General features: G+C 37.8%; 1 protein-coding gene and 2 long non-coding RNA genes across 4 annotated transcripts in view; 2 read left to right on the top strand and 1 right to left on the bottom strand.

Annotated features, from left to right (window-relative positions):
* Nucleotides 1–8,190, top strand: part of LOC149917494 (uncharacterized) — an 8,269-nt gene extending 79 nt beyond the window's left edge. Inside the window, exons 2-3 of the long non-coding RNA XR_016467482.1 lie at nt 6,665–6,815; nt 7,590–8,190. This is a non-coding gene — a long non-coding RNA (uncharacterized LOC149917494). The remainder of the gene's footprint in view (nt 1–6,664; nt 6,816–7,589) is intronic.
* Nucleotides 8,191–24,347: 16,157 nt separating this feature from the next.
* Nucleotides 24,348–40,297, bottom strand: LOC149917493 (uncharacterized). The gene is made up of 3 exons (XR_016467756.1): nt 40,231–40,297; nt 36,330–36,399; nt 24,348–24,967 (listed from the first exon to the last, which is right to left on the bottom strand). It is a non-coding gene; the product is annotated as an uncharacterized LOC149917493 (long non-coding RNA).
* SP4 (Sp4 transcription factor) lies at nt 39,050–65,715 on the top strand. 2 transcript variants are annotated; one of them, XM_090142685.1, is made up of 6 exons: nt 39,050–39,120; nt 40,710–40,810; nt 41,278–42,835; nt 60,679–60,907; nt 61,125–61,324; nt 62,165–65,715. In XM_090142685.1, the coding sequence occupies exons 2-6, from the start codon at nt 40,730–40,732 to the stop codon at nt 62,410–62,412; spliced, it is 2,316 nt and encodes a 771-aa protein (XP_089998811.1). In that variant the 5' UTR covers nt 39,050–39,120; nt 40,710–40,729; the 3' UTR covers nt 62,413–65,715. The 2 variants fall into 2 exon arrangements, with proteins under 2 accessions (XP_089998811.1, XP_031445943.1); XM_031590083.2 differs by lacking the exon at nt 39,050–39,120 and adding an exon at nt 39,862–40,099.
* Nucleotides 65,716–72,089: the final 6,374 nt, after the last annotated feature.

Below are 72,089 nucleotides of genomic sequence, written 5' to 3'. Positions count from 1 at the left end.
GTTCCTATAATGTTAAAACATCTCACAGACAGGAGACTGGAAATGGAAAAAGCATCCAATTCTCCTAGAGCATGCTATCCTGAGTGATGCTGCCTTGCAGCAGACACTGTGGTCTCTAGCTGGAATGAAACTGTGAAATGCAGCAACCTGCCAGTAGCTAATAAATTACTGCTTTGTAACCTTCCAAAGATAGCCTGCCTCTACCTTATTTAGAGCTTTTTGTTCAGCTGTAATGCGCCGCAACAATTCAGTAGTTCATATCTATTACAGATTTAGTAAGATGTGAAAGCATACATAGTTTTAATCCAATGTAATTATTTTTATGCCTACAACTCGAAAAAACACGGAAATGAATTTATAGTTATTTTGTAGTCTGTGGGAATTGTGTTTATAAATGTTGAAAGAGCTTTTGGCAAATGTGAAAGTTAAAGCAAGAAAACAGCTTCTCTCTTCTCCTTATCTGGTTTGCAAGCAGGAATTATTATTCCAGGTTGTCCAGGTTGTCATCCACGCACATTTCCAGCAGCTCCACCAAAATCACTCAATTCATTCCACATTCAGGAAAAAGAAATAAGAATTTGCCCTCTAGTTTTTGCCTAGTTCTTCACTGTCTCTTTTATTGTCTGCAACTACAAGCATATTATATAGTAATTCTTTGGGTGATTAATACAGATTAATGGATAAAATGAGGACTTACTATGCCTTACCCCTCAGTTCCTTATCTCCAGCCAGAAATGCCTATACAGCATAATGAAAGTGCACCCATCTTTATATGTGCATCGCATGCTCAAAGTTTTGTTGTTGCTGTTTGTTGAACAGCATCAAGCACATGCTAAAACCTGTGTTGGTGATTGACTTCTGTGTTTTCCAGGGCTGGAACACATCACTACTCTCCCAAATTGATTTTTTTGGGTTCTTAGGAAAATCATTCTACTTTCTACTAACATTTGCATGCTACATCAAAGTTTGTTAGGTCTACATGCAGTATTCCTGTCAAGTTCTCATAGTTCCCCTTATATTTCGATGTCTCAGTTTGCTTTGATTTGACGAACTAAATCATTTTGCATTTTTTTGGTATTAAATTTTTATTACATTACTGCACTCTATTTCAATGCATTCTAGACAGATAAACTAAATGTATCTAATTTGCTCTTTTTAAAAATATCCCTTTCAAGTTTCTAATTTAAATGTGATGATTTTGATTTGGAAATAAGTGAATGACAGCAACTGAAGTTATCTGTAAAATCAATAGCACAACACAGACTGGTGCCAGGAAACTAACCTACTTATGACCTGGAAGAAATATCCTGTATGGAACAACAGTAGTGTCTGACCTGTCTGACCTTGAGATATTTGGAGTCATCATTTCTAAACAACCAGCAAGAGTAAAACTCACTGTCACCGAGTAACAGCACTTTTAACTGAGTGTGTGTTACAACTTTTGCACGTAATTTACAATTTTGAAGATCTAACTAAGAGCTGACACAGGTTTAATCCTAGTATCTGACTTTACCAGATGATGGGGTTCTCTTTCATTCTTGTACTCTATGTTATTGTAGAAATGAGTAACATTTCCAATAAATTATAGATTGACCAGTACTAAAGACTCTTCGAAAACCCGTATTCAGTTATCTCCTACTCAAACCTTTAGGTTTCTGTTAAGTTCCTTTGAAAACCATAGAGTGCCCTCTGTTGATCAAAACAGATTCCTTTAACAGATTAAAGCTCTTCCACAGAAACTCTCATAGGTTCATCTTTTCCAATTCTTCAGTAAAAAAAAAATAAAGCAAATTTTGAAAAAGTGAAGGTATTCACTTATATAGACTGACATTAATATAACGAGGTATAAAGAAAAAATGTAAAACACAAAGTGATCTACTGCATTACCGTATATTTACTCATAATCCCGATGATAAAATGAAAGATAAATACCAGGCAATGCTAGCGGAAAGCAATTACTGTCTATGCATATATGTGTGTATGCATGTGTTCGTTGTTTCTTATGAACGTCCAAGACGTTTATGTACATTTCTATTAATATTATTTAAAATAACATTTTTTCAAGACTTGATGCAAATACTGGTGGAAAATGCCAGAGAACACAGTGAGCAGCAAGAACTGCTTTGTGGATGGTAGTTACTCAATTCTCCTATGTTCTCCCAAAAAACAAAACAGCTGAGCACAGATTTTTTGCTCCTGTGTTGTCTCTGCATGACACAGAAAAATTGATGTTTGCTGGTGACTCTTTGGAACTAACTCCCAGTAAGTCTTGATAAAACAGGAAATTTTATTGTGTTTGTTTGTTTGTTTGTTTGTGCAAGAATTCTTAGAAGGGTGAAAATGGGGGATTTTTTTCATCTTTTTTCCTTTCTCATTTGTTAATTTATTGGCTGAGTGAAAGCTTTCACAAGGCCTGTTTCATATGTTCATTGGTTGAGAATGTCAACACTGAAAGAGAGATTTGCATTAAAAAAATTTTTAAAATAATGAATTCTCACATATTTTATTCAAATGCTCAAAATAGAATCACTCTATCATGAATGTTGAGTTAAATAATAGCATATATTTAATATGCTACTTAATTAAATAGCTCAATTTATTTTGTGCCTCTATGATTGTACAGATAACTATTCACTTGAAGAAGTAATTGGTCTGTGCTATTTTGTAATGAAGGAGGGACGATTTCCATTCTTCTGTAACCATTTGAAGATGTAGTTAAAAAAAAAGAATAATTGTGTAGCCTAATTTCTTTTACTTTATTATGTCTTCAATACTAAGCTAAGTTAAAGAAACAGTTACTAATGCTGAATGTCTGTGTATTCAGCAATACAGGGGTACATATGAAAACATACAAAAAATATATCTTTTGAAGTAGGATAGATTTCTGGTAAATACAGACAGAAAATGTTGTACTAACATTTATTTCCTAATATCAAATATATAAACATCATTCAAAAGTCTGGAAATTAAAGAGGAGAAATACAGAAATCTCATTCTTCAATAATGTGGCCTGCTTTCTTGCTACTTATTCTCCAAGTGTGTTTTTTTCTAATGTTATAATTAAAACATATATTCATGAAACTGAGGTTTTATTAAATTGAGAATATGGTAATACACAATCTTTTTAAGTACATTCATCATACCATTTTTGCATACAATCTTGTTTTTGTCAGGTCCATATATTAAATCTGTTTCATCTGTGAACAGAAACATCTCAACATCTAAAATATATTTTTGTGGAGGGGAAAAAAAAAGAAAAAAAGGAAGAAGAACAAATGTCAAAAGAAAAACACAAGAGTTTTTTAAATTAACAGTCTGTAAGCACTCACAGACATTTTCATTGTTTTCTTTGAAATCTTAATGATTCTATAGTCTCCTATACTCTTTGGTAAATATTATTGAAAAATCAGCTAAATGTTAAAAATAGTATTTTAAAATATACATTAAAATGTTAATATATTAATATTTGTAACATTTTTTAGAAGAGAATTCTCAAATTCATCAAAAACAATACAGTATTACATCACCTGTGTGGAAGAAAGAAGTGCTTTGGGGTGTGCATATGTCAATAAGTTTCCATTCAAATAATCTTTAAAATTTACCTCAAAAATAATGGAATTAATGTGTAGAAATCACTTTCAAGACAGAAGATTCTAATTGCAGACTATTCCCATGACAACACAGGATATTATATATTCCTGTGTTTCCTATGCTTCCTAGCAGCCACGAGAGGGCACTCTGCTTTTGTAACTCGGTGCAACACTTTCCTACATTTTTTAGCTGCGCGCTTTTACCAGCAGTATTAAAACTATTCTCCCATTTCAAAGAAAGGAAAATAATTTTAGTCACTTATTATAATGAAATGATGAAATTCCGGAACCAAGATCCTTAATGTGTGTCTATACTGTCATAATTTTACTCGCTCAGTCATTGTCAATCAAAGTATCTCTATTGTCATTGCACTACTGCCACAGTCACAAACACGTTTTCTTCTGCTGAGTGCATATGATACATCTAAAAAGACAACTGAAGAGATTTATTTATTTATTTATTTGGGGAGAGATTGAACTCTGGGTCAGCATTAAACAGAAAATGGATTCACATTCTTCTGAGTCTCACTGAAATGGAATATTACTGTATTATATTACATGTATTACTTATATTACTTATATTGCCTTCTGCAGTATCTGAGAATGGAGACTATGCTGAAGGAAGATGGTGTAATCATATCTCCAAAAAAATGTCATTTTTGCTCCCAGATATAGTATGACTACAAAATGTTATACATAAAACAGCTAGTTGTAGGGCATCGCTCCTTGTACTCCTGAAAACATCTGCAGTTTTGCATCTGTTCTATTAGGCATTTCAAATACGATATGTAGCTAACCAAACATGACACATTTTTAATATGTTTTCTGCTGTACATTATAAGTAAGGAGTGTTAACAAAAGTTAATAGGTATCTTTTTAAGCTAGACACAGAAGGCTGCTTTGTTTTACGGTATTGTAGAGTATACATATCTTCAGACTACATGAGACTAATTTACCTAGATTTCTAAGTATGATTTCCAGGAAAAATGTTGTCCAGGAAAAGCATGAGGCACACATTTTCATGCCAATGCACTGGTAAGCATTATTCCTTTTCAGAAGCACGGAATGCTTTTCCCTGGGAGCCACATCACAGAGAGTGAACAAATGTTGATGTCTTCCAAGTCTCCAGCAGTCATTTTTTTTTGCCAGCCAGTCTCCATCTGGATGGCCTTTGTCCACAGTTTATCATCATGCTCTTATCAAGCAAGCTCTGCCCCATAACTGAGTGCTGGCATATGGTGTACAACATGAAGATGAATTAGCATTCACTCTGTGTTTATGGTTTATCTATGGCATATTTTAGATGTTTACCACCTTTGCACCAAACTTCAGTTTGAAGATTCAAGACAGTGAGTAGGTTTTCCCCACGAAATTATACCCTCTGGAGACCTTCCAAGACAATTTCCACAGCAACTAACGCTCTGGTGTTAATGAATCTGCTTTTTCAACCCTAAATTGCTTAAAGTTCAATCTTGGGTTACATTCCTCAACAAGGCAGACTAGGTTCTGCATGCAAGAATTTCTGGCACAATCTGTTAGAATAGCACCCTATGGAATTCAGAAGGTGTAGGAAGGGATTTTGTATAACAATGACAACCAACCAAGAATCATGAATTTGATAACATAACTGGTGTTTTCTACTTGACAGCAGCACATCAGTGATTGTTATTTGAGAATGCTATTTGAGACCTCAAGTGTTTACAGACTATTGAAACAAAAGTATGATGCGTTCGCATAGCTCCCACTATGGTTGTATCCTTCTGTTCATTGCATGAAAAGAGAAAAAGGTACTGGGATTTTCATGGTCATATTAATTTTATGTGATCAACTCAATTGTAAGAGAAAGAATTAAAAGCACACTCATTCAAAAATGGAATGCAAAGAGGCATCCATCCCCTGACTCCACCACAGTCCCTGCAGATGTGCGTCAGGCTACTACTTTTGTAAAGTATTTCACATAATTGGTAACCTAAAGTAGGACATTTTCTCTCTAGAGGAGAAGGTAAATTTCGGTTTTGATTTGGTGTGGGGGCAGATTTAGAGGATTAAGTATAGTTTTAGCATCAAAGCAGTTAGGTCAAAATATATCAATGGTTGTTGGGTGAAGCTAGACGCATCCAGATGTTCCTCTCTATCTCTCTGTAATTACATGTGGTAACTCACTACCCAGCAAGTCAGTCATGGCAGGAGGTTACATGAGCCCAGTGCTTCCACTGGCAGAAGCTGTGGAGATGAAGTCTCTCTACCTGCCCAGGCAAATCAGCAGCTGTGTGCTGGACCTTATTGCATATTTGCAATACTTTGTCAGCCAGCTGCTGTCCCAGCCTGGTATCAGTGTTCCTCTGATTTTAAAAGTGACCTTTTTCTGAATTATAGACAAAAGAGAACAAGTAACCTGCAAATAGGAGCAGTTATGGAACTAAAGGCAGCCAATGCTTGCTGAGGGAATATGGTATGATTCGATCTTCTGAAAGGTCACACTCAAGGCTAAGTGCCTTTTCCTTCACTTTGCTCATAAAACATATAACTGGAGGATTGATTTCCTTCATTGCAGAGCTTATCACCTGCACTGCTCAGGGAGGAATTTCCGCTGAGCTATTATCACTTCTTGTTTAAGTACGATTTTGTATTCTTTGCTAACTAAATTATCTGGAAAGGGAAGGCCTTCAGCAATGACTGCAGGGTGGGTGGTTACTGTTGGAAGGTGTATGCTGAATCTGATGGACCAGATCGTTACTTAGGCAGATAAATCTATTCTCTTGTTTGAAACTAGAAACTATGAAGTTGAAAATTGCCCCCAGCTCTAAGTAATGAAAACACAGAATGTTCTATTCATGCTGAATCCATCAAAGGGTAAAAGTATATTAAGTCTCAAGTCAAGCAACTTCCCAATTAGCCAGCAAGGTTTGTATTCATGAAAAATGTAAATTACAGATGAGTGATGAGATCTTGAATGTGTTACTGTTTTGCAGCCTCAGACTTTTTAGCTAGAATGTTAGTAATAAATAATCCTTCTGAGTGCTCACACTGTGAAATTGCTTGCTGTTGTGAATACATCTCTTCGCTATTTGCAGGTGCAGCATGAAAGTACAGGCACTGTTAATCAGCCCTAAAGCAGTGAAATAGGAAAGAAGGGAAGATCCTTTCTGTCAGTGTTTTCCTGAAAACACAGCAAATCTGGACAACATGTTACATTCAGGAACATAACTGTGTACCTGGACATAGGTAAGATGTGTCAGATACTGCTTCCTCTGCTATAAGCCCCCCACTCTCCTCCTATATTTCAGAAAGTTTTTCACTTGATTTAGGAAAGAGTAGTGACATTTTTTGGAGTGAGCAGGGAAAGGCGTTATCACATAGCTACGTGCAAAGGGACCAACACTGCAAGTTCTAGGTAGTCCTTCCCAGTAGGCAGCTCAGCAATTATGCCTCTCTTTCAGGGCACCAATATGCCAGCCTTGAAATGCAGGTGTGCTTATGGTCCACATGCATCACTTCTTGAAGAAAAAACTTGTTTTTTTTTTTTTTTTTTTCCCCTTCTTGTATCCATTTTATGCTTTAGTCCTCTGTAACATATTTAAGTACTTCTAAATTTCAGACATTTAAATTGTGTTCACTGGCCATGTTTGCATGCTAAATTTTGGATTACTCATTGTATAATTACATTTTAAAATTATGTCTAGCAGACCTCTTAGAAGTAATTCACAGATTCCCTGGGGAGCTGCAGACTATCCCAGATGATGTCTGTATCCCCTGTTATTCCATTTATTTTCTCCTTTACAGAGGGGGGGGTCATGCAGAACTTAGAGTCAATCTAATTCGTGTTGCAAGTATTTATGTTACGCATAAAATACTGCAAATATATACATATAGTTGAGAAAAAGTTTTATGCAAGTAGTTTTGTCTTTATTTCCTTCTGTCAATAATCTCTGTATGACTTTCCAGTTAGTTTCACACCACTGTCTAACCCATACCCTCTTGTCTTGTGCTTGCTTTCAGAGTTGTCAGAGTGTACCCTGCATGGCTGAGTAATGCATGTCAAGATGTTTGACAAAAGAAGTCTTACAGGTTTATAAGGAACAATACAGCTTAGGAAAGCATATTCCAGTGGCTCTGTCTGTATTTTCCAGTTCTAGAATAGAAATGTTGTATATAATTTGCACATTATTGTATATTGCCATTTTCTTTTCATATGACAATCTTTGTCTAGCTTGCTACTACAGGCTATATGTTGCACATGTCAGGTTTCTTCCTTCCAGGTCTAGCAGAAGAGCAGATGATCTTGATGTAACAGTAAGTTGTTTCTTCACTTTCTGAAGGGAGAGAGGGCTATTTGAAAAAGGCAGGAGATCTCAGCAAAAGGCACAAGGATTTTGAAATATATGTTAGTTCTTCTGGCTTTACATGTTCCACTTGGTAGCTCTGTTCTATAGTTCCTGTGGAGTAATATGGGGACGATAATATCAGAAGCCTAGCATATAGGTCTGGTGAGCTTTCTTTCACTCAGCTTCATGAGGTTCTCTGAGAACATTGGTGGCATCAGTGAAATGGCAATTTTTTCCTTTCTCTTTACTGTTATTTTCCTGGAAATCACAATGCTTTAATAAAAATAATTTACATTCACTAAAAATAAGGAAAATAATGGAATATTTTGCAATTGAAATTGCTTTCTGTTTGCCAAAATCCCAGCAATCAATCCTCACACATACAAAAACAATTTGTCAAATCTATGACAGTTATGCATTGAGAAATCACTGATCTTTCACATGGTTATTGTTATTCATTTAAAACACTTCTGTCAGTTGTGTGCAATAACATCTCGCATCTACATTTACTGTAGCAAAATAAAAAACAAACTAAATTATCATTACATTTCTATTACCTCAAGATCTGTGGTGTTTTTTTTCCAACCCTCTTATTAAGCAGAATAGGTCTGGTTTAGCTGCAGGGTTAGATATCTTCATCAAAACATCTACCACTGCAATAGAAGTTGCATGTACTTCATGATCTTTTCTCTTTTAGCCAATGCTATCTTATTTTTCAAGTTAGTTCTTTCCTGTTAGACTTGTACTTCAGGTGCATTGCTTTAACGAAGTTACAGAACTGAAACATTAACATCTCTTTTGTATATTCATAAAAATCTTGAGACAGTTTTAAGTCTGATATTACAGGTATAAGTTCATTGTGCCTCATTTCCAGGTAGTAAATTCCATTCTTTGTATCTTCATTAATTGTTGGCTCCAACTGACTTCAGCTGCTGTTTTCAATTTATGGTCTGAGGTCTAAGGAAGTATGGACTATTTCTGAGACTTTCAGAAAAGCTAAATAACTTTGTCATGAGATTAAAATATATTTTGCAAACATCTTCAATGGAAGACATGAGGAGACAAATTGGAAAGGGTTTAAAATCATTGTGATATAGAATATTGAGTCAAATTTAGCTTGGTTCTGTATCAGATTTACACTACACTCTACAAAACATTTTCTTCCTTCACGAAGATGAGAAAAGGAATATGATAGTATTTCAGAGTAAAGTCCTTTAAATCCATGTGATTAGACAGCCACCATAATCAAGCCATGGCAACTGAACTTCAATAACATACAAATTCAATTAAGGAGGAATCATGTAAATCTGGATCAGTGACTAAGGTACCATAAAAGTTTCATTCCAAAGGGGGAATGATTTTAAACTGAGACAGGGTAGATTTAGGTTAGATATTAGGAGAAAGTTTTTCACACAGAGGGTGATGACACACTGGAACAGGTTGCTCAAGGAGGTTGTGGATGCTCCATCCCTGGAGGCATTCAAGGCCAGGCTGGATGTGGCTCTGGGCAGCCTGGTCTGATGGTTGGTGACACTGCACATAGCAGGGGGGTTGAAACTAGGGGATCTTTGAGGTCCTTTTCAACCCAGGCCATTCTATGATTCTATGATTCATTTCACTGTCTAACAGTATTAAAATGTGGCTTGGCCTTAATCTTTATATGTTAACTCTTCTTATGAATGATGTATTTCCTATGCCATTTGCAATGAAGCTTGGTCATATCCCCTGTGGAAAAAAAAAAAAAAAAGAATAAAATTTTCATATGTTTTATTTCAAACTGATTACTTCACTTGTTTTTCCATCATCATTCACAGGGGCTGAGGCATCTTTTCAGAAGAACTGGAGGTTTGTGGCCAGTAATCTGCAATAAAAGCATTAATTAACTGAGGAAAGCAAAATTTAAAAAGATATTCAAAACTATTTTCTGCTAGAGGCATTTCTTTGGCTACTTTACAAATCATCTGAGGAAAGCAATCTAATTTCAGTGATTTCTTTCTTAAGAAAGATTTTCACATACTTATTTAAAAATGTCTTTGAAGTGAGAGGAAGAGAACAGGAAATCTGCAGATATTATCAACACTCTCTTTTAAAGACATGAAGAAATTTAAAGGAAATAGTGCTGCCTTCCATCAAACAACTTTTTTTTTTTTTTTTTTTTTTTAATTAATAGCAGCTTTTATCACCTTGAAGAACTTCTGGAGGTGTAGCTGGTTGCCTGTATTTCTAAGGTACCAAAAGTTCTGGTAGGACAGACAGAAGACAAAGTTTTGTCAATCTTACAAGGAAGATGTGAAAGCTGGAAGAGATGTGTCTTAGAATATGACTGGTTTACACTCATTTGAACAGCTAGCTCTTGAGTGCCTCACTATTACTGCAGAGAACATAAGAGTCTCACAACATTTAAATCACTTTCCTTTTTTAATACTGTTATTTTAATCAGTCTTGCTTAAGATCTGTCTGCATCAGAAAGTTAGAATGAAATACGCAAGGCTTTGGGTTTCGAATGGAAAGCATCATCTCCCATTTGATGTTATTTTTTTTTTTTTTTTGAAACTTCACCATGCTAACATTTAAAAAATCAGTGAGGATATCTCTACATTTCTTTGAATGTGAGACACAAAACCTCATGGTTTACTCTCTTACTTAACCAAAAATCACACTTTGTCAAAATGAAACCAAATCAAAATTTGTTCTGTTGCTGAATTCCTATAGGATTTTGTATTTAGACTCTGTAGTTTGCAGATGAAGTTACACTGCTTTGGGTTGTCCCAGTAATGTACTTACAGCATAAATCATACAATAGATTCCTTTCTATTTGCAGATTATTCGTGTCTAAGATGAAGAGCTTTTTCCATAATATTTGTTAGCTCTTCTTACATATATGTACACGTGTGTGTGTGTGTAAAGTAATTTGCAGAGATTGATGATGCAGGCAGGGCCAATGATGCATTTTCAGATTTTTTGTGTTTTATTATTTTAGTCAGTGTGCTAACCAAATGAACTACAGCATTTAACAAGGATATTTCATTTCACTGAAATACTTGTCAACATATTCAACATGATTTATACCAGACTTTCAGTAACTTGCATGAAAAGTTAAGCTTGAAGGATTATAAAGTCCTCTAAGTTCTTTCTTGCTGGAGGGAAACATTCAAAATATCTGGAGGTTAGTAACATATAAGGAGTAAAACAGGCTGACCAATCCTAAGTGACCTTGAAACTGATTAAGTTTGTCATCCAGATGCTGAAAAAAAAGAATCTTCCAGTTGCATCCTGAAAATGAAAGCATTTATTCATTTCTCACTCCTTGGAAATACAAATAATGGGTTTTGAATCATTCAGTCTTATATTCATGACTTCAGTTCAGACTTTTCCCCCTCAGGTCTAGCTCCAATATGCCATGAACTCAATAACCTGATTCATATAAAAATTACCTACATCACCAGTATTGTTCATGAATCGCTGTCAAGAACACGGAAATTCTACAGTATATTTCAATTTGGCGACACAATTATTTTCCTTACAGACTATTTCTTTGGTGTACAACAATATTGGATAATGTGTATGTATGAATATTTACTTAAATACATCTGACCTACGATAATTCATGTTCTCTACATGGCTATTCAGAGTCTCTTAATCACAAACTGCCTCTTAGAGGTTGGAAATCCAATTGCATCACTGTATGGGAACTGTTGAATCACGACCTGAACCACTGATTGATCACCTGAGTCAAGGACTGAGTCAGCCACAGGAGCACAGGTGAAGGTAATTCAGCTGTGTGACTGGAAGGGGTGGAGCCTGGCTGCACTCCTCCTAGACCCATTTAAGGGCTGGCTGCCATGAGGGAGGGCTGTTTTTCTGGAGATTGCTCCCTTTGGAGTTCTTCTGCGAGCTTAGGATATGGGTGAGCATTTTTGTTTATTTTCAATTATCTTTTTTCACCATGATAATCCTTCTAGTTATGTGACCTGTAAAATGCCAGCCTAACCACTCCACTCTGCTGGTTGTACATTTGTTGATTGTAGAATCGTCTTTCAAACTGTACTCAGAACATATCTACAAACTGTACTAACAAGTCACCATACTTTTGAATGTAAGTTAATTTCCTATTTTCTATATTTTTCTGTTGTCACTTCTTATAAGAGTTAGCAAAAGGTTTCTGTATAATTAAGTTTCTACATCTCTCTTGCCCTTCTGGCTACAGTGTGCAAAATATATTAATAATTAAGATGCAGGGGAAAAAAGCCTCTGTGGGAGGCTACTGTCATGAAACTCTAGGACTCCATTGTCATCCATGAAATGAATGATGTCTGGAGATCAACTGATGCATCGCATGTGTGGCTACACTTACATTCTCTATTAGCAAAGTAACTTCAGTAGGATGAATTTATGTTATCTCCAAGGAACTTCAGCAAGGCTCACATCAAATCTTCCAGTGAATTTGAAAGAAATTCCGAAGTTCAATTTTGGGCTGTGAATTTACTAAATGGAAAAGATTCCAGGTGATCCAACAGAGATTTCATCATTTTAAAGCCACCCATAGTTATATTTATAGAGTCAAATATTTGACTTGTGATCTGTACAACATATAAAATACTTAATATATGCTCTGTTTTTTTTTAAGGCAGCTCATAAATTTATTGCAGTCTTATGGCATACCATTCAGATTGATTTATGGGGCACAGCTCAGATTTTTTATAGCTGAATTACCAAGCACAAACCAGGTACACCATCCCATTAAAAATGAATTTACTATGGGAACTGCACATTGAAAGTTAAATAATGGCTTGATTTTCAAGCTGGAACTGAAATATTTGCTTTTCTGCCAACTAATCCAAAACAGTCTATGAATAATTACATTACTTTTGATTTCAAAATGTTATTTATTTTCACTAAAGGTCATAGTCTTTGGGAGGAAAAAAGGCAGAATAATGAGTATTTCTTTACATATACCCTGACCTGCAGTGTCGCCACTGTCACATCTTTTTCCTGAAGGGTATGTCTATCCAGGAAAAAGAACTCAGTTATGCTGTCCTTTTTTAAAAGGTGCATTTAATTTATTTTAAAAGGAATTTTAGATAGGTATGCACACGTAGTCATGAATAACTGCAATGCATATAAACTGAGAAGTCACAAGTGAGTTCCAGATCAATGAAATCTAGAACAAAAACATTCTTAATCCCAGACCACAACGCAACAAATTATGCTTAGCTTATATTTCATAATAAGTAGCATTAGTAAATATCTAAAAAAAATAAGGGAGAAAATAATGTGAGGTTCTTTTTTCACGTTCTTTCTTCCACCTGTCTTATACTATCATAAATTCAGCAGTACAGACCTTTAAGGGAGAAATAAATGACCATAACAGAATGTGGAATGTTATAATAATGACCCAATGTAATTATTTCTTAATGTTTCTGTACTGCAATCTATGAGGATAAATGCAAATACCTTAGAAGAAACGCAGGATCCCAGTCTTCTCATCCAGTATAGACTCCATTTTTATTTCTAAACTTTTCTGAGTGTTAACTTTATGATTTGTGTCAGATTGAAGAGAATGTTTAAAGATGCTCTATACAGGATTTTTTTCATCATGTGATACAGGAACTTTGCATAACGAGAAATGATTAAAATATAAGCCATCAAATATAGTTGTATAGTGATGCCTATTTTAATTTTTTTTAAGATTAAAGGTAAATTAATCTCTCCTTCCTGTTCTCAGCTATTAGTAACTATTTATTTGGGGGCCTTCTAAAGCTGCAAACAAATTCTGAGAATAACTGAGAATTTAAACTTTTTAATCCGTGCTGCTACATGAAGTGACCAGTTGACACAGGCTGTGTTGGAAAAGATTCATAATGTACTTATTCACTACTTGTGAAATGAAAAGGAGTCCCTCACTTTCATATAGGGCCATACTTTGTTCATTCACATGAAGCCTTGGAAGAACAGAGAAACTCATTATGTGGCTCTACTTACCATAACACATAGGCAGTATGTATTTTGATTTGGTTTGGTTTTCCTCTGTAGACTTTCTCCTTTATTTTTTTTTTAAGCACAGAGGTTCATTTATCCATATATGAGTGAGTTGAAATCCGCTACCATAAACTCCTCCTACATCACTTTAAAGCGCATGGTGCTTGTTGACAGCTTATCAAGGAAAGCAGGTGCAGGCTAAATGCAAGAGGACAAGTTTCCTCCCCTGTTTGGAAAAATAGAACTGAATTATACTGAATTGCATTGAGCCAGCAGTCAGGTGAGTGACATTCTTATGTACTCTTACTGTGCTCTTTGGATGAAGTGCTTACATACCACAGGAGTACTGGTTTCATTATATTTTTTCCTCTATCCAAGATATAATTCTGGTGTAAGAGAATGTTTTGTGTGTACAGGAAAACAATAAGTATGCTACGTGGAAAGATCAAGTTTAATTTTTGTGAGTTTTCACATTTGAAAGAATTCGGTTAGGAAAATGCAGAATCAAAATTTCCTGATCAAACCATGACCATACTTCATTCAAAATTTCCTCATTTTTCTCCAGAGTAGTTATGTTCAGCTGTGCTTTTGGAGAAGGTTCTGCATTACTCAGGGCTGTGGTCCTACAGCCAGATATTGTATTGATGAAAAGAAATTTTTTCTAATCACCTTTCTAATGCAGGGCATGGAATATAATTTGTGCCTGGCAATCAGTATGTTATTTTGAAAGGAGACCAAACAAGAGCCAAAAGCTGAAATTTTATGGTATAAGACTTGAGAAGAGGAAGCTACTTGGCAATGAGTTCCCTGGAAAGACCCACCTGTTTTTATCTGCAAGTAATACAGTGTGCAGAAAAACATTTATAAAAAGTGAGTTATGTCTGTGAAGAGTACTGAGTGCTTCTACCTCACTGATTTATTATAGCATTTGTCAGTAGTTCCCCAGTAATGGATCATAGCTGCTAATGATCATTTTAAGGTACAATTGGAATGAAAACAAGACTTCTCTTTAATCTGGCATGTGTGACAAATTATGGTACATGTGAATTACTAATCATGTTCTGAAACACCATGATTGGCTGGAGGTGTAATACATGATGTAAAAGATGCACAGAAGTGAATTATTTCATACCTTCCTTTCTAGCTTTCCAAGTGTGCTGACAAGTAACTTTTAAACATAATTAGTCTTTTTTCAAATACTAATGTCTTAATTTTTATTTCCTAAACAATTAATGGCATCAAATAAATTCAAAAGTCAACATAAGGTATGTTAGTACTTATAATTTACAACAGTTTAGGTCTTAAGAATTGTTACTGTGTATTCTCTTCCAGTTATGAAATTCCTTCATATAGACAGAAATTGTAAATCTTTAATAATGCTTAATTGTCATTTGGGCCATCTATCTGGTGAACTACATGATTTCTTGGGGATTTTGAGGTTCACATAATCAAGGCCTTGCTGTTGTCAGTCAGTGAGCTTAAGTAATATGTGATAATCTGCTGAAGGTCAGGGATCACACTTAGCAATATGGAAATAAAGAGTTAATTCGTGCTATATTTTCTGAACTTCCCTCTCTGAGGCTTGCAGAAACATTGAGGTGGGAATACCAAAGAACAATTACTGGGAGTGGATAGAGGAGAATGTCTTTGAAAAATTGATTCAGGGTTCAGTGTTAATAGGAATAGCAGATTTTTACATGTCCAAAATTAGAAAGGGCTTTCAGGTATTTCATCTGTCTTTGTATCTCTGCTTACAGAAATGCTACCCTGGAATATAATTCTGATACATTTTTTATATTAGTATATGTAATTACTAATCCCAAATATCAGTCTGGCCTTGTACCTTCCATCATGAGCCTGTAGCAATCTTCTTTTTCAAATTCTCTATTTTCTTACCATGAGAAGAAAAGTCAGCTCAGGCAGTGAAAGATAATGGACACAGAATTTATGTTCAGAAAATGAACAGCTTGTCTTTAGAGAACTAACGTGACTCAGCCAAGTTGCTTAAGGAGGGGATTATTTTGTCCATTCACCTTTTTTCCTGGTATCATTTTGTTAGATATTTTCCAAGAAGGATCCATCTTTAAAAATTTCAGCTCATTCTCAAAGCAGCAGCCAAGGATTACTCCACATGGTCAGCATTGATGCAACTCAATTTTACATGCACATCTGCCAGTCATGTGAGAACATCTATTATAGAATATGCCAAGTATCAGAACTTCTTGGTATCTTGTTTGTTGATTTTTTTTTTTAAAAATGAACATGGTAATTATCACGAATAAGGGGTAGAGAAGGAGGGGGGAAATCGTTACTTCCTAGATCTGTTCCTAAATCAGAGGAAGAGAGCGACTTTTCTTTGTTAAAATTTCCAATTATACTTTGGGCTCTCATTTCATACACTGGCAGAAAGATCCGCATCTTCTGTTTTCATTTGCTACTGGCTCTGGTTAGTCTTCCTTACATGCAATTCATATCCTATGAAGCATTTCCCAAGAGGTAGAAACTGTTAACAGCACAGTGTATGTACAATCTATTAAAAAATGAGGCAAATATTTCCCTAAATTAATAATTCTGCTTATTAATTATAGAAAATCAGAAATAACTTTGAAGACTTTTTCTTTAGACGAAAGCAAATTCTTTTCTTTAGTTTACTTGAAGTCAAAGAAATGTTCTTTTCCTGTAATCTCAGCTCTGTCATTACTGTGATAGTGGATTTCTTTCCAGGACCATGGAGAGTGCTTCCATTAGCCCCAAGGGGCATCCCTCCAGTTCCTGTGCACGGAGAAATGTATTTTAAGTAAATAAGTATTTACAAGGAATAAAACTGGATGTGTGGATGTACGTGTGTGTTTATTCACCTTGTTATGCTGAAGACAAGACAGGTGAGTGTGCTAGTGATTTATGAGTGAAATTTCCCTCAGGGAAATGTTTTATTTTTCCTGAGTTCTGCATACGCTTCATCCCTATTATTCTTTGTCTGCAATGAAGAAATGGTTTACTTAAGAATAGACACACCAGTTTTTATGGATTTTTTTGAATAATATCCTGAAATAGGAATTTAAGATCTTTTGATTATTAAAAAAAAAAAAATGTATTCAAGCCACTGATGACTGCGTAGAGACACCTTGCCTGCTGCTTACCTTTGTTTGTATTGTTTGTATTGTTTACATCTCTCAACTGTGGTTATGCAGCTTTCTCATGGCAACAGCGGTAGTTGAACACGTGGACAGAATTTTACAGGAAGTATTATTTTTTACTTCATTATACTGGACAGGCCTCTTTTAGGATCACTAAAAAATGCTGTAGATACCAGCATGAAAAATTTTGCTTAAAGACTTTGAGTAAAATAAAAATGGACTCTGGAATCTGTTTCGTTTTTGGGGATAATTTTCCCAAATGATTTTCCTAATAGTGTTTTTTAAGTAGTTTTAAATACTGTACTGCAATGATATTATAGCCCTAAAAATAGGAAAATGTGTTAGCAGGTGTGTTCAGCAAAGTACAATGAGTTTTAAGTCAGGTATAATTCAGATCACTTTCTTCTCGCTGTTCCATTGTGATGATCAGCTTTGAAAACTGCATTCTCCCCTGCTTTTCAATGTTTTACAAAAAAATATTTAAAGCCAATCCACAATGAAACTCCTTTCAATACCTAATCAGAAGACAAATCCAGACAATATCTTATGAGAACTGTTAGTCCTTACTGTCATACAGTGCTGAAATTGCTTTTGGCATTCTCATAAGTGTGATTATACTTTAAGAGGAATTTGAGGTGAGCAGAGAAATGTTCAAATGAGTATTTCAGTTTAACTGCCAAACTTCCTTAATTCTTAGATGTCATTTTTTTATCTCGTGTTCCAGACAATATATATTTCAGCAGATATTATTAAGAAAAAGCAATCTGAGCAGGGTATAATTGATTTAGTAGTTAGGTGTCAAATGGCTGATTATTGAGACAAATTCTGGAAGAAAGTACTACTGTCAAAAGCAAAACAGGAAAAAAAATACCAGGTCTGAAAAAAAATATTTATTGTTTGTGTGTAACATAGAAAAATGCAGTGCATTTGAAAACATATGTATAAATTGATTGGTATGTGTATGAAGGTTGAATGAGAGAACCACTTTACAACTGTTCCGACGTTCTTCCTCTGTATATATGAGTGAATGCATCCATGTGTAAAATATTCTTTTCAAATAAAGATAGAACATGACAGATATTAGTTGCAGGTTATTAGTGATTTGAAAGGGAAGGTGTAACACTGGACACTAATGGCAGCTGCAGAAAACATTTTTGAGGGGAAAAAAACAAACACTTAGCACTAAAAGACAGCAGATATGAAAAAGCTCCAAAAGAATACCAGAAATTCCAGATCCTTTTCTAAAATCTTGAGCAAAAAAAAACTCTTTACAGTTGCTGGCATTAAAGAAATGCTATAGAGCTTGAGTAAGCCTAATACTTCTATTAAAGACTGTCTAAAAGGCATGGAACCTTGCGAAAAGATTAGATGTAATCTGTGTTTTAGAACAGAAATCCATTTGTAACAGGATTCCCTTTTATAGTATATGCTATTTAATATTATTGATTTGGGCGTTACAGTGCCCAAAAGCATGTCACCCACTTGAAGAGCTCTATAATTCCTTTAGTAAGATGACTGTGAAGCAGCCCTTTCCCTCTGTGATAACTGACCCAGAGGATATTACTGACTTCAAAGAGAAGGCAGTTTACATAGAAGAGAGAACACAAAGAACCTCACTGTATCCCATCATATAGGGAATATATTGATTTTATTATATATTTATGAATAAGATTTCTTCTTCTGAGCTCTTGATTTGGGTTTCCTTAAGGTGTTTCTTTGTTATTCTTGCAATTTTTTAAAGCAGTGAACAGATACATAATTCTGGTTATCCTTGTAATTATTCTGCTATTTTTATGATTTCAAGAATTCTTGTCTTCTAGAAGCAGTGTCTTGATAGTGAGTAATATATTTTAACTCTTTTTTTTTTTTTAATCTGTCTTCTATTTTTTTGAATAAAAATTCTCCTATTCATTCCTTTTAGGTTTTAACCTTTTTGTCAGTCCTGGCATTTTCTAATTTGCCATTCTCATATATTTCCATCCTGAAAACAGTTACTTTTTTCTTTCTTTGCTACCAGTCACATCTCATGATTCTGCCCTAAAGTGATGCTCCCAGACTACCCTGCCACTGCCCATGCCTTCATTTTTATCTCCAGATCCATTTGCTCAGTTCCCTGTTCTCATATATCCTCTTACTTTTGGTTCTTTTTTTTTTGAGAAGTTTATCTTCAAAAATGCAGAAAAAGAAACTTTTAAATCTATAAATGCAAAAATGTTTCCTCTGTTCAGTTCTCTGACTAACCAGTGACCCTTAAATACCTCATACAGGTAGCACTGTGGCACTTAGACTCCTCAGGAGCAGGTGTTGACACAGGTGAGATCATTATCATTATCACAGATCTCCCATCTAGCCTTACTTTCTTATGTTTCTATATTAGAAAAATTATAGGATATTTATAAAATCTATTTATCAAGTAGTATTTCTTTGTGAGACTGTGTTAACAGTGGACTGCATTCTTCGCCGTTATAGGACGCTGCTTGCCAGAAAAGCACAGACCAGATAAGGAAAACAGGACTCTGGTATGTCCCTCTAATTCAGGGGGCAGTTTGAAGCTTTATCTGTCATGATGCTTGCCATGCATGAAGGTTGAATTACATGAAATAGCAATCAAAAGTACTCCTATATTAATCCTTAAAAAAGACAACTTTGACAGGCTTTCTCAGTACAGACCAATCTCTATCATGCTGTAGAACAACTTCCCATCTACAGAAAATTAACTAAGACCTATTTTCAACTGGCCAAGTCAATTTCAAAGTTAATATCATTAGGAATGGCAAAATAAATATTACTAAAAATAGCAAAGTATAAACTAAATAAAAAACAAAACAACAGCAACAGAAAAAAGCAATGCAACAATACAGACAAAAAATAAAATCAAGAACAAAAAAGCCAAACCCAAAATAAATCTAAATGGCCCAAGTGCTATAAAAATACATCCAGGGGAAATTCAAATTAAGTGATCATACTCTAATTGTAGAGATAAAAAAGAACTTATGTCCAGTTCTGAGCCAATTATAACAGGGAGACGTATATAAAGTATTTGATTAGGTTTTGTGACTCAGAAGGATGATTTAGATTTTCTAAGGTGAATTTTTTTTGGCCAGTCAAAAGTCTGCAGACTACATACAACTCAAATTTGTCTTTTGTCTGGAAGTAAGCTTCATGAAGCAGTAAAAGGTACAACGGCTACTTTTTTTGCCCATGCATGGTTGCAAGTCTCTTCTACTTACCATTTTATTCCCATTTAATGTCTACTTAGGTGAGATTATGAACAATGTGCTGAAGGCATCCTGGCCATTTTATTTAACTCTTCACAATCAAGACTGATATCTGCCAAGGCAGTAAGTTTCTGTGTAATATTGAGAGCCTATGGGAGTCATATGAAGATATTTGAGGATTGTTTTATTTCAGAAGTTAAAATAGAGCATCAAAATGACTACTTCTGGCTGATACAATAAATATAGCAGAAAGACACTTCAGAAAGAGTACCAGACTGGAACAAGCAGACTGAATGCATGAAACTCAGGAATTTCTAAGTAACCATCTACCCAGCAATGCTTTACTAAAAGAGAGAAACATGTTCTTTTTCCTCTTTGTGCTGTGAAGACAGGTAGAGTGTCGTAAACTGATATCCTGCCTTGGATGTCTAAATATCCTTCTATAGTCCTGTCTCTTGTCCTTTTTCTATTAATCAATACTACATATCTGTATAGGTTTAGTATAGTGGCAATAATAGCACATGGAACAAAAATCATGTCTTCTCTCAGCACTGAGGGACAATTCAAGTTGTAACATTTTGAAGTGCCAGTATAAGCAGGTTTGTGCTTCCTCGTCATTGATAATTTTCTAGTCATCAAATGATAGTCAACTGGCACAGGAAATAATTTCTCTTCTTGCTTCTTACAATTGTCTTCACTATCTAATGCTTTTGTTATTCAGAAAGTGAATAATAAAATATAGCCAAGGATGTGAATCAATTAGCAGAAATTTAAAGTAGAGATTTAATCTTTAAAAATGATTATATTTTTTTTAAGCAGAAAGTTTTAGGATTATTTCTTTTTAAAGAAAATTCTCAGATTTAGTCATTAGTTAGTATCCTTCTATGCTGAGATTGTTGCAACAAGATTAACACTGTCTGTATAGATCTGTAATATTAGTTATTCCATTTATTACTTATTGATACTATTTCATTTATTACTTATTGATGCTGTCTTCCATCACATTTATCTCTCGTGTATACTGAAATTGAATGAAATTAATTACAACTGAGGACACAAGATTTCTGCTACAGTTCAAGAGCACTACACAGTTTCAGGTTATTAATCTTACATTTCAGATTTTTATGTTGAAATTTCTAGGGATTTCATTCCAGATTTATGCCAGAGAATAATTGCAAAAACACAGCATAAGCAATTTTAATCTACATACTAATACATCCTAGTTCTAAATCTCATCATAAATACTATATTCAATATATATTATTCACAAAACTACACAGCAAGTAAATTTTTTCAATGGCAAAGTGCATTAAAATTCTTTCTGTATAACTTTCTTTTAAAGGCACATTAATAAGACATTTTCCTTCTGTCAAATAATGCTTCTAGGACTATAGCCATTTCAGGAAAGAAGGCAATATTTTTTCAAAAGGCCATATTTTCAGTTTTAATGAGTATTAAAGATCATATTATGCTACAAGTTTGTTGACTTTAAGGGACGCAAACCTCAACTAAGTGTTGAAATATCACCACCACCACTGTGGTGATAGCAACTTTGATGGAATCTCGTGGTTCTGGGATTGAAGTGAACAAAACTCTTCACTTCACCATAAGCTCTGTAACCTGGCTTGGTTTTTGATCCTCTCCACAGTGAGGCAAAAAATCTTCTATTTCCTTTAGAAAAAGAACATGCAAGAAAAAACCCTGTTTCACAGCAGCCTCGGTTGTTAAAATGCATTGGTCTATACTTTGGCACCTCCAGAAATTTATCAGTATTTTCCTATTCATGTAGAATTTTATGGGTTACAAAATCCCCAGATAGAGTTGTCAAATTACTCTGTATGAGTCTGTGGCTGTATTTTTTCTAATACAGACACCAAACAACAGTGCTGAAGACCAGACAACTGTACAGGTAACATAAGTGCTTGCAGGTATTCCTATCCATAGGTGGAGACATAGATCTTCCAGGGACCTGAATGAATTTCATGCTGCAGCTTGGTTTCAGAAAAGCTGAAGTAACACGTTCTTCTTTGCTCTGCAGGAATGACAAATGAGGTAATACTGACTAACTCCTTTTTTCTTCACAGAGTTCATCTCATAGTCTGTTTTTTAAAAAAAAAAAAAAAAAAAGTTCAGTGCTTAAACATGTGCTATTTCTTATCCACCCCATGAGTTTTCTGACCAGAATAAAATGACAGGTTTGTACCATATCCACTTCGCATCTCCAACTTTGTAAGGACTTGTTACAGTTTTCTCAGCCATCACACATTTTTTTTCCTCTTTTCTGTTGCCCTGTTTGGTCCCAGGCTCACAAGTCACATTGGAAATAGTTCATACTTATTCAGCAAGATGCTGACACCCTGATATTACAATCTAAGGCTTTGATAACATTAAATTAGGTGGTAAAATAAAATTTAAGATATACAGCAAAGACCAAGAGTAATCCAGATGGCTAAAGCTAATACACATGGACTTGACAAAAGCTAATACATAGGGGTTAATCAGTACTGTGACTTTTAAAACTATGAGGTTTAGTTATAGGAAAGAATTTTCATTCTTTCCTGCTAAAGACTGGGAGAAACTGGCTCCTTTATCTGCCATAAGAGCTTGATAATGACTGGTAAGTTGCAGAAAAAGGAAAGAGTGTGTGAATCCATTACAAAACCAATAGTTTCTTTTTACTTCCTACAATATGTAGCACTTAAGTTGAATACTGTATACTAACATTCCAAGATTATCAGCTCTTCTTCATGCACAGTTGAACTGCTTCATGACCTTGCTACATCAATCCTGATCCAGAATTGGCTGATTTTCCTAATTCAGTCTCTGTAAAAGCCAAACAACAATATTTAAGAAAATAAAAGGTTAAAAATACTCAAATTTTCACTACAAGTATGTCATAATAACTGCATGTACTTTTACTTTTGTAACTAGAATGGTATTCAAGCATGGGGAACCAGACAATGAATGAAAGTAAGTGGGGGATTTTGCCCCAAAGGGTATGGTGTTCTTGGTATTTTGTTGACAAGGCGATCTACTGTGTCTGTCTTCAGTAGGTGGGATGGCTGTTGGTGGGTATGTGTTAGAGCGAGTGTAATCTATTTCTAGAGCTAAGGTTCAGAGAAAAGTCCAGAAGTGTTGTGTTGGTTATGTCTCTCTAACTATACAAGTTATATCACTTGTATTGGCAAGTGATGGTTACCACTTATTCTCTTCCACTGTGACGTTGCCACAGATGCTCAAGAAAATGAATTTTGGACATAGCAATGTAATCTTTTTGAAGAACTGCCTTCATTTTTCCCTGTCTAAATTTCCCTTTTCAGACTGACTCACTCTTTCTACTTAGCATCTGTACACAGAGGATATTTTTGCTCTTGCTTTAGGCTGGTCTTCATTTTTGCGATTTTATTGCCAAGAGATATTTTTTGCTAAAAGTCACGTGTATATGGGATTTTGCTGCATACTCAACCTATTTAAAACCACCAGTAACGATAGCAAAGGATAATATAAAATGGGAAGGAGGACTGAATCAAGCAATGTGTTTTATTTTGGTAATGTATTAATGTATCTATTTTAAAGTAAATTATCTTCCAAATGTAATTTAGTTTCTCATCAAAACTGAGTATTTTTAAGCAAAAAAAAAAAAAAAAAAGGATACACACATGATTTTTGGTGACTGTCTGCCAAAATTTTACAGTCAAGTGTAGAATCCTGAATCTAGAAAACAATATATCTTTGAAGATAACATAATAAATTTAGTAAAGTATCTCACAGAACAAATAACATTTATGCAACAACTTCATTTCTTTGCATTCCTACATAAATGAATCCAGTTGCTACTAATAGTTTTAAAAGTGTGTTTGTAATTTAAATCTGTCACAGCCATATAGCCAACCTCTTTGTATATCAACCTTCCCACACATTACTTAGGATCTTATACTGAATATTTATCATATATGAAATAATAGTAATAAAAGGTTTAAGTATCTAAATTTACTGGATTTATATATTTGTTGTGCTTTGTAAAGAGTACGAGACCTGAGGCTGGTAAAAAGCATTATCTTTATATCTTTTATTAATTGTGTTATAGTTCTGCTCAGATAGAAACAGTGACAACTGCCCCACTCCTTAAAAAAGAAAAGCTGTCTTTTTCTCACCTGAGTAAATGGAAAAAAAAGTATATTATAAGACACAGTGAAGGTTATGCAGAGGTAAATGTATCAGTTGTCTGTGATGAACTGTCAAATGTAAAATAGTATACAGAGGAACATGTTTAATGACACTGATCGTCATTTAGTTTTGGAACAAACTCTTACAACATTTACACTGCTGAGAATCATGAAAAATACAGAAAATGATAAGATGGCTTCTGAAAAAGAACAAATATTTGCAGTGAAATTATCCATCATCTTTCAGATATACATCATCTGCTTGTGACATAGTTTTCCACAATGCACCTATGCTAAAATCATGTATTTATATAGACTAACTGATTCATGTTTTATAATCAGCTTATTACTCCTTTAGTAGTTGAGACAATGTTGTTACAAGATTTGGTTGGAAATAAGTTATTCTCATCTGTGGTCACATGGTTTCTGTGACCATGGAAATACCAAATAGTTTCTGAATGTTTGTGTTACAACCTGGTTAAAGGAGAATAATCCCTTCTTCATCTCGTTGTCTTCACTTTCTTTTCTTCATCTGCCTTGGGAGTTCCAGAACTGCAAGAGATAAACACTCTCACTTGGAAATAGGCATAAATGTTAGAGCATGTCCTGCATCTGGTACTTCAAGTGGCAGGTATAGGTTTCCTTTCCTTGCAGCTGTAACCAACACAGAGCTGTGGCTATGAAAACTGCACAGACCATCTTGCTGAGGGAAAAATGGAGAGCATAAGGATAAATTGTGGTTATTAAAGAATCCCCTGTCAAGTTTGCACCAGAGGGAGTTTCCCAGGGCAAGATCACCACAGTTCTGTGTCTCTTTCCCCCCTGAGCACTTCCTCATCGTTCACCTCCCATCAGCCCCAAGTCCCAACTCAAGCTACAATTACTGTAAATGACTATGACTTTGGTTATTGCTTTGCATTTTGCCTAACCGGTATAGACAGGTTGCAATTGGAAGCCACAAGAAAGCTGTATGCTCCTTTTGACTCTGAACAAAATTTTTACTTCTGAATCAAATCAGAACCTATGTCAGTAACTGTGCTGGCATCACAGCTTGAGACAACAATGTCTATTACCTCCCATTAATCACACCTCATTGTTATTCTAGGCCTGGGCTACTTTGGAGAGTATATTTGAGCTTGAATAAAGCAAAGAAGCACTGACTAAAACATAACATTAAGAATTACTTTAAAATAATTGATAAGTCTTCACTTATAACTTGTGCAAACACTGCAATGTGAAACTGAATGGAGCTCAAGGAATGATAGCAACTATATTTCTAGGAAACATTGTTGAGTTGGCTTTGCTATGTCTCATTAGAGAAATCATCTTTTGTATTGTTTGCAATATCATATACTTTCAACTTTCCGCTTCTTCACAATTATTCTCTACCTCACTAAGCTAACAGAAGCTTATTGTTCTCATTCACTCTTCCTTTCAACCAGGCACACAGAAAAATAACTCCTGTTAAATGCAAAAGCACTCGATTCTTTTTCCAGTGCTGAAAAGACAAGGGTTTTTTTAATTCAAAAAGCACTGATTGTTATTCTTCCCCTTAGGCTCTTATTACACACTTACGGCATCTGACAGCCAGAAGTGACATTACTTATGGTCTCTTGAAGCTTGCACTTCTTGATAGTTTTTATATCCTTTTAACTAACTGTTCTTAAAAAAGAAAGCCACCCATTTGCTATCAGGCCTTCATTTCTACTACATGAACATTTTTGGATCTGCAAGTATTGTCTCTCTATAAACCTAGCTCTTTCTTGCAATCTTTTTGGAGTCTGGAGACAGAGGAGCCAGTTGGGTTGACCTCAACTACTTGTGCAAGGGTGTTGTCAGGGATGACCAACCACTCCAAACCAGTGCTTTCTCTCTGCTTTGTTTTCATGCCCTTGCTGGCCTATGCCCAATCTTCAGCTCTGCCTACAGTCATAAGAGGCCTTCAGACCAAGAGAAGATGACTGGCTGCCTCAGGAAGATGGGTAGGAGCCACAGTTCCTAGAAGCCAGAGAAACTGAAAAATAGCTCTGCTTCATGGCCTTCTTGCAATTTCTGTTCCCTGGTTGCTCTGAGCAGCAGTACTAGAGCAAGAGGGAGGACAGAGCTGTGCAGACACAGAAGTGCTTGCAGAAAAGATACTTGCAAAGAGGTTCTTGGAGCACAGGAAAAGCAAGAACTGTACTCCTTGAGTGGCAGTGAGCTGCTAGAAAAGCCCAGGGGCTTATGGAAACACACTCTGAAAAAATTCATCCTTTTTTTTTTTTTTTTTAATGTGTCAATGTTTATTTGTGTGAATCTTGCCAGGAGTAATACTAATGAAAAGGAAGAAAAAATACAGTGAAGGTAGATATATAACATTGCTAGAACATTATTAAACTAGACATATTGAAGAACAAAACAAACTCTGAATATGTTCAGCATGAATTTTCTTTTCTTTTTTTTTTTTTTTAAGTGTATGGCTGCTTTCATGCCTCATGTGTTCAGATTTCTTTTGTTGCTCTTTCAAGGCCACCTAATAGCATCTGTCTTACATTCTTGCATTTAAATCCAATTTTCACTTATTAAATCAAATACTGTTAATGTCCTGAAGAGAAGGACGTCATGAATAGAAAATACACTGTCCATACGATCACTAAAGTGACATTTATATACTAATTTTCAATACAGTTTGCATTTCATAAAAATGGTTTCATTAATAAAAGAAGAAAACAAAAATGATGAAAATAGAAAGCTAATAATTATGTTATGACAACTTAAGCAGGTGTATTGAGCTAAAACTTATTCTGTATATTGCGTGTGCTGTCTAATTTGTCTGATTGATACTTTCACAGTGAGATAAAAATAGCAACAAATAATTACATGATTATGAAGAGCCACAGGGCAAACACCTACCCTAGAAGTTTGGAAGTGGCTTCCAGCAGCCATGAATTTGGCACCCTTCACCTGCTACCTTTTCATGGATGGAGCTGGTTCACATGAAGCTTGGTAACATCCGTCAGCATCTCTGAGCACCCTGAGTAGACAAGCCTTATGTAACCTAGGAAAAACTTTTAAGGGGCAAAGTAGATGTGCATATATCTGCACATCACATCTATGCTGGAGAAGGTCATAAGCTGCTCCAAAGTCCTGTTCTGTTCTCAGTGATAATTTAAACTCATATAATGATGCATATCAGAATAATGTAATGTATATTCCAGTTTTTAAATGTCACTAGTTAGAATTTCAATTTTTTTGTTCTTGGTGTCCTACAGCCAGCACAGGAAATGAGAGGTGCCACCAAGAATTCCTTTCATATCAGAGAAAACCCCATTGGAAAATACTTGTTTGATGCTTCATGCACTTCCATGTTAAAATTCCTCTCTGAACTATAGAAAATACATGTAAAACCCCTCTAAATATCTCAACGAAATGAATTTATATAGAAGAAAGCTTCAAAATTTAGACTCATTATTATATTATATTTACAATGTAGAATTAATCTTAAAACTGTTTCTTCTTCTTTTACATGTTGTGTTTTCCAAGCAGGTGCACAGAATGTCACCAGACCAGCTTTCTTAGTAACACCAAAGTAATGCTAAGTCTTGGTTTTATTCTTCAGAGGCATTCCTTCACTTCTCTGACTTCAACTCCTCAGGGCATCAACAGGACTCAGTACTCCTTATTTTAAGCTTTTTTTTTTTGATGTCATGGACATGAAAACTCTATGCATCAGCAGTATATCCTTCCCCCCAACCAGGATCAACATTCAAAACTCCTGAAGTAGTCTAAATCCTGTTTTAAATGAACTATTTGTTGCAAGTACAATAAGACAACAAAGAGAAGTTCAGTAGTAAGGGAAGTACTCCTGGATTTGAGGGTTTAGGTGCAGTGCCTGTTCCACAGAGGCTTTTCCAAATGCCTCAGGCAAGTCATCTAATGATATCTATGCAACTAAGTAAGTTCTGTGAATATGGATGTTAGCATCTCTGTTCTTTGATATCCCAACTCTACTGGAGCTGGTAAAACTTCCTGATTTTACTAGAGTGATGTTAGCATGCAAATGCTAAAAATTAGATGTGCTTATTGGTTCAGAGGTAAGGTCCCCTTTCAGAGTCTCATGGTGTTCGAATAGTTGAGATCATTATAGTCTCAAGCAGAAGTTCAGAAAGTGTATATGTACATATGCACACACTTTTATGAACAACAGAAAGATCCTTGCTAAATTCTGATGCAAAAAGGGAACTATGCAAAATGTGCTATATATTAATAAATATATTATTAACTATTAATAAATATATTATTAAAGTAATAATTTGAATAAACTGGAAATTGAATACCACAAGCAGTGCACTTTTTACTCTTAAATTCACTATTCAGTGCTACAAATTACTTAAGATATTTTCAGTGTTCCACTTATGCTTTGACTGTGCATCATTCTATTATCAGTGCTGTATTTGCAGCTAATGAAAACCTGGGGCTTGGATAACATTCCACTTCTAGTTTTGCCCACATTAGCTGCTGTAGCAATATGATTAACCACAGCTTATAGAACCTTCTTGGCAGGTATTCTCACCACCTTTGCTTGCAAGACAAGCTGTTGAGCCCCAAGTGATGGTTTCACACCTCTGATGAGGCGAATTAACAGCCTATCACAGCTGACACCCACGTTTCTCCCCCCCCTTTCTGCCCCAGCACTAGCCATTCACTCCTGCCTACAGCATAGAGCTAACAAGGTGTTTCTGTGAGCCAGTTTCTTCCATTAAGCAACAAAAAATGGATCTTTTTTTCTGTTGCTGGATGAGTTATATCAATTAATAGAAAAGCCTGTTGATAATCAGAGCTGGAACAAAAAAGGAAGGGGACTTGAGATAACAGGAACATACAGATGAGGAAAAGCAGGAGCAAGAAGCTGGGTAGTAAGGTTTTCTTGACAACTGAGGTTGCTGTCATTCACTGTTGACTCTTGCCTTCCGTGTGTAACTTCTGTAATATAAGTACAAGCTAAAAAGATCAGAGGGCAGTACAAGCATGTTCCATTTAGTGGTTTTTCTCTGAAATGTGCTTGGTATCTGCTGATGACTCACATCTCAGCCACAGTCTTCGATTTCAGGGTCTTCTTTTAGTGCAGCCTATGACCAGACACTTTGGCTAACAGCAGTCTTGACAGGTTGTCCTCCAACTGCAAGCACAGCTAAGAGCACATGTATCCTGCACCCAGGAGCCAACCACCAGCATGTAGCAGTGATTGTCCTTAACTGTGTGTGGCTAAGAAGTATTGGGCTGGACAGAAATTGCTTTTCCTTGAAAAGAAGTAACAAAATGTCTGTAATAATAATAAAAAAAAGTAAGTAAATAAGTAGAAGCTGTCAGATTTCATATTTAAAGTCATAAATAATAGGAAATATTCAGTCAAGCAGGTTCTGTAAATAATAACATACTTTGAGAACCGTAAAACCAGTGGAATATCTGGTTCACTCTGCTTAGCTTCTGGCATAAAAAAAAGCAGCTGGGAGCAAGGTCAAGGAGCTACTGGACCAGCCATGCTCACATGATATGGTAGATCTCCAGAGAACGTGACTGTTCTATTAGTTACAGCAGCACTGACCTCTCCTTGTAAACATCTGTATCAGTGATGGTAGACAGGTGAAAAACTTTCCAAAATGTTTTCAGAAGTAGCAGTAGTTTTTTCCTATTGCTTGCTTTCAGGCTAATCCACATGTGGTATGAAATTATATATATCCTTTAAAATCCATGTGAAGCAATCTCATATCCTGACATTTCTGGTATTCCACATCTCAAATTCTGGGCTTAGTTCCCCATTACGCATAACTTAGGCCAGCTCTGCCTCATGCAGCTTGTGAAGAGACAGCACAGTCAGATGTAAAAGCTGAAAAAGGTGAGAATAACACCTTTTTTTTGTGACTTTTTTTCCAGGTGACTTACTTGAGGTTTTCTGAGTCACTGAGCAGCCGTACAAGTGCCAGCATTGCCATGAAGGAGTCAGTGGCCACAAGCACTGGAGAGAGAGACCTACCCATCCTGAAGTACCTGGAGATGGCTGTGAAACTACACAGCTACATGCCAGCCCATCACAGGTAGTTATGTGGCTGCAGGTGAATCAACACAAAGTGAAGTGACTAACCCTCAAGATGTTAATTAGAGTGTCATTAAGTAGCATTGCAGGTGCTAATAACCTGCAGTGCAATGACCGATGAGACCAGCATGCAACACTGTGATGAGCAAGATGAGGGTTTTTCTGAGTGCTCTCAAGTACAAACAACCTGAGAGAAAGCATAATGTTACGAGTTTCTGGAATCTTTGTTACTCTATATAACAATTGTAAACTTTGGCAGAACAAGAATAATTTTTAAATAAGAACTAAAACTAAGAAATACTAAGAATTCCTTCTGGCTTTCTGTAACATTTCCCTTCCCAACCTGTTTGAAGCAGGAACAGTAGGGATGGGAATTCTAACTGTGGTATTATTCGCTGTCAAGCTGACGAAGTTGTTTAGCCACTCGGTGCCAGATCTTCCATCTGCACCCCTGTGTGATTGCAGCAGCTGCTGCCCAGCTGTTTGCTGGCCTTACCTCTGCCTACTGATTAAAAACGTGCATTCCCACAGAGAGAGATTTGGTGGTACCCAAAAGAGCTTGGATCTCTATGAAAGCTTGTCAGTTATCTCAGCTATGCATAGAGCAGTGCTTACCCTAGAGCTGTGAGGTGCCCTTCTTGAAGCCTTGGGCAGACCTTGTCCCAGTGAGAACCTTTTCCATTTTTTAATATCTAAAATATATACATTAAAATAGAGGGCTTATATCTCTTTCTCTTAATCATCTATAAATTATTATGCTCCAAGTAGGTAAAGAGAGAAATAATTTCCATGTTATATTGTCTTAGTCACTTTCTAGCACGCTTAATGTTCCTCCTCAGAAAAAAAAAATTCAGAATATAAAGGATATTACCAGCTATCTGGTAAGTGAATTTTGCAGTGCTCATACATTTTTCACTGCAAATGCGTATTTCAGCAGGAAACCACATGAGACAAATTAGATTTCCTGTTCTGCTCATGGAGAAGCAGAAGGCTCCTGATGTGTCTAGCTAGTTCGGAGTTCTTATCTACCCTTACAGGAGACACAACTCCAACATTAAATTCTTCAACAGTTCTCTATCTGAAGACTGACATGAATGGGTTGAATGACACTGAATGAGTGCTGTCCACTTCTGGAAACTGCTTGTTGCAAAACATAGCTACCAAGACTAGCAAAGTACCATAAATTTGCAGCCTTGGAAGCTGACTTTAATGTCAGGCAACTGTATCTGAACTCTAAACTAAAAATTTAAACATACAACTATAAATTAAGGTGCTTTTTTAAGTCAGACAGAGAGCTGCTTATGGCCACATTCTTTTGCCAAGCAGAAGAGTTGAACTCTTATTTCTTAGCAACAGCATCTTATAGCATCACGTAATTCCAAGGAGTATCTGAAAGCAGTTTACTTTTCTCTCTCACATAATAACTACAACTTGATGAAAAGAGAGGACTTTTGTTATGATTTAGAATGAAACTTGTAACATTTTGGAGGTTAATCTCATCAATGTGCATGAAGCTCTATAAAACAGAAAGCACTTTTTATGTTCAACTCAAAGAGATAAAAAATACCAAAACAAAATATCACCTGTGCAATGCGGCACAGTTCTTTTCTTCCAAAAATTGTCAACAATTTGTTGACAATTTTTCTTTAAAAGGAAACGAAGAACAGATTCAAGCAATAGTTGGACCCTCCACAACACCTAAAATCAGATGGAGATAGCTGTGCTTACAACCAGGTTTAAATTTCCATTTCCGGCCAGGTTTAAATTTCATTTTTGAAAATCAGTTGCATTTGAAAGTTTCCAACTATATATATATATATTGTGTGTGCATCCAGATTCTTGTCTACATCAGAAGAACTGTTGTGTGTTAGGCTGTGGGACGCAACCTTTTCATTTGTTACTTTGGTGATGTAATGAAGAGTACTCGTAGAAAATTTCCACTTGATACTAAAGTAATGGGACTGTGTGGGAGCTGAAGGATTATAATTCAAAATAATTTTGATAAATGGGAGAAATGGTCAGTAATCAATAAGATAAGACTCAGTGAGGACAAGTACAAAGTAATCTATTGAGGCAAGAGAAAATCAAATTCATAAATACAAAGTTGACAATAGCAACAGCACTGTAGAAAGACACCTGCGTGTTACAGTAAACCACATATTGAATATGAGTCAACATTATGAAGTTGATGCAAAGATAGAAAAATTCATCCTGGAACATTTTAATAGATGTGTCATATACAAGATAGGGGTACTAATTGTTTTTCTTAACTCACCTCTCTGAAGCCTTAGTATGGTGTAATTTAATAGGCTAGTACAAAAAGAGGTTTAAAAAAGAAGAAGAAGATATTTAAAGATATTTAGGAGATATTTAAAGATATTTAGGAGATAGAGAATAATTTTTAAAAGGAAGGATATGCTTGTTCTAAAAACTAAAGCCTGATGGCAGCTGTGGCAGTGTATGATGCCATGTAGAAGGTTCCCATAAACAGGGATGCTGCTGACTATTTTTCATGATGTTGAGAACAAAACAAAAATAAACTGGTTTTAATTGTAGAAGGAAAGGCTTAGGCTAAAATAGGGAAAACAGATAGGCAGAAATAGGCAGAAATATATACATTATGTAAAGACGTAGTGTAAGCTCCACCATTCAGCTTTTAAGAACAAGTTAGAAAAACAAGCATTAGAGATTCTCCAGTCCTTGGAAGTGGAGAAAGGCAGCATGAGCTCTGCAGTTTTTTCATTCTAGCTACTGTTGTTAGTAGTGTCAAAGAAACAGAAATCTTGTAACTTGAATGACCTCTTATTTTGATACCATACATTTTCATAACAATTTCTGACAATGACTTCACTTTCTTATCCACAAAAATATTCACAGAATCATAGAATGGTTTGGGTTGGAAGGGACCTCTAAGATCATCTAGTTCCAACCCCCTGCTATAGGCAGGGACACCTCCCTCTAGACCAGGTTGCTCAAAGCCCCATCCACTTGGCCTTGAATGCTTCCAGGGAGGGGGCATCCACAACCTCTCTGGACAATATGTTCCAGTGTCTCACCATTCTCACAGTAAAGAATTTCTTCCTGATATCTAGTCTAAATCTACCCTCTTCCAGTTTAAAACCATTTCTCCTCGTCCTGTTGCTTCATGCATGCCCCAGTGGCCTGCTCCTTGTAAGTATTAACATCTGCAGAGGGGTTAGATCTCCTGACTTTGAGCCAGTCTCTCAACGTAGCTTAACATGTCTCCTGATGCATGCATGTCTTTCATTCCATGTATTTATCTTTATTGGGATTTATTTCTGGCCATTTGCAACTAAGGTTTCCCCACTTAGCCTCTCTATACACATCAGATCCAGAATTCAGTTCATGACACTTCTTGCTGACACCACTGGAGCTGCTTTTACCTCCAGGTAGACTTATCTGTTACTTGAGTAAATTACCTAATGAAATATGTTTGAAGTTTTGTCATTCTACAGTGGCATACTTAAATAGATACCATACCCGTTTTAAGGATCTTATTTCCTTAAATACTTCTAGTTTTTTGTGTTTTTATGTCTTTGGACACAGGGCAGTTAGGATCAATATATTAATCTTCACTATCTTGCAGCTACTGTGACAGTGGGATTCAGCTGTAATTACTTCTTAAATCAGATCTCATTTGTTACTTAGAACTAAATCTCACACCAGCAAAGCTACCTACTGCCTAAAGCAGTCATTTGTGGTAACACAAATTTGCTAATTTTAGCTATATCCTTCTGTGACATGAGCCACCAATCTTGGGTAGCTGAAATAATCTGTTACTACTAGCTTACTTCCATTTGCATCTTTGTTCTCTTCTTTTACAGTGGTTAGTCTTCCTCCACCAAATGCACTGACACTTGAATCCAGACAGAAATGGAGTCTCCAGCTCATTCTCAATTTTATCACCTGAGAAATTTCATTAAAGCAAAACTGTATCATAGTGAAAGTGAAGATTAGAAAATATATTTGAGAATTTGAAATTTGCTTGATTTGTTTACTTTCTTTTCTAGAGGTCAAGGGCAGAAGTTCCACCTCACATTTCTCTCCCACACCTACTGTATTTTGAACTTAAATTCACAGGTATATTAATTGATTTTGCCAAACAAGAAGCAGTGTAGTTACGGGCACATTCCTCATGCAGCATGTTCTGCATTTATTAGTACCAGATTTGTGTAGAACTCAGCCACTGGTAGCATGTATAACATTTGGTTTGCATGTGAGCATGAACTGCAAATTACACACAGCATAGGATATCCTCTTTACTCTTACTGTGTATTACAGGCATATAATTAGTCAATCCAGGTTAAACTGAATCTCGGTTTCTGATCTTCTGTTACTCTGTAAGGTGCTTGCCCTGTTTCACTGCTGGTAACAGCATAAGGAGCACCCTACTGTTATTGAAGCACTCAGCAGCTTTCAAAAGCTCGTATAAAGTACTACAGAACTATCACCACACCTATCACCACAGCCTCTGCATTCTTGCAATGTCTTTGCAAGACAAACTGAGCAAGAAGTATGTGTCTGGGCACGACAGTTGTGCTTTCAGTGCAGATGCGTGCAGACTTTCTGACCCAGAGGTGACATTTCCTGCAAACAACGGGCTGCATAAAGTGAAACAGCGAAGCTGGAGTTACATCGGGTTCAGCTTTCAGTGTAGCTAGATAATGTCACTGACAAAGACAGGATTCTTTTGAGTGTCATGTCTGGCTCTGTGAAAAGAGTTCTGCCAGCACAGATGAAGCAGATGAGCACTGGAATGAGATTTTTAGCAGTTAAAAGTACAATATTAATGGTTGATTTGTGATAAATTCAGCCCTTATTTGGTAAGGTAATACTAGTACATCTTGATCAACGTACAGGGGAGGACAATTTAGTCATGTGTTGACCCAAAGCATGCTTCCACAAAACTAGTGCTCTCATAGCATGTCAGGATTGGAAACATATCACTAAGAAGAACATTTTTGGAAACGAAAGTAATCATTTTGGTAAGTGGTAGTAGATTTTTTTCAGATACTTTCTAACAGCAGCATCACTAAATTGAAAAAAAAAAAAAAAATTACTCTGTACATTCAGCTCTCCAAGCTCTGTATCAAAAAGAAAGAGTAACTGTGTTGCAAGCTGTTGTAGACTGTGCAAGACAAAACCAGTGTCAGGTGATTTGGCAAGATGTGGGATGTATAGCTCCTCAAGCTCAAAAAGACTTTGGGTAAGACTTACTTTCAGTTTCCAAGCACACAAAAGATTACACATAGGAAAGCACACAGTAGAGAACAGTCATCTTCGTAAGGTATGCATGTTAATTCCATGCTGGATAATGTGAGTCTGGGTGTTGAAAATGGACATCTTTGACCAAACCAGGATAAGTCTATTAAAGGCTGTCCTGGAATTGATAAGCATGTTGTGTTTTGGATTTGCGGCAGAGTAGCTGGCAGTAGCTTGACCTGATGTCCTGAGTAATGTCAGATGGATGTCATTTCTATATCCTAAGTTAAAGTTAACTTTTACATTGAGTGATGTGAAGTTCATTAATGGTCAGGGTTGAAATGGCAAAGGAGTGGGGAGTGAGTGAGCCTTGTCTAGGCTGAAATTATTGCATTAATTCTGTTTAGAAAACAATAAAGGATTGATTCAGCATCTCAGATTGAATTATTTTCTAATAATTACTGCTGCATCATTATGATATGATAAAATTCTTAGGAAAACATCAGGCAAAAATCAGGTGCAATGGATACAGATGAGGTAGGAGGAAAGAAGAACTTTGTGTTTCAGGCTTGTATAAGTTAGGGTCATGACAGTCAGAGCTGAAATATTCATTTTTACCATTGGCTTTCCTGGCGGGAGCATACTTGACCCAGTTCTGTGCTGTGTGGTGTCCCATAGGCTGATGCATCTGCAAAGAAATGACACAACAGACAAATTCATTCCTTGAATTCCCATGGTGGTTTTGATAATGTTTTCCACAGACTCTCAGCAGGTCAAATACCTCTGAGTTGGTCCACTTGGGATCACGTGGAGCAAAGCCTAGGGAGTGAGCTTGCCAAACACTTGATTTCCCCTGTGGCTCTGATCCAGGCTCTGTCTGATTGGTAATGCTATGCCGTCACTGAATTCTTCGAAGCTGCTGTTTTTGGAGCCAAGACAGCTTACAACAAAACACTGGATTCCAGGAAGGGCCCAAATAAGAGGAAAAATATGCACCCGAACCTGCATATACACAAGGAAAGCAACTTCCTGGAAACATTCAGCTTCTATGACAAAACAGCACCAAGAGCATTAGGGGAGAACAAAAAGACTGGCAAAAGAAACTTTGGGCTGGCCAAAGAAGTTACTTCAGAAATGCAGATATCTGATACCTGATCTTGCATAATCCTGCCAGATTAAAATTATTCCCCCATTTATTTATGTATTCTTACCACCAACACCTCCCTTACATCAGAATGGTTTTATACCAGTCCAACATTTTGTGTCTAAGGGCTGCAGCATTATTAATCCAACCAGCTGCCCTACAACCAGATGTACAGTTTTCTGAAGCCACTGTCTCATTCTTGTCTCTGCTGCTTACAGCTGCTGGCCTCCCAGACCCTTCTGTCCAAATGCAACCTATGTAAGTACTGGCAGATAGTGGAGAGAGCCAATGAAACTGGAGCATGCAGCCAGCTGTCTCTCCCTCCCCCTTCACGCCCCCATCTTTTTTTTTTTTTTCTTTGTAAATATATTTAGGTGTTACTCTGTTCAGCGTGACGAGCCTTGCTGTGTTCAGCAGAGAAACTCCTAAAAGTTTAGAAATCTAAGACTGTGTGGTAGGTACAAAATCAATGCAGGCACTAAGGTATATCTTAGAGAATAAGACAAGAGTAAAAAAAAAAAAAGTAGGATATAATTTGAGACTAAAAAGAAGAAAGAAATGCAAAAGGAAGGAGGGAGCAGAAAATAATGGGAAATACAAGATTCAGAGAAGTAAGTACAAGGAGGAGAAATCTGGGAAGAAAACAAAATCAGGGTACTATGGAAACTCATCAAAAGAGAGAAAGGCAGAAAATTTAGGACTGATAAGAGAGAAAATTGTACATGTGGATACAGAGATGGGAGAACTAAAAAATTAAAAACAAGGAGCTAAATCCCCACTAGTTAAACAGAACACTGAGAGAGGTGCCAAGCTGAAAGTCAATTTTATTAGTTTGAGCCCTAGTTCAAACTACACACTCCCTTTTGATGTGATGCCTGAGCTACATCTTTCCAGGATCCTTATCCTTCAGTGGGCCTCTGCTAACTCCGGTTGTGCCTCTGTTTGCAGATATCAACACAGTTTAAGCCTGAAAGGAAGTTGTGATGAAAACTTTTTGCTTAATTTTTCCCTATTTCTGACACTTTTCCTTCATCTGTCCCAACAGCAGATGGGAATCCTGTGTCAATGAACACTCATCATGAGTTGTAATCATCTCTTTAAATCAACAGGTAACTTCTGCCGACTTACGTGAGAATCTGCAGGGAGTAAGAGGTATGAGGGGTGCACAGGGTGAGCCCTGGTTCATGTGGGAACAATGCTAAAAGAGGCGTGCTCAGAAAGCTTAGGTTGGCAGGAAGAATTTGAGCAAGAGTGACATTTGAAATTTGGGAAAGAGTAGGTGGTATAGGAGTGTAACTGTGGATGATAAAGATAAAAAAATCACGATGCCCCTACTGAAGCCACCTACACCACCACCACCATCTTTTATCCGCCACATCAATCTCACACCGAGCTGAGACAGTGCTTTTACACCCCAGGGCCACATTTCCAAAAGGACTACAGATTCTGAGACACCTGTTTCTCACTGAAACAAAGACGAGTAGCCTGGCTAACTTATCTGCCCATTCCTCATGCAGCCTCTCATTTCAGGAGGTGCATGTGGCACATTGTGAGGTATTGCTATTAGCTCATCTGGGTGCAAATCATTGTGCTTGTAAGGTTATTTCCTGATGCATCAGTGTGTGACCTGCAGGCTCACAGCATGCACCACCCAGTAATAGCTCAGGCCACTTTTATTTCTGATTGTTTCCTTGGTCTGTGATGGAAAAGCTCAATATTTTGACATCTTTATTGCAGAGGATGCACTGGAGGGCTGAGATTGGACGCTGTCATCTAAAGATTGGCATTGCTACCAAATTCCTTCCAAACTGAAATGGGGTCAGCAAGCCCAGCCCAGCTGCCAGTTCCTGGGCACCCATCATTTCTTCCACCATATCACATCACAGCCAGTTTCAACTTAACCAGAAACCTTCCAGAAACAGCCATGGGAAACTGGGAAATGCCAAGGAGAACTGGAGGAAACCCTACCGAGAAAACCAAAGGCACAACCATAATTGACGTTTTTATTGTGACACTGATCAGCCCAGCCCGCCGCAGCCACCTCCTCCCACTCGCAAAAGCCCGGCCTAGGCCCGCAAGGCAGCCGGACGCCCAGGGACACCTGCCGCTCTGCGCATGCGTCCCCACCACGCGGCCGCCCCTCAGTCCCTCGCCCAGGACTACATATCCCGGCGTGCCGCGCGCGTCCCTCGTCGCAGCTGAGCCAATGGGAAGGCAGCTTCTTCCCGCCCCCTCGCCACCGGCTGTGGGAAATATGCCCGGCAGGTGGGGAAGGGATCCCTGCACGCCATTCCCCCGAGCGGTGCGCCTGGAGAGCGTCAGCTCGGCCAGCCTGTACAAACTTGGGAAGGGAGAGCGGACCTCGGCTTCCTTACGGAAACCACAGAGGTGTCTCGGAGGAGACGGACCAGCGTGGAGGGCGGGGGCGCCGCCACAGCGAGAGCCGCGCCGGAGCTTCCCGCGCGCTGTCAGTTAGAGGCGCGCGAGGCGGGCGCGCGCAACCCGGTTGGTCAGTGCGGCGCGCGGCCCCGCCCCCCAACTCGCTGGATTGGCTGCCGGCGCGCACTCGCGCGCTCCCCCTTCCCTCGGTGCCCGAGCCTCGGCGAGCAGCCCGGCAGCGAGGTCTCGGTCTCGTCCCGCCCCGCGGTGCCGCAGGCCCCGCCCTCCTCCCGCCTCCCCCCGCCCATCCGCGCTGTCAAGCGCTGCACGAGCGCGCGCGCCGCGCAGCCCCGCCCCCCGCCGCGCGGCCCGGGGACGAGCGGGAGGAGGAGAAGAAGGCCGAGGCCGCCCTTGTGCTGCCCAGCCGCCCGCCGGGCCCGGCTCGCGTCCCGCCCTCGCCCCGCCTCCTCAGCCTCCGGCGTGGGGAGCCGCGCTGAGGCGGAGAGAGCGCGAGGGGCGGCCGGGGGCTGGCGGCGGGGCTCGGTTTCCTCCTCAGTGGGCGGCGGTTGGGCCCCGGCGGGCTCCGCCCCGCCGCCGCGCGCCCTCCCCCCGGCGGCGGCCGCCGGCCCGCGGCTGTCACTCAAAGCGGCGGGGCTGAGGCCGGCGGCGGCGGCGGGCGGAGAGAGAGGAGCTACGCCACAGCCCAGCGGCGGCCATTCGTGGAAAAATAGGCCGTCCCGCTCCTCCCCGCTCCGGCTGCGACCGGCCTTCTCCCCGCTACCCCCACCCCACCCTCCGCCTCCTCCTCCTCCTTCTCCTCCCCCCTAGAGCGGCGCCTCAGCGGGGCATTAATGCGGGATGAGCGGTATGTAACCCCCTCCCTCCTCCCTCCCGAGCACACCCCTCCCGCCCTCCCTCCGCTCCTCCCTCCACCCTCCGTCCCCTCCATCCCGCCCTCCCGCGTCCCCCCGTTTCTTCCCCGGTCCCCCCGCTCACCCCGCCCTTCCTCCCGCGCCCCCTTTCTTCTCCTCCTCCCGCCGTGCCGCCCTCCTCCGTTCCCCCTTTCTTCGCAGCCCTCCCTCCCGTGCACATCCCTCCCTCCTTCGTTTCTCTTTGCCTCCCTCCTTCCCTCCCATGCACAACCCTCCTCCTGCCCCCTGAAGCATCGACGGCCACTCAGTGGCCGATGCTTCGGGGGGCAGGAGGAGGAGGAGGGTTGTGGGTGGTTTTCTCCTGCTGTCTCCGGGAGAGGAAACCAAACCTCCCCTTTCTGGGTGTTAACTCTCCAGCCCCCATGGGTTGGGTTTCAAACCACGTTTCTCAGGACTCGGTTCTTTTGTAATAATGGTTTGCGCCGTTGTTTTTACGGAGAGATACGGGCGAGAAGCTGGGAACCAAAAAGGATACGCTTGTAGGTTTTGTTATTGTATAAATGAAGGTGAATAATTAACCTGTTACACTTGATATTTTTGCAGATCAAAAGAAGGAGGAAACTATGCCCACAGAGGGAGAGAAATCTCCCGAGGCAGAGAATAACAACAATAATAATAAAAAAGGGAAAACTGGAGGCTCACAGGTAAAGCACGCGCTCCCGAATTGGGAAGTGCACAAACTATTAGCATTTAAAATTAAGTGTTCAGCTAGCAGCATTCCCTGCTGAGGGCATCTTTCTTTGGATTGGGTGAAACCTAGTTGTTGGAGTGCAGTATTTTTACTGTCTGGATGTGCTTTTTGATTGCAGTGTACAGCGATCAGCTGCTTTCCACATAATAGAGGTCCTTATAAAATTTGCCCTTATTTTAGGAAAAAACACTGGATTGAGTAAGCCATGGAGGTCCTGGTTGTCACATACGCATTGATAACCATTGGCTTGTATTTAAAGATTATTTAGAGAAACGTATACTTCCTTATTCAGAGCTGTATCATTGGTCTCTATGCAGAAGCATGTTTTTGTCTGCTTCCTGTGTAAATCTCAATGCTTACTTCTGATGGTTAATGCCCGTGCTCTTCTGAATCTGTTCTGTTTTCTCTCTTTCTGGGTAGGATTCTCAGCCTTCACCTCTTGCTTTGCTAGCAGCCACTTGCAGCAAAATAGGAACTCCTGGTGAGAATCAAGCAACTGGACAGCAGCAGATTATTATAGATCCAAATCAAGGTTTGGTGCAGCTTCAAAATCAGCCACAACAGTTAGAATTAGTAACAACCCAGCTCGCTGGAAACTCTTGGCAGCTTGTTGCTGCATCTCCTTCTGCTTCAAAGGACAATAATGTTGCTCAACAGGGATCTTCCGTTGCCTCAAGCGCACCAAGTCCCTCCAGCAGTAACAATGGAAGTGCATCTCCTACAAAAACCAAATCGGGCAATTCTTCTGCAACAACCCCTGGACAATTTCAAGTCATTCAAGTACAAAATCCAAGTGGTAGTGTCCAATATCAAGTGATACCACAGATTCAGACAACAGAAGGTCAACAAATTCAAATTAATCCTGCAAATGCTACTGGTCTGCAAGATATACAGGGTCAAATTCAGCTTATTCCTGCGGGAAATAATCAAGCTATCCTCACGGCTTCAAATAGGACAGCTTCGGGGAATATTATTGCTCAGAACCTAGCAAATCAGACAGTCCCAGTCCAAATCAGGCCTGGTGTTTCTATACCACTGCAATTGCAAACCATTCCTGGCACTCAAGCACAGGTTGTGACAACTTTACCTATAAACATTGGTGGAGTAACCCTAGCGTTGCCTGTGATAAACAACATGGCAGCTGGAGGAGGTTCAGGTCAAGTTGGCCAGTCCACAGAGGGTGGAGTTTCCAATGGAAGTCAGCTGGCATCTACACCAGTCACTTCTGCCTCTGTTAGCTCAATGCCAGACTCTCCTTCTTCATCGTCCACTTCTACGACCACTGCTTCAACATCTCTAACTAGCAGTGACACCTTAGTAAGCTCTGCAGAAACAGGCCAGTACACAAGCACAGCAGGCGGCAGTTCAGAGCAGCCAACGGAAGAATCTCAAACAACTGCGACAGACTCTGAAGCCCAAAGCTCTAGTCAGCTTCAGTCAAATGGATTACAGAATGTTCAGGATCAGTCAGGTTCCCTTCAGCAGGTACAGATTGTAGGTCAACCTATTCTACAGCAGATACAGATCCAGCAGCCTCAGCAGCAAATTATACAGGCCATTCCTCCACAGTCGTTTCAGCTCCAGTCAGGGCAAACTATACAGACCATCCAGCAGCAGTCTTTGCAGAACGTTCAGCTGCAGGCAGTAAGTCCAACTCAGGTGCTGATCCGGGCTCCAACTTTAACACCATCAGGACAGATCAGTTGGCAGACTGTACAGGTTCAGAATCTGCAAAGCCTTTCAAATCTTCAAGTTCAGAATGCTGGGTTACCCCAGCAACTCACCATTACGCCTGTGTCTTCAAGTGGTGGCACAGCCATTGCCCAAATTGCTCCAGTGGCTGTTGCTGGTACCCCAATCACCCTGAATGCTGCCCAGCTTGCTTCAGTACCTAATCTTCAAACAGTAAGTGTTGCCAACCTGGGTGCTGCAGGTGTTCAAGTTCAAGGAGTTCCAGTTACTATTACCAGTGTTGCAGGTGAGTGGTCTGACAAAGTGTTGGGTTGGTTTGTTGTTTGTTTGTTTGTTTTTTGAAATGGTGGGTTTTTGGTTCTTTTACCACGGTGAGAATGCTAGGCAGTTTTTAATACTTTTGAAGGCTTTTTTTTACTGTGTGTGTAGTAGACTTGAAATTTCTGACTCTAAGACTTTATCACTGAGATTCAGATTTTAAAAAAGCTAGTACTTCTAAACATTGAGCTAATATTCCACTTCTATCAACTGAAGTAGAACTACTTGTATTTGCTAAGACAGAGAAAAGGATCATTTAAGGATAGTTTATAAAAAAAAAAAAAAAAAAAACTGTTGTTTTTGGGGGGGGAATGTGAGACTTGAGAGATATTATATGTTTAAAAAAATTAACAACTAGCAATGCAGAATATTTTTCCAGCAATATTACTTTTCTGTGCATGGGGAAATATAGGATGAGGAAAATGACAGTAAAGGAAATCCTGTGTCAGGGCATGCGTTTATAGTGAACTTCATTATATTCTCTACTGACTCCTAAAGTTGTTCCCTCAAAAGTTTGAGTTTTATAAAGAGATTGAATGGAATGAGGTATGCTTACACACAGCATGGTTTCAATGACTTAATCTTTGTTTTAAGAAAGGGAACAAAAACCTTGTAACTGTATATTGATATTTGTAATGAACTTTTTGATATGCGTTCTGAAATACCTATTTGGTTATGCTGGCCTAATCTTGGGAAGGAAGCTATTAAAAAGTTCTGGGATGGAATAGAGAATTCAATTATAAAGTTCTGCACAAGAGCACTGTAGTGACCCACAAGGGCAACTTTGTATGTAAAATTTGCAAGCTTTCAATTTAGGGGCTCTCTTTGCCAGTTTGTCAACTCCTTACAAGAACTTGATTTTACTTCATATAAACAGAAGTCTTCTGTTTTATTAGTTTTAATAAACAACTGTTTTGTCAGCAACCCAACTACAATCCATTATATTATGAAGCTGTAAGGAAAAGCTTCTAGTGTCCAGTCTACATGAATAATGTTGCATCGTATTGACACTTCTTTTTTTTTTTTTTTTCATAGTCATATGCTATGACATAAGCAAAGGAAAGAATTGTACCCTTTGGTTTAAGTATTTCTGAGGAGACATACGCTGATAATGAGAAATTTGCTGTTGGAAGAATTTTGTCAATTACAGTGCTCTTTAGCATTTAATGACATGTTGAAATACTGAGAGTTGGGTTGAATGCATTGAACTTGGTTGAATTAAGGAATGTTTTAGAAATGTTAATCTGGGGTCTGAGAATTAAAAGCTTGACCTTGTGTTTGGCTGTAATGCTTCAAAAAGAAGTTTCCGCTCGCAGGAACTGACCAACTTCTACAAAATTTTGCGGAATAATTTGCCTTGGAAAGTTGTTCTTGATGGGAAGGTGCTGGTTGGCTGATCTTACTCTAAAGTAAGAAGGGTTTCGAGGAGTGGAAGTCCTGCTTTGGAAGCAGATTTGGGGGTAGCACAGAAGAAATCTTCCTATATGCTCTTAGTAGTTTTTTTTTCCTTCTCTGCTTGCTAATGGGTTACAACTGTACCTATTCAAACAAGGTATTCTGGATATCATCTTACTCAGTTACCTTGTCTGCACCTCTGATTGTGTGTGATGTCTTCTGGAGAGTGGATTTGAAGAGCAACTTTTTACATCTGTTGCTCTGACAGTAATACCTCCTATTTATTTCAGTGGAAACTAACAGAAAACATACATACTCTATACGTACAGAATACAATAATGGTATTTGATAGAGCAAATTCTGAGCTACAAAGCATTATTTTTCAAAATAATCACCACCATTAGCTCTGCATTTCTGCCAGTGATGAACAGGAGCCTGCATACCATTCTTGTAGAAACAATATGTGCTAATGGAATTGACCTGCTGTTTCTGTCACCACCTCTGAAAAGCGCTACCTCACTGTGCTCACTTTCACTGTTTGGTGACCATAAATGTTCAGCATTTTACATCAGTTGAATGTCAGTGGGTACCATTCTTTTTCCATGGGGGAATTCAATTCTGTACTTCTGCTTCATGTGCATTTGCATGTCAGACACCGTTCTGTCAGACTGCCCTGCTGCCGCCATCTGTTGCACGCCAACAAAATGTAAGGGAATATTGATGGGAAGGTTCAGTCTCTACTGTCATACTACCATTATCCACCTCTGATGTCACGGGCCAACATAATAAATAAGAGGCATTACTTTTGGAGCAGCCCTTGTACATGGTTTGAGATTGACAAGGAGGAATAGAGTTAAACATGAAGGCAGGTTTAGGTTAGGCGTTAGGAGGAAATTCTTTACACAGAGGGTAGTGAAGCACTGTAACAGGCTGCCCAGAGAAACGATGGATGCCCCATCTCTGGAGATGTTCAAGGCCAGGTTGGACGTGCCCTGGACTGCCTGATTTTAGATAGTGGCAACCCTGCCCACAGCAGGGGGATCGGAGCTAGATGATCTTCAGAGTCCCTTCCAACACAAGTCATTTTATGATTTGTTTGATTCTGTGATGATTTAGATTTGTTACTGAGGATGAAGGAAGGAGAATTAATCAGAAGTGTGATCCTAGAGAAGTGAAGCCTTAGTCATATAGTGTTTGTGTGTTAACTAAACTTAAACTGTATGACCACTGAATTCCCTACCAACCCAGGTAAGCTACTTCGGTAGCACTTTTATACCAGCGGCTGTGAATCTGCCAATCTTTCCTCCTTATCTGAGGTTCTATTTCTCCTTCCTAAGAACTGAGCTTCTAATAATGAACTTTGAGAATGTGAGAGTTAAGTTATAATTTCCTTCTCTATTTATGTCTACTGTGAAACTTCCTGATTACCATTTCTGGAGCAAAGTAGCATGGAAAGGAGAGTGAAGAGCATGATGTGCAGCACTGTTTTACTGCTATATCAAGTATTCAACTAAGGGATGGTTTTGAAATAGAAAATTAAGTACTGTGCCTGTGTTTGTCAAGTAACCATAAAACAAACCTTTAGCAGAGATAAATCCACTCAGATCAATTAACTCCAGTTAACATCAAGCTTGGTACTAGGGCTTTGCAGTTAGAACTAAGGACAAAAAGGTTTCTTTGCTTTTTGAAGAAAAGGAAGGTTATTGGCTTGGTTATCTGAGGAAGGAAGGAAGGAAGACACAGAATTGGAGCTAGAAACTGTTCAAACCAATGAACAAAGGCATTCAAAACCTTAGTCTTTCTCTGTAAGTAGGCCTGTATCTGGGCAAAAGAAAGAGAAGAGGCTGTGATTATCCAAGCGGATCTCCAGCCACTACCAAGTACTCTTCAGCAGAGAAAGAAAAAGTACTCTAGAAATTTCTTTTGTTTGGCTCCTCATTTTAATAGCGAGATTCTCAACTCTTTAAAATGCTAGTGGCACTACCTGCTTGAGAGGGAAGCCATCTGAATTGCCTCTGACTGCTTTGATGGCAGGAGATCTTATGCAAGCCAGTGAATGTAGGACCCTCTGTTCTGCACTGGTGAAATCTCACCTGGAGTGCTGTGTCATATCTCTTCAGATATGAATAGACACGGACCTGTTGGAATGCCTCCAGAGGAGGTCCACAAAAATGATGTAAGGGATAGAACACCTCCCCTTTGAAGACAGGCTGAGAGAGATGGGGCTGCTCAGCCTGGAGAAGACTCTAGGGAGACCTGACTGCAGCCTGTTGATATCTAAAGGGGGGTCTATAAGAAGGAAGGGGCAGGTCTTTAGCAGGGTCTGTTGTGATATGACAAGTGGAAACGGTTTCAAACTAAAGGAGGAGAGATTTAGATTGGTTGTAAGAAAAAAGCTTTTTACAATAAGGGTAGTAAAGCACTGGAACAGGTTGCCCGGAGAGGTGGTGGATGCCCCATCCTTGGAGACATTCAAGATCAGGCTGGACAAGGCACTGTGAGCAATGTGATCTAGCTGTAGGTGTCACTATTTGTTGGACTAGATGACCTTTAAAGGTCCCTTCCAACTCAAATGATTCTGTGATTCTTTAAACATGCTGAAGTCTAAACTGCTTGCCAATTATAAAGAATAAGCTGTCTTGTTAAGGGCTATTAGCTTCCTCAGATTCATTTTTTTTTTACTGTTGTTTTGTATTTTTAACTTGAAGTTTTTGCTTTCGTTATGACAGAAAGTCTTCTAAAAAATAAACTGCTCAGTTAACATCTGCGGACTGATATTTCCATTCTTTTTTCTGCAGTACCTGAGCTTCTCAATGTCAGCTCTTTTGTATGTTAATTGAACTTTCCAGAAGTGGATCATTTGCTACAAATGAGCAGTGAAAGTAGGTGTTAGAAATGAGCAGTATGGAGGATGTCCAGAAAGTGTCAGGGAAGAGACTGTGAAGAATTCAACCCATCCATTAATTCAGGTGCTCTAGCTTTGTTAGGAGAAAAAAAAAGAAATTTCTCTGTCCTTTGAGCAAACCAAACTGATCCAACCAGCTGAATTTCAGGGGATAATAATAATAAAACAACAATAAGTATATCTCTGAAATAAATGTTCTTTTATTTGTGCCATATTTCTGTTCTATGAACATTGTTTTTCCAAATTATTTTTATAAATGGGTAATTTAGTTACTTTTCCTTATTTTTTCAGTAATAAATGAAACAATAAAGCAATACAATTCTAAGTAATTATTTGCAAATAGCAAGCTTAGCTTAAAATTAGTATGGAAATGTTAAGCTATAGAACTATGTTGGGAAAACCTGTTTACGCATTTTGAGGTGTTTTAGGTTTTTGGTTTTTTAACATTCTAAATTCTAATAGAGACAAATCTCACAATGGGAAGGAAAAAAAAAATTTCAAGTAAAAGCTGTATTTTGGTTAATTTCTCTAAATTTGTGTATGGGAACTGCTGAATCATGGCCTGAACCTCTGATTGATCACCTGAGGCAAGCAATGAGTCAGCCCTGGGAGCACAGGTGAAGGCAATTCACCTGTGCTGCTGGAAGGGGTGGAGCCTGGCTCCACCTCTCCTAGACCCACATAAGAGCTGACTACCTCCTCTGGAGTTTCATAGTGAGCCCAGGGTATGGGTAAGCATTCTATCTATTCTCTTTTAATATAATAACTACTTAGCCAAACTCTCTGGTATATCTCATAATTGTAACATCTGTACATTCATTGATAATACAATTTTTTTTTACTGTTTCCTGTCTCTAGATGTCTAGGCTCTATTGTAAATCAAAGAAGATGAATAAATGTTTGGTGTTTTTTGTTTGCTTTTAAGTTAAAATCTCAAGCATGTTACTTTTGGTAGCTTTTGAACTGTATGTCAGAAAGCAAAGCAAAAGCAAAGGTGTTCTCATCTTTTCACTTTCACACCCCAACTGAATATTCATTCAGTATCAGTGAAGAGGAAAGTTACTTCTAGCTGTGGTGGTGACTGAGTGCTGATGCCCAGAGAGGTTGTGGTGTCTCCATGTGTGGAGATCTTCAAAACCCATGATCTTTGGCAGCCAGCTGTAGAGTGGCCTTGCTTGAGTGAGCAGTGACATTGTACAAAGTGACTTTCAGATGTAACTTCCTGTTTACACCACCCTAGGTTTCTGTGAAGTTTTACAGAAAAAAATGTAGATAGTGTTAGTCAAAACGCTTTCAAAGTCAAAAGAAGAATTAAAAGTTGGATGAGAAAGATGTAGAAACTAAGTATTTGAGCTTTAAATCAAGATCTGTGAATAGTGATTTATTTAAGAGTTAATCAAACCTAAATGCAACTGTGATCACTTGAACATGCAGGGATCTATAAACACCTGCCTTTCTGTGAGATTAGTACCAGTCACAGCCTTTAAGCAAGCTAATTCTGTACAAAGTAAACTGCATTTTTCTGTTCTTTGAGTTCATGTTTTATATGTGATTCCCTGTGGAATGGGAAGTCTGTGGTGTTAATCAGGAGGAAAACAGATGGTGACTTCCTGAATTTGTCCCAAATAAGCTTGGGTTCATGCAGATAATAGACAATTCTCTTGCATTTTTTCAAAGCTTCTGCTGTGCTAGGTGTGGATGCAAGATCAAAAGATTCTCCCTGTCTCTTAAAATAAGGTAGCCTTTGCCTTTTTAAAGCTTATTTTTGATTCCTTTTATTTGCCCAAATGTGTTAATTGACAAAAGTGATTTGTTTTAGTACTAGCTTCTTCTAAGAATAGTTTATCAAGCCATTTCCTTTTGGTGAGCTAATTTACTTCATCCCTCAATGTGTTGATCATGGAATATATTTGTACTAACGATAGCATGGAATGTGAATATTTGTGGGTGCTGATGAATATGGGGTGAAGTAAAGCATCCTGTTTTATTAAGACCAGTTACACTGTAAGAAAATGGTGACAATTCATGTTTTGTCTGTAAGGGTTTTGTGTTCTGCCTGTTCTTATACTGGGGCCGTCAGTAGAGGTCTCAAGCTTCTTTTGAACTTGTTCATTGTTTTTTTTCTGGCAGCAGGAATATACAGATCCTCTCCTACTGGTGTAAACAGTGGCTTTACAGAGTAACTTAGTTACTTAGGAAAAAGAAATAAGATAGGTTGAAATTGCATCTATTAATTACATTTCTTGAAATAATTTTGTTATATGATGTTTAGCTTTTCTTATTAAGTTGTTTTTGTTTTAAAAACATGAAGATAAAAGTTACAGATTTGTTAGTTGCTTTAAGCAAGAGTTCCCAGATCCCACCACCTTGTGACTTAAGCACAAATCATTTTAAGATGCGTGGTGATGTGGCCCGGATGATGGGGAATTGGTAGTTCATCCATCAGAACAAAATGGAGGAATGACTTGTGTTCAGTGGAAAGGCTTGCTGCCTGGCAGTACTGCAACTGGGGAGTTTTAAGAGGCTTCTGTAGGGATGTGCTGTGGATTCTAAAGCAGTTGTTAATGACAATGTGAGTTCAATACCAAGTGTTCTCATTAGGATGCTTGAAAAAATGTCATGAGCCTCATCCTTTGCTTAATAATTTTTAGTAATGTGAGTTTCTAAGGCTTTTTTCCTTTCTTCTTGACAACTACTTTCATTCTGCTACTGTTAGTACTTACACAATTTGCCAGCATCTCTGTTCTCATCCTGTCTTGTATTTCTCAGATTTGTCTACATCCATCTTGTGCTTTGTTTTCCTTTTGCTTCTTTATTGACTCTTCATGTGTGAGTCACTAATTCTGACTTGCTGTTCAGAAACAGAAGATATTGTTTACGTATTATTACCATTCTGGTTCAGACTTTGCAAGAGAGTTTAAAGAATTTAGTAAAATGTTTCAAATAGGAATAAGTATACAAGATTAAATACATGTATCTTAAAGACTGTGAGTCAAAGGTGTTTCTAATTAAGTATTTAGTTTCTCATAACATCTGATGTTGATTACATACCGAAGTAATCGCTTTTCCCATATACTCTTCCCACTCTTAAGTGATTTGCTGCTCCATCTTCATGAGCCAGAAGCGCTACTTATTATACTTGATTTTTGATGGATTATTTTTCTTCCATGAACTTATCCTTTTTTTTTTTTTGAGTCCCTTTAAATTTTTTACATGTTCACTGCTTGTCTGAAATAAATACACTGTCTTAATTGTTGTGTTAAGCACTTTTTATTTAGTGTTCTCAAACTCTTCTATTATGAGAAATTAAATGATTCTTTGGACAACTCACAATCTTCTGTTATCGCATTCATTTATGTTAGTTACCAAGGAAGGAAAGGGGTTTAGCCTGAAGTCCTAGAATGTTAGATCTATTTCATTAAATGAAAGTACATTTTCATGACAGTGTAATCAGTGGATCTCCTTGCTCATATTAGTGTGACAGTGAGCATGTATAGAGTCATAAGATAGTGAGTTGTGTAGCTAAGCAAGGAGGGGTAGCCATAGGCAGTGACAACATGAAAAGGGTTTGAAATAGCCGTATTATGTAGCAGCAAACTGGCATATGTAATTACCTAATGTGAGAATCAAAGAAACAAATGTATGGTGATTGCTTGAGGTTTTTAGAGCAACATCCAGTGCTTCCATGGATACTCACTGGGAAGCAAGCTGTGGCAAACACCTTGAAAGAAACACAAGCTATGGGATCTGTAGTAAGAAAGATAAGTACAAAGAACTGAGCTGTTTTCTACAAAGGCAGAAGAAATGCAGGATTTCTGCTTAACTTTTGCAATTTTTTAATATTACTTGGCTCTGGGTATGTAGTTGGGAAGAGTATCAAAACTTACTGTACTTCTTCCAAAGTCATGAAAGGTCACTTGCATCTGTTCTCAGGTTGCCTTAGCTGAGAACTGTTGCAGAACCTCAGTGTTCTAAATGTTCTAGTACTGGTGTTCTTTTCAAATGCTTCAGGGTAATTAGAAGCATTTAGTCTTCTAATGACAAAATTGCTTTGTTGGATTTTCTTAAACTGAAATTGAAATTAGTGGTAGAAGGAATTCAACAGCAAACTTTGCTGGTGACAGCAAATGTTTGAGTAGGCAATAAAGTATTGATATGCTGTTCTGAACTTTACGTGTGAGTGTACAATCTTCCTATTCAGCTAAATGGAGAATAATCTAGTAAAAATGCCTCAGTAAAAGAACGCTCTTACCTTATCTGTGAGTAACAAGGTATAACTTCATTGCTGCTTCCATGGAAAGCAGGAAGGGGAGGTATTTAAATACTTGCTTTGCTCATAACTGCAGGATGAAACAAGTTTCTAATGAGCTATTTCTATGCTATCATCTTTTAGAATTAGATGCTAGTTCTTAAGCTTTTCAAAGAAAAGCATCATTGAAACTATTTCCCTGTTTTATATTGTTACAATATTTTGGCAATAGAGCTTATCTCTAAGAATCAGTTCTTGCCCTTACCTCTCTTGTACCCTGTTGTCATAAACCAGGATTTATACAGCAAGAAAAGAATTAGCTGAATTTTCTTATTCAAAAACGATCAAGCAAGCACACAGTTATGTGAGTACTGCACAAGTTCATCAGATCATTTGTATTTTGAAACAAAATGGATTAAATACACTTAAACCTGTACTAAGCCAACTTGTTCGTCTGTTACGGCCATGTAAAGGAGAGAGAAAAAAGATGAGAGAGAAATTATATTCAAAATCTGATTTTAATAGCTTCCTTGGTGTAATGTGCATTGTCACAAAGTTGAGAAGTACTCAGCTTCACAAGATTCTCATTGTGGTAGGTGTGAGAAATTGGCTCTTATTTTAGTATATTAAAAATTTTGGATGTTAATGATAATTACTTAAAATCTAACTATATTATGTAATATTCTCTTATAAAAAATGGAAATGACTGCTTAATATCCTCTAGCTTGGCGTATGTGTTAGGTACTAGTCTGACTTTCTTTAATCTATTCAATGGTTTCAAGTGCTGATGTGTCCAATTTTCCCTTGAACAAAGTACTGACCACTGAAAGATAGGGGCTTTGGTTGACTTGTTTTCTTGGCTGTTGGCAAGAAAATGTGTAAAACATCAAGCTCTTCAAGTTGTTCTGTATCAGAAAGAAAGAGCAAGTAAGATTCACTTGTACAGGGTAACAATGTTGCAGAAATACTGGCAGCACTTTCAAAGGCTTCTGTCCTAGAGATTTACATAGCTCTTAAGATGTAGCTCTCTTGGTCCTTGCCTGATAAGGGCAAAAGATGACATCCTAAATAAAAAAAATAAAATGTTGGCAATGAAGACCATTTTGTTTAATTCTGAAAAAATTATCAAATGCTGTCTGAATTAGCCTAAAGTCAGCTAACTTCATTTCTGTTGAAAGGATTTTCCACTTTCCATGTACGTACCTGTTTACTAATGCCTGTTGTGCACGGAGGCGCACTTACACACTTTTATCTTTATCAGTATAAAGATAGCATCACATGTGACAAAAATGTTTACTTCAAGGACATTTATGAATCTCCTGGTGTAGCATGGACATGAAAACATAAAATGTTAACTAGCTAAACTATAGTTAAAAGAAAAAACAAACAACAACAACAAAAAAAATCAAACAGAAAGGACAGGCTACTGAAATCTTACTTGTTTTTTATTTTGCTTTTGTTTTTTTCTTGTCAGCCACTTTCTGTCCTTCTAAGATTAAACTATTGCTATTTGCATCATAATATTCAGAAGAGGAATCAAAAGGCTAAAAATGGACTTCTGAGAAATTCCAGAAAACAGTATTTTCATTTCCACATGGCAGAATTGTGTAGGATCTGTATGTAGCTTCTTTATTGTTACAGTTAGTCAGGTACTGAGCTCTTCTAGTCAGATTGTGGAGACTGTTAGCAAACTTCTTTGCTTTCTTGCCATTCATTTTAAAGTAAAGGGGAAGAGATACAAGAAAGGCCTGAGACTAGTTCTTTTGTGGCTATGAGATGTAGAGTAATCTGGGAGTTGGGATGTGGTAGTGGAATACAGAGAGATGTTCACTTAAAGTAAACTTCTAAAGGCTGTGTTTCTTGCATCTACTATTAGTTTCCGTGCAGCTCACCTGAAATATGCAGCACTGTTGGTAGTTGGATTTTCAGTTATCTGTCTGCTCTGAGATTTAATACATAGGGAACTAATAGTTTCCATCTGCAGAGAAATGTTCTTGAGCACTTATTCTAAATATACTCTTTTTGATAGTGGTTTTTTTCAATAAAAAGGAAAATAAGTTTTTCTCAAACTTTAGCAGTAGGATAACAAGATACTTTTTTGATTACTGCTCCTTCATAGTAAATTGAGCATGTTGTCTTTCCTGTTGAAGCCTATTAAAATCACAGCAGCAATCCAGAATAACCAAAGTTCTTACCTTGCATTGACTGAAACCTCTACTTGGTTGCACAATACCAAATTTTGTGCAAATGCAGCTCCATGTGTATTTTCTTAGAGTGTTTCTGTATAGGTCTTTCTGTGTTGTATTTGGCATAGCTCTTTGCTGTTTAACAGCAATAAAGATGAAATAGTATTACTTTTCATTTAACAGAAAGCCTAGCTGGAACCTTTTTCTTCAGTTTGAAAATACTGAGGTGACTTCAGGCTGTGCTAATACACTTGTGAGAAGCCTAACAGTTTTTAAGTTATTAAAGTATCTTCGTGAAACTTCTTAAGCATTGTATTGTCCTTGTGTTGCCAGTGTTGTGAGGAAACATCGGTGGTAGGTGGATGGTTAGACTAGATGATCTTGGAGGTCTTTTTCAACCTGAGTGATTTTACGATTCTATGACTATGATTCTTGTACAAAAGGAAAAACACTTAATATTCTTCAAGGTATTGAAAACTCACAAACTTCTTCTTCTGTCTTAATCCTTATACTTTTAAGTGGTATTTTTCATAGAAGCTGTTTAATTTGAGTACACTATTAATACTCATTAATTGAGTACACTATATTTGACATGGGAAGAAAGGTTTCTGTAGAGAAGATGCCGAGTTTGTATGAATATTGCCAGCTTGGACAACAGGCAAAATATAGAAACTTGTTGAATTGTCAGTGTAGGAAGCAGAAGAGAAAGATGTCAGTGCAATGCTGCAGTTTGTATTGGAATTTGTTTCTGCTTCTGTAATATCTGACCATGTTGTTCTGTGCTGGCCCACATTTCTTGAAGTAGTCAGTTGAATCCAATTCCTTTTTCTCCAAATTGCTCTTCTCTGAAGATCACGTGGGTCCCTTGCATCAACCATTGTGCAGTTTCTCGTCTGGGAAATATTTCCTATCACGTATTATTTCTTTATCAAAATTTTATAAATCACTTCTTCAAGGCAAAAGATGAGGCAGCATTGTCTGCATACTGTTTTAGTAATACCAAATAACATTGCCTTCTGTGTCAATACTGGAAGTCTCTCTGTCACCATTGTCTCTCTGTCACTGTTTAATTTATTAATTTAATGACTCACCATCTCTCATGTTTAATTTAGAGACATGATTTTCATTTCATTCTTCAGTTTAAAACCTTTCTAGTAGGCAGTGTTGGAAAAAAGATTGTGTGAAATATTACACAGACTGCAATTGGGGTGTGCAGGGGAGAGGAGGAAATGAGACCTCTTTCTCCCACTGCATTGTCTTGGCAAATTTTTTAATGGATGAGTTGATGTGTCACCTCCAAAGCATCTTGTCATTAACTTTATTTTAGTTGTTCTGTAGTAATACGCGTTGAATTATAAATATCACTTGCAATCTTCTTCATTTCTAGACTATGCAGTTAAACAGTGTCTTGGGTTTTTTTGTAACAGTAATCAGTCTGACTAGCTACATTTTGCTAAGTATTTCTCAAATCTTGCAGTAAGGTTCAGGCTTCTGTCATTAATGCTGCCGCCTCTTTAACTGCAGAATAATAACTGGCTGCACAGCAGCAACAGGAACTCTATGCAAATTGTTCTGGGGAACTGAATACCAGAAACTAGAAGTCCTTTTAGTCTTAAATTTCTCTTCCTTCTAAGATCTGTTTTCTAAAGCTTCTGCGGATCAAAGTTACAGCCTTTTTCCTTTCTATCCTACTTGTCTCAAAGGATAGTTTTTAGTGCTTACTACTACAGGTGAACAAGAACAGCAGTAGGAGTGTGTGTGTAGTGCCTTATGAAAGGAAATTTGTTTTTGACTTGTGATGGATAACCAAACCTAATGACAGTGATCTTTAGTTGTAAATCACCCTGTAGAAATCATTTTTTAGATAGAATGCATTGGCTGTCTTTGTCATCCAAGTTGTGTTATGTGAGATCTTATTTTGTAAGTTAGCTTTGAAAGCTAGAGAAGTGATGCTGAAGAAGAATATGTGATCCTGTGTTTTGTGGTACTGAGTATTAACTGCTTAAATGTTTAAGGCTAGTGACTGAAGTCACGTTGGTTTTTCTATTTGTGAAGTCCAAAAAATGTCTATAATGTTCTTAACTACTTTCAGTCGTAATCATATATACAATATTCTAATGAGTGAGACTTACTGCACTTGATTTTTTCAAAATAAATAATACATCAGGTTGCCTCATTTTATTTGACCACAGGACAGCATACAGTGATTATTATCCAAAAGAAATAGAATAAAATGAAGTAATCGATGTCAGTGTTATATTATATGGTAGCATATTGTAGTAACCTCAAGTTGTGACCTGACAGCATGTACAATAAAGTTCAATCTTACACAAGTTCAGTGACTTTGTTGATCAAGCGTGTTTCACAAGTATTTCACAGAGTGTTTCACAGTTTCAGAAAAATCACTGTTTAAAAAAAGTCACAGGAATTTTATGAAAAGCTGTCTTCTACAAGCAAGTGTAAATGTGCAGTGACTACTTTTGACAACTCATCTGTAATAACACAGATGAAGTGAAGTGTAACTTTGTTTCTTCCTTTATTTAATGATATATTTAGATTTCTGTCTGAAATCTGTGTTGAAAAATGGGAGCTTTTTTACTGCAAGGGTTGATTATGAATGGTGAAGTACAGTGATACTGAGCCTTGTGGTTTGGAGTACATCAGAAGGAAATAATGTTAAGAGATTTCATAATTTTAGCAGAACTTTTAGGAGGTTTTAATGATATTTTTATGCCCTAGTAGCAAGTCATGTAAAGTGACACTTGGTTATTCCTGTGTGTATAATAATTCTCAACTACCTGTTCTTAAAATCAGTGCTTTTTCTAATTAAAAAAAAACCTAATTTATAACCAAGTCAGCTATCTAAAACTCCTTATTTTTTTTCTAGAAGGTACCTCAATTTTGTTTTTGTAGGCTTTTAACCAACTCGTATCAACAGTTAAGTAATACCTCAAGTGTTATGTGTTTTTCAATAAACTCGATTTAATAAAAAAAAAAACACAAAAAAACAAATTCCTCATCTATGTTTACCGTTATTTTCCAACTTGTGAAGACTCCGGATAAGAAGAAAAAATGCAACAGTATATTCATCATGTTTTAGTTATTTCATCTGCCTACCTGTACTGATAAGCTCTTGTACAAACTATGGATTGGTACTGTGGTGTGTCTAAGTTCTGTTTTTATCTCAAGGGACGGTAGAAGCTTTGCTTATACAGGATCACAGAATTGTAGGTGTTGGAAGGGATCTCTGGAGAGAACCCCCTGCTAGAGCAGATTCCCTAGAGTAGGTTGCAGTGTTGGGGCCTAATAAACCTACTTCATCTCTAATAATTACTGCAGCTTTTACTGCAAAGGCTAATATTCTTCTCTAGCAGAGCACTGCTAATATTTGCCTTCTGTTCTTCTGGTTTAAGTTCTTGAAAATTTCTTGTTTCCGGGATGACACTCATTGTTTTTGTCAATCTCATGATCTCAAGTGACTTTCATTTTCAGTAATTTTTTAAATGCTGTGTGTAGTTTAAAAAAATCAGATTTCACTTTAAGATCTAGACAAGAGCATGTTCTAATTGCTTTTGGTGGGCTTTTTGGTGCTTTTTTCTTGGAGGAAGGAAAAACACTCCTTTTTCTTCAAAGGAAAAAACAATTTCAGTTCAGTATATAAGTATAGTATACTTATTTTACTTATTTAGAGCAAGAACAATTTTTTTTTTAAAATATAAAAGAAAAACAGATACATTTCTTTCTTTCCTGTATGCTACTATTGTGCTAGCTTGTTTGGCTGCTTTTTCAGAAGTTCCAAAAAAAAAAAAAGTCCAGGAATTAAAATATTAAACTTTTCAGTGTTTTCTTTGCAGGGGTATATATAATTATAATGTAACTGTGCTTTGTCCAGTTATTTTTTTTGCCTCATAGAGATTTGTTCATTGGGTACTGTGGTTTGGATTTTCAAATAAGACTGTGTGGTATTTTGAGTTTTTCAGAAACTTCTATACTGATCTTAGTAAGTGGAGTACAAGTGAGAGAGAGAAGAGAATCAACATTTGCATTAGAAAATGGGGTAACTTTAAGACCATCTAAAGAGAAGTTGTTTAATTATTGTTTAACTGAAACCATATGGAGAATGTAATTGTTTGCCTGAGCAACCTTATTTTCAGCATTTTCTCTTTATTATTTCTACTGTTGCCTTTACAATTACTATGAACAGCTTCTCCTGAGATATATTGCTATATCATGCTTAATAAATAGATTAAGGCTGTAGGGTGTATTGTGTTGTTCTAGATGGTCCTCACATGGACCACACAAGTATTCTTTGGTGAGCAAATGGCAAAAATGGGGGAAGGTGCAAGATTAGTAAAGTATGTCAGCTCTGGTGCTGAATATTATGAAGAGATGTCAGAAGACCTTTGTGTGGCTGTTGTCTTTTGATTTGTGCTGAAAGTTGGTTTATATCAAATCATCAGGACGTATAAGATTTTTAGAAATGCCAAGCAGACTTTCTCATACATGCAGATTGCTCAGATTTAGAAATTTTTGTATGTTAGACTCTCTTCACTTTAGAACTAGACGTGAAGCTAAAAAGTTTTTAAAAAGAAACCCTGTGCATGATTCAAATTGTACTGAATAAGCTTGGCAGCCTGAGAAAAGTTGCACTGAAACTTCAATATCAATTAAAAAAGATCAGAGAAAAAAAAAATTGAGAGAAAATAGTTAGGTTCCAGGTCTCCTTTTGTCAAGTAGAACTGTTTGATATGGGTGGAGTCATCCCTTTAACAGAGTCTGATGACAAAGAATAACTTAGTATGCTTGAAGGCACACCTGCTAGTGAGAACAGTAACAGAGGCCACAATACCTATCTTCAGCTTTTGTGGTGACCTTCACTAGACTGCCATCATTTGTAGTGCTGGCCCTATGGCTTAAAGTTTGTGTCCTGGGTCTCTTCAGCACACTGAGAGCAGTTCATGTTCTGTAGAAGACTGCAAGTGAATCTGCCAGTTCTCTCTCTCAATTTTTTTACCTTTGTCTAACTGAGAACTACAGCTGGTTTCTAACACAAGCAGTCACACAAACACATTAAGATAAGTGTTTAGGTACAACAAAAACAGCTTTCTTTGACTTCAGCTATTCATAGCACACAGTCAGCACTGCAGCAGCTTAACAGCATGACAAGGAATTGCCCTTGGACTTGCACTTTGTTTAGAAGCTCCTGTGTCCCGTTAAGCCACTGTCAGGCACAAGTGCTAGATATTACCATCTGCATTTGTACCTCAGTGTTCTCCTTAACCTGTCATGTTCTCCTTCAGGGACTTCTGTGAGTGCTCTTCTTTCTTCCAATTATCAAATAAATTCATTACAAATAGATACCTTTCCTGAAAAGGAAGCCTTTATTCTATCTTGGATGTATGAGGGATCAACACTCAAGTTTTTAATTCTGTTTCTATTATTCCTCTGCTTCAGATTACAAACTTAATCATTTCTGGGTTTGCCCTTGCTTTCAGAGAACCAAAAGTACACAGTACTTCTTGATGTTTATAAACTGCTTAAAAAAATAAGGAATTTGTGTTTACCCATATATAGGCAAATTAGTTATAAGCTTCAGACTGAAATCAAGAGGAAGAACTGGGGAAGTTTTTTCAGTATTTTTAGTGAAAATAACCTGATACAGATCCAGAAGTAGCACATATTTATTCTGTTTCATATAGTGAAATGGAACTGTTGAATGACGGTTAAGTCAATTTGGGAGGTTCTGTGTACTGTCTCGATTCCTAACTTGTCTGTATGTGTATGTTGGTGTTTATTTAGCTTTAGTTTATAGCTATTATCTTAGCAGTCGCATGAATAAAGTAGTTGCTTTCTGTGCTGCATTGTGTATGGGCTGACTTGGTAGCTGGACAATTTAGACTTCAGGAAGAACGTTCTTCTCAGTCTCATCCTTGTGGATGACTTTTATTACTGAGAAGTAAGATTCCTGAGAAGTAAGTTGGGGTACCCAGATGAATTCACTGAGTCACATTGCCTCTAAAGGATTTCAAAGGTTTGAGTTAGTGCTTCAATACTGCAGACTTTCAGGTCTTGGAATAGTATTATTTTAAGATTTCTGGCTTGTTATGCTCTATCAGTAAGCTGTGTTTCCTTTTATTTTCCATTTGTATGAAGACAATGAAGTTTTGAAAACAGCAGTATATTAATGGGTTTTTGTCCCATTCCTATTATTGGCAGGACTGGCATTTGGTGTTGTCCTATTGCAGCTGGAAGTCATCTCTATGTCACATTATTTGTCACATTATTTTCCGAGATACTATCATACTAACTTTTTAAGAAAATACGATACTCTGCTGCTTAAGAAACTTCATTTCTTGCCTATATTGGAGTACTCCTTATTTTGCTTGTAGATCAATACAATCAACCTGCATGTCTTTGACTGAGAAAGTCGATGAGATCAATAAGCTTCTGCACTGAAACTAAGTTGTTAATTCATCAAGTCAGTCTTAATTCCATTTAATTCATTCAAGCTCATTCAGCATGCTTATTAAAAATGTCTCCTTCTGGAAGACAAAGCAAGTTCTGCTATGCTAGCTTGTTCAAGTCTAGTCCTATAACATTTCTTTTTCTCTGAACCAAATAGGAACTTTCACAGTGGTGATTCAGTGCAGTTTGTAGGAGAGGAGACAGTTCTATATATGTCATAAAGCAACTTTCAGATTCAGCTACTCTTAGTTTTCTGAATGTTGATGTGTTTTTCAAGGCAAATAGATTTAACAATACTTCTAAGATTTGTTTTCTCATCTCAGCTTTTGAGGGGGGAAAAAGAGAACTTGTTAAACTTGTTCATGTTTCTTAGTATTGTTCAGCATTTTGTAGTCTCATATTGTTCTGATAAGAAATCATGTTAAACAGGACTGTCTAAGCTAGCAGGTACACCTTCATGCACTACTTAAGAAAAGTGGCTGGATTTAATATTTGTTTTGTGGCTTCCCTTAAGTACAAGTGGATTTTCTTTTCTGTAAGATGCATGGAGTTAATTTGCACACTTACTGAAATGGCTGAGAAAATGTAGAATCTTTTTCCTTATTTTACAGGTCAACAGCAAGGGCAGGATGGAGTAAAAGTGCAGCAGGCTACCATAGCTCCTGTTACTGTAGCGGTAGGTGGCATTGCTAATGCAGGAATTGGTGCTGTTAGTCCTGATCAGATAACACAAGTGCAACTGCAACAAGCTCAACAATCTTCTGACCAGGAAGTGCAACCTGGCAAGAGAACAAGAAGAGTTGCCTGCTCATGTCCGAATTGCAGAGAGGGAGAAGGAAGGTGTGTATAAATGTTATTAATGCATCTTGTCACACTTTATCATTTGGGCTTCTAATTTTCTTATATTGTATACTTTTTTGTGCTGTCTACTGGAAAGTACATTTATATATTCCTTTTTAGACAAGGGATTATAAGTATCATCATGAAGTAATTTTCTACAACAGTTAGTAATGTTTTAGAATAAAATTATTTACCTGTTTATATTTGATCTTTTTAGAAGCAGCAATGAGCCAGGAAAAAAGAAGCAACATATCTGCCATATTGAAGGATGTGGTAAAGTTTATGGCAAGACATCTCATCTTCGGGCACATCTGCGCTGGCATACTGGAGAAAGACCGTTTATATGCAACTGGGTTTTTTGTGGGAAGCGATTTACAAGAAGCGATGAGTTGCAAAGACATAGAAGAACCCACACAGGTTGGTCACCCCTCTCTATGTACATAATAGCTTCTGCCTGGATCATAGTATCCACGGTTAAGCAGTGATATTGAAGACCTCCTTAGGGTCTCTGAAAAATACTTTTAAATATAAATAAAGTAGCTCAAAAAGGAGGAAGTGGTTGGCTTCAGTTTCTTCTTTGGGAAGTTTCCTTGATATTTCAGATGGTGATAAAGGAAGCTCTCCTAATAGTTCAGATTAAAAAGGCAGACCTTTTAGAAATTAAGAATGTTATTAACCTGCATATTTTTAGCCCTCAATAAAGGTTCTTTTTGTTTAAAGGTTGTTGTTTTTTTTTTAATCCACTCAAACTTACAGCTGCAAAAGATCGCACTCAAAGGAAACCTAATGATATTCAAACGCTGTCAGAACTTGTTAGTATGGTGAATTTTTCTCTCAAGTTTGATTTTATACATTTTTATGAGAAAGATTCATGGAACTCTGGGATTCAAATTTGTGTCCAAATTACATTCACGTCATTATAATCTAAAGAAAAGTATGTATTTTCTTAATGCTATCAAGTAGCATTACTTAGTCTGTCAGATTTATGGCAGGTGAGGCAAATTCTCTTGTGATCTAAATTTCAAACTACTCACTAGATAGAGCATAGCAAATGTTTGTTAAGAATGTTTTAATAGTGAAGAATGGCTTGCCAAAATCTGAAAAGACCTGAGAATCAAGCAAGTAGAGAAGAAAATGTTGTATCCTTTGAAAGATATTTCAAATGTTCAAGAGAAGGGTCAGACTGAAATGGTCAAACAAAAACTGTTCTGTGCTCTCTTTTGCTAATATTTTGGTTTTGTCCTTCTTTTAAAAAAGGTGAAAAGAGATTTGAGTGCCCAGAATGCTCTAAAAGGTTTATGCGAAGCGACCATCTATCAAAACATGTCAAAACTCATCAGAACAAGAAGGGTGGCGGAACAGCCCTTGCTATTGTTACCTCAGGAGAACTGGACTCTTCAGTTACTGAGGTTCTTGGTTCTCCAAGAATTGTCACTGTTGCTGCCATTTCTCAAGATTCAAACCCAGCAACCCCTAATGTTTCAACAAACATGGAAGAATTCTGAAAGGATAATTTATATGGACGCCTAGTGCTGCACTTAAGTTTACATGCCTTTCAGGATATGGAAGTGGGCTTGTAAAGTGGATTACAGAGAAGGAAATTGTGTTATCAGTCTTGACTTCTGTAAGTGTTCCAGGTTGGAGGGTCAGCACGGAAAGTGTACACTGGTGCAACAAGGCAAAATTTCAAAAATACAAACAGCGCAAATTGATGTACTGGATAAACAGATGGGGAAATATAATTTCCATACTGTACTTTTTTTAGTTATATGTCTGTATATCATGTAATGATTTTAAATGAACTTTTCCCTTCTATTTTGGCATTGTATGTTGATGTGTTTGTAAAATCAGATAATATCAGTGTAAAACAGGGTGTACCGTGACTAGGATTAATATCATTTTATGAAGGTACTTTGTTTTTAATATGAATTTGTAATATTTTCATGATAACATCCTTTTCCCATGAAGCACAGCAAAACTGAATACAGACTGAACGAAAGGGGAAATATTTTAGGTTTTTGCTCAGTCCACAGAACGTGTTAGTTTATTTTGGCCGTCTTTTCTCGAGTTTTGGAATTACTCAATTAGCAGCTGGATGATACATGCTGTGAGGTGGATCTGAGGTGCACCTCAGATTATTTTGACCACTACATTATAGTAGTGCGTATTAATGACAATCAGTGAGTTCTAATTCCTCTCTTTGTTTGGAGAGCTAAGATTATGTAGAATTAGTGTATACAGTAGGAAAAAACAAAACGGTAGAAAGATATTAACATAAGATTTTACGAAACTAATGGTGTCTTTATGTAGGAGGAAGAATGAATATGGCAACTTTGGGGTCAATTTTGAGTATTTCATATTTTAAAGTATCAGTGGTCTGTTTCTAACACATAGGTAACAAATAATAAAATCTCAATATTTAAATGTTTTAATTTTGTTAGAATTCATGGAAACAATCAGAGAATTGTCTCCATGAGTGTTGTAAATCACTCTCCAGTATCTTCTTTCTGCAATACTAGCTATTTTCTTGTGGTTAATGTGCTGAGTTCTTTATGCTTTGACTTAATAGCCAAAGAGAAGAATTAATTACCACATTTTAACCAAAAAAAGGCACAAGTAAACATTTTCTCTCCTTTCCCCTAAATGTTACTGTCTTTTTCTCTACTTTCTTGGGCTGGTAATAAATATCTGTTACCTATTGAGTCTTACGTTGAGACTCCAACCATAAAACAAAATGGAGAAAGGGGAATACAGTTATCGCTTTACATGGCTTTTGATTTGAAAGGTTTCTTCATATTTTCAGATGAATCAGATCGGTAGGAATACAGAGGATATAGAAAGCAACAGCAGCAGAAATCTGCAATTCGTATGTGAAAACTCCCATGTTTAAAGGGAGGAAAGATGGCCAAATATTTCACACTCAGGATTTTGAATTATTTCCCACACTCATAAATGTAACTTTTTACATAGTCATTTGGTGATAATTCTCATGACTGGTGTTTTTTAAAAAATTATGCCAAAATATTTTTAATGTAACAAAAGGAAGTACAGTGTAAGAAAAGATTTTTGTTTGTTTTTTCTGCAAATTAAAGAAGGAAGAATGTGTTCGGTAACTGTTGGTTTGAGACACATGACAGATACCCTTTGCATTCTCTCACAAAACTTATACTTCTCATCTGAATACTTTATCAATCTTGTGGTGTTTTGTGTATTTTTGAAGCAAGAGGAGTACCAATCATTGTTTACACTGTGTACACTTTAGGCCAGCCCTTTGTAGCAAAATAACAAACTGAAGGTATTTATACTTTCAGTTTACATTAAAAAAAAAAAAAAAAGCTTTGAGATTAAAGAAAAACAATTTTACACTGTGGTTATAAATTTCAAGTTTCTTAAAGCTTTTGTAGACTTGTAACAGTCTTTAAATTTTAGTTGGGTTTTGTACATTTTTTTGTATATTTTATTTAAAGTACTCTTAACTGATGTATCTGGACTTAAAACATCAGACTCAATTAGATGTTACATTTAATACAGATGAACATTAGGTAGTATTAACTGTTAATTTTATTATATAGGAAATGAAATGTCAAATATATATTTTATCATTACGCTTCACAATCAGTGCTATACGTTTCTTTATGCAAAGAAGAGCTTTCCTAATGTTATTACCATGTTTCCTAGAGGTTAACGATTTTTGTAAACTGAAGTTACGACCATTCTGCGCAACCATTTCATATATAATTTGTTCGTGCATACTTGTGTATGCTGATAGGAAACTGAAATCCTTTTGAATTGACAATGAATCCCTAATCTAGAAGTATCAAAATCTAAATCTAGTTGGCTTCTGAGCATCTAAAGTACGTTAACTTGTGTTAGCAGGTGCACATTTTACCACTGGAATTAGAAACATTTTGACGGTCTGTTCTGCAAAGCATCCTGAATCCACTTTTCTGTCTTAAAAGGATCGTAAATTTCAATGTCCTTTATTTGACTCAGTGGGATATAGCTGTTGTAAGTAATAGGGCACAGATGTGCAGTTGTATCTTGTTTAATGGCATTTCACTGTTCATTCCCTTTGCCACCGTTAAAAGTTTTGCTTTATTGTAATTATCAGTGCAAAGTGTATTTACCATGGTAGAACTCCGGTGTTAGAATAGTTTTTTTCTTACAATATGATTTCTTTGGTTAGATTTGTGTATGTGTTGCCGATTACATTAGAAATTGGTGTTAAGTCATTATTTATCACATTCTTTCATGAGAGCAGTAATAAAAGTGTGTAATCTAGGAGAAAAAGTTAATTTGTCAAAGTTAGGTAAGCATGATGTTTAGGTCCTATTTTTCAATTTTATAACTGTTTTACTGCAACAATATTTGTATTTAAGTCTTCATTTTAATGCCTTGTGGTGTTTTTTTATGCATGTCACTGAATTGTCATCCCGCAAGAATTGATGTGCAGCATAGGGTGTTAAATCTACATAAGGATTTTGAAACAGAAAAATAGTTGATGGTTAAAAAAAAAAAATGTAAATGTTTTGCAAAAATTCCTTATAAAAAGTTTTGTAGTAATATTTCACTTGTAAATTTTTCTAAGAAAAAACATGGAAAAGGAAAAAAATGAAAAGAGTAACATTTCCCCACATCTAGAATTTAGAACTTAATTCTGCCAGCAAAGCCTGTAAGGCATTAATTTGACACTTTTACAATGCTGATTTGTATGATTTTTTGGTGGGTTTGGAACTAAAATCATGTACAAGTTGTTGCCTGCAATAACATTTTGCAAGTAACCTATTAAAATTCCCTTGAGTTTAAAAGGTTTCTTCATTTAATTACTTATATAGCAGCAGTGAGTTATGTCTGAATGATAATCTGTTCATCGAGAACACCAGAAAGCAAATGCTTCTCAATGGGGAAAGGTTGGCAGCAGCTACTGGATTTGTGTAATTAAGACCTATGCTTGATGGTCAGCATTTCCCAACTGGCAGGCTCCTAGCAGGGAAATAAAACAGCAGATTCCAGTTGGTGTGGATTCAATTCGGTTTGTTCAACTCTTGGGAATGGAAGTTATTCCTGGCCATACTGAAGGAGTGACAGAAGGAAGAGCTTCTCTAAGGTAAGGAACAGGAACACCCATCTGGTGCATGCACACACAAAAATGAATTGATAGAAAAGTAGATGATAAATGTGTCACGATTGTATTGCGGAAAGGAAATGAACAGAATGAAGCAATGGAAAGCTGAATGAACTGACTTCAGATTGTAGAAACTATACTGAGCTTTACTCATAGTGAATTGTAAATGGGCTTCTGCATTGTCTTGGACTAAAAGAACTTTGATGGTATACTAAACTGCTAATTATCAAAGTAGAATAGCTGCTAGGTTTGGGTTTTTATACTGAAATAACTTCTTTTGAAGATAAGCCTTCAAAAGTGCAGTAGTCTTGCGGAGAACGTGTAGTAATGTTTTACAGAGGAAGAAATAAGTATCTAAAAGATCCCTTGCTTAGAGAAAATGGTATTTAAAAATTGTGATTTTTGGTGCTGCAGGACAGAATCCTCTTCTAATTCAGACCTATGGTCACTTTACCGTATGTTTGAAATACTGCTTTTAAGTCACATTAACAAACTTAACAACCTGAAGTCAAAATATGTCATAATTTAAAGTTTAAATTTAAAATTTAAGCTAGACAGGTATCCTCCAGCATTGGAGCCTTTGGCTCCATCTGCCTTTCCCATATTGAAAGTGATTTCCCGTTAATGGAAATGTGATGGTGGTGAGACACTGGAACAGGTTGCCCAGTGAGGCTGTGGATGCCTCCTACCTGGAGGCGTTCAAGGCCTGGCTGAATGGGACTTTGAGCAACGTGGTCTAGAGGGAGGTGTCCCTGCCTGTAGCAGGGATGTTGGAACTAGATGATCTTAAAGGCTCTTTCCAAGCTAAACCGTTCTGTGATTCAATGAAATGGTGAAAGATTCCTTTTATTGCCATGAAGTGATCTGTCCTATGGAAATATTTGGGATAGAGGTGTATCTCACAAAGGATTTTAATAGGCTTGGATATTTTGGAACTGTTCAAGTGAAATGTTTCTTCAAATGATTCTGCTATCATGGCTGAGGTGGTTTTCTGTCTGGTTTTTGTTTGGTTGGTTTGTTAGACTGCGTGGGTTTTCTAATGCTTATAAGTACTTTTTTAAAATTAGTATAAAAATTTAATTACTTCTAAATTGCCAGATCAATAAATATTAAGGTCTTATTTGACTTAATGCAGCACTAAGCAGCAGTGTTTAATGTAAGCTTCATAATTTTTAAATTCAAAGCTTTGCCTATCACTTGTTTCCATTAATGATGCCAAAACAAGAACAACAAAACACTCTATAGAAATCATGTCAACCTTTAAATACTGGAAGGCCACTCTCAGGTCTAACTGGAGCCTTCTCTTCCCCGGGCTGAACAGCCCCAGCTCTCTCAGCCTGTCTTCATAGTGGAGGTGTTTCATCCCTTGGATCGTTTCTGTGGCCCTTCTCTGATCACACTCTATCAGGTCTACGTCTCTCCTGTGCTGAGGACTCCACATCTGGATGCAGTACTCCAGGTGAGGTCTCACCAGCACAGAGCAGAGGGTCAGAATCATCTCTTGCCCTGCTGGCCACGCTGCTTTGAATGCAGCCCAGGATACGGTTGGCTTTCTGGGCACACTGCTAGCTCATGTCCAGCTGCCATCCAATAGTATCCCTAGGTCCTTTTTGGCAGGGCTGTGCTCCAGCCCCAGCTTGTACTGGTAGTGGGGTTGCCATGACCCAGCTGCAAGACTTCACACTTGGCTTTGCTGAACTTCATGAGGTTCCCCTGGGCCCATTGCTCAAATCTGTCTAGGTCTCTGAATGGCATCCTGCACCTCAGGCGTGTCAGTTACATCATACAGCCTGGTGTCATCCACAGATTTGCTGAGGGTGCACTCAATCCCACTGTTGATATCATTGAAGATATTTAAAGAGCACCAGTCCCTGTGCTAACCCCTGAGGGATATCATTCACCACTGATCTCCTTCTGCACGGTGACCCATTGACCGCTACTCTCTGGCAACCAGTTTTTCATCCATGGAACAGTCCCTCTGTCAAATCCATATCTTTCCAGTTTGGGGAGAAAGATGTTTAGGGAGATTGCGTAAAAGGCCTTACTGAAGTTCAGATAGCAGATGGCATTGGTGGCTCTTCCTTTATCCATTGGCACAGTTACACCACCATAGAAGGCCTCTAGGTCAGTAAGGCAGGACTTGCTGAAGCCATGTTAGTTGTCCCATATCACCTCCCTCTCTTCTATGTGCTGTAGCACAGCTTCCAGGAAGATCTGTTCTATGATCTTCCCCAGCACAGAGGTGAGGCAGACAGGTTAGTAGTTCTCTGGGTTGTCCTTTCTAACCTTAAAAATGGGTGTGATATCACCTTTTTCCAGTTACTTCATCTGATTGTTGTGACTTTTCAAACATCATTGAGAGAGGCTTGGCAATACATGAGCCAATGCCCTCAGGACTCCGGGATGCATTACAGTTTTTATAACAGTGCAAATTTTTATGAGAACTAATACACAAAACTCTGTAGGTTAGTGGAGCAAAGCCAAAGAAAAGCAAAATAAGCAAATTAACTTTTACTTTTTCCTAAACACATATTTTACTTTTATCATATTTACTCTGAGCAAGAGTCAGCCAGATTTTCATGAATTTCTTTTGCCAGTTCCCAATAGGAAACCTCCATAATTAGAAATAGCAGTGTCTTTTGAAGGGTAGAAACAAGTTTCTGGTTTGTGTGCCGTTTTCCCCTAAAGCCTTAGTTGTTTTTGTTTTTTTTTTTTATAGACAGCTGTCATTAAAACTTGCAGCTGCTTTCTGTTATTCCTAAAGGTGTTTAATACAAGCTGGCAAAGGGAGAAGAAGTTAAAGGAGGAACTGAAAGAGGTAAAGACTTACTTGAGTGGGATGAAAGGGATGATAAAATATATAATTAGCAGAAATGGATACTAAAAGTGAACATTATAAAATATGAGACTAAGAAGAATAGGAACAAAGCAGAACGGGATCTAAAATGATCGAAGAGGAAAGGGAAAAGCTGCAGTTCCCAAAAGGAGATGGAGAATAGGTAAGATTCACCTTTTGCAGATGCACAGTATTTATGATTTTGCATTTTGAAATAACACTGGCAATGCACATCATGCAGGCAGCTTCTTTCTATCAGAAATCTGAGATTCGTTACTAAAAGTTCTGTAAAAGTGGGAAGTGCATCCCTAAAACTGCTGGAGTTGCAGACACAGAGGAAGACATGGAAAGCAGAGTCCTCTAGGAGCTGTGCACAGACATAGGAGATGTCAGTCATCCTGGATCCATTACCATCTGTTTACACTAAGGCAGGCAATCAATTTTTACAGGCTGTCATAAAACAGAAAGATTTTTCTCCTTGCTTAGGAAAAAAAAAGTATTAATTTCCCTCAGCTTTTTTCCCTCTCCTCTTTTACAGCAGCATGAATCTTCTCAGAAATCAAGTCAGTAACATTGATGGAGTGAAAATACTCCCATTAAATTGGCAAGAGCTTAAGGCATGAAATAGCAATCCCTTTAAGCTTCTACTTCTAAATATGGGCAGAACTGTCTCACCGTCTACCAATATCAACTTACTGAAAAAGTTCAATTGATGTAATTCAGATGTCTTATGGTCAATAAGGCTTTCATATCAAACACAGTCCATACTTTTGTACTAATACAGATAAATCTCACTTCTGTTGAACTAGAGAGATGACTCCTCTTCTGAAATCTTGCAGTAGCCTTTTCTTATCATGCTTTAAGCTTTCAAAGCTGGCATGCTGTTGTGGGTCACCTAGAAACCATTCTCACTGCTATCTAGCCAGCAATAATGGGTGATTGTAACTTTGCTTTTTCTTTAGTTATGACAGTGTAATAGTTTCTATCTTCTGTTTATGTAATGTAGTAGTCCCTTATCATGCCATTGAAATATAAGACTTTTTAAGAACTTAACTGTTCATTAAAGAACTCTGGTACCAGATTTTTGCCTAATTGGTGATAGCCAACTGATTTTGTGAAGAACGATAGAGTATGTAACAAGCAAATGTATGTAGAGGCATTGCCAACAAAAATGCTAAATCGAGTCCTCTATTCAATCTCTTTGATTTTGTCAAAATCTGCCTTTGGCCTGTGTGAAAACAATAATAGTTCATTACCCTTAATCTTGAAAAGTTGTGTAGCTAATATACAGGAATGCCCACACTGAAAACTAAACTGGCTGAGACTAATGTTTATTGCAGCCAGCCCCTGTCAGGTGAACAGCAGTGACTTGTTGAGGCAAATTAGAAGTGAAATTTTTGGGGAGAGATGGTAACAGGTTTGGAATGTATCGCAGCACCTGAGAAGAAATTTTGGAGGATTACTTTTTGTCATACTGGCACAGTTGCCCAGAGAAGCTGTGGGTGCCCCATAACTGCAGGCACTCAAGGCCAGCTTGGTTGGGTTCCTGGGCAGTCTGATCTAGTGGTTGGCAACCCTGCCCATGGCTGGGGGGGCTGGAACTAGATGTTGTTAGAAGTCCCTTCCAACCTAAGCCATTCTATGTTACTGTGAAGTTACTTAAGGCACCACCTGCTATCTGTGCCCAGCTTTCAGTGAGCCTCACTTGTAGTGCTGCAGTGCTTTGGGCACCTGATCCCTGTTCACCTGCCCACAGGTGCTGGTTTCTGGGGTTTGCTGGGAGTAGAGCTCAAATCACGTTTATTTTTGCCTCAGTGTTACCTGCTTCTTGAAAGCCATTCACGATCATGGATGGCTATTGCTGTGTTCATGACATGGGGGGGGGGGGGGGGGGATTTTTTTTTTGAGATCTCCATGGAGTTGCCCAGCTCATGGTTGGGCTGGCCATTGGTTGGCAGCACACCATCAAGGGTGATGGAAATGAGCAGCCACATGCTGTGAAAACCACACCAAATAAATGTAGCTTTTTCTGTAGCTGGTGTTTTTCTGAAACAGACTTTTGCTTTTACTGGGTTGAAAACATATATTCTTCCAAGGCCTGTGCGTTGTTTGTGCTTAATCAGATACAGACAGGCCACTCGCGCAGCTGTGAAGTTGTGAAGGCAAACAGCAGCGAGCCATTCCTCCTTCCTGCAGAAAAGCATCTCGAGGAGCAGCAGGAAGAAACCCAGCTCTATCCTGCGAGCGGGGCTGCGCAGGAGGTAGACGCTTCTCTCACGATCCGAAGGCAGCTCCGAGCTGCCTGGCGGGGTGTGCACACCTACTGAACGAGCTATACTTGCAGCGTGTCATCACGGATGCTTTGAAGTCCCTCCCTCAGTCGCCGCTGTCGGGGCTGTCCGTGGGCACCGGGCGAGAGGAGCGTCGCAGCCCCGTGGGCGCTGGCCGGGGCTTGGGGGGCTGCGGTAAGCACGGGGCTGCGGGCGGTGCGTTCCTCGTGCTTCGGAGCAGAGGTAGCGGGCGTGGAGTGGCAGAGAGCGGGGCTGAGCATTGCCCGCGGCAGCCTTCCGCCGGCCCTGGGACAGCCGGACGGTGGGGTACCGGCTTTGTGTCGGTGTGCTCTTCTTCTTCTCTATGGTATTCATTTCCCCGGACCCCTGTGTGAAGAAAGAGGAGTTTTTTCTTTCGCTTCTGAGTTTCATCTTATTTTGGAAGTCTGGAATTCTTTTCTTCCTTCCCTTTTCTTCCTTTTTCTTTTTGAGGGGATGAGGAGTAGAAAGCAAAACTTCAAGCTAATTCTAAAGTCTTCTTTTGACCTATGTGTTCAGAAATAAACTCTTTAGGGAACTCTTCCTTGCAGCATCTCTGCACAGAAAAGCTGAATGCATTTTAAGAATAACTTAAGTTGCTGGTACCAACAAAGTGGTAGAAATGTTCATGCTCTTGTTGGCAGTCCTCCTATCCTCTGTATCTTCCTTCTCTTATGTCTGTGTTCGTCTTCTATGCCATTTACTTTGACAAAGATCATTGGCTACTTCTTCCTTGTGCTGACTCAGTTGCACATGTGCTACAAATTAGCAATACAGTAACTGTATGAAGTGTGTCCTGGTTAAAAGCCTTTCTGAGCAAGCAGTTGCCATGAGCATCGAGTTTGTTGGGAAAATCGTGGGAACTCTGAAATTGTGCATAGCTCCCACTTCCCTCCCACCAATGCAGTGCTG

Source organism: Phasianus colchicus, chromosome 6, assembly GCF_987193195.1.
Source record: "Phasianus colchicus chromosome 6, bPhaCol1.hap1.1, whole genome shotgun sequence".
Classification (NCBI taxonomy): domain Eukaryota; kingdom Metazoa; phylum Chordata; class Aves; order Galliformes; family Phasianidae; genus Phasianus; species Phasianus colchicus.
Note: the sequence above shows the minus strand (reverse complement) of the source record. Positions and strands in the feature narration are given on the sequence as shown.

Bases quoted from the DNA above. Each gene is read 5' to 3' on its own strand.
- SP4 (XM_031590083.2), top strand. The intron at 60,908-61,124 runs GTGTGTATAAAT...TGATCTTTTTAG, and splicing joins TGCAGAGAGGGAGAAGGAAG to AAGCAGCAATGAGCCAGGAA. The intron at 61,325-62,164 runs GTTGGTCACCCC...CTTTTAAAAAAG, and splicing joins ACATAGAAGAACCCACACAG to GTGAAAAGAGATTTGAGTGC.